The 72,089-nt window shown below is 36.7% G+C and overlaps 1 protein-coding gene across 5 annotated transcripts; it reads right to left on the bottom strand.

The window, feature by feature from the left end:
* Nucleotides 1-49,169: 49,169 nt before the first annotated feature.
* Nucleotides 49,170-71,836, bottom strand: LOC149084872 (ras-related protein Rab-9A-like). Of its 5 annotated transcripts, XM_089232604.1 has the most exons (3): nucleotides 71,581-71,702; nucleotides 61,379-61,479; nucleotides 49,170-50,600 (listed from the first exon to the last, which is right to left on the bottom strand). In XM_089232604.1, the coding sequence occupies exon 3, from the start codon at nucleotides 50,566-50,568 to the stop codon at nucleotides 49,930-49,932; it is 639 nt and encodes a 212-aa protein (XP_089088730.1). In that variant the 5' UTR covers nucleotides 50,569-50,600; nucleotides 61,379-61,479; nucleotides 71,581-71,702; the 3' UTR covers nucleotides 49,170-49,929. The 5 variants fall into 5 exon arrangements, with proteins under 5 accessions (XP_089088730.1, XP_089088729.1, XP_089088732.1 ...); XM_089232603.1 differs by lacking the exon at nucleotides 61,379-61,479 and having other exon boundaries at nucleotides 71,581-71,836; XM_089232606.1 differs by lacking the exons at nucleotides 61,379-61,479; nucleotides 71,581-71,702 and adding an exon at nucleotides 71,713-71,826.
* Between the last annotated feature and the right edge of the window lie 253 nt (nucleotides 71,837-72,089).

Raw genomic sequence — 72,089 nt, 5'->3', positions numbered from 1 at the left:
GAGGGTGATAGTGATAGGGGTTTAATTATCGCGGATTCTATGGTTAGGGAACTCAAGACCATAACTAGGATTTTTGTCACCCGGGGCAAACATTATTTTGTTTCTCCACTACTTTAAAATTCGATAACTTTATAATGGTATTTTTTGGTCCCACCTAAAATGGCCGCCTCCAGATTTTGCCACCCAGGGCATTGCCCCCACCGCCCCCTCTAATTCCGGCCCTGAGGGAACTGGGTGTGTAGAGATTCTTGGGTTTCGAATGCTATTGTCTTCCTGGGAGAAGATTAGCAACGTTCGCGACGTTTTTCGTGAACGAAAGCTCCCTAGGCGGGTATTTATATGGATGGGAACAAATCAGGTAGAAGCGAATATTAGTGAGTCTCTGTCAGAATACCGGGACATGGTATTATCCGCTCGGGACAGGGGTTCAGATGTGCAGTGATTCCAGAACTGCCAAGGGGTAGTAGGGGTATAGGAGTAAGATCCACCAATTAAATTTAGGCCTGAAGAACATTTGCTCTTCACTTGGGATCACGTTCTTGTAGCTTCTCGCATTTACCAATAGGTTGCTTCGTTGGGATGGGATTCATCTGAATAGGAGATCGGTCTGGGAGGTTTACGATATTCTTAGGTTCGGTTTTTTACTCCCAGACCACGTAAACGAGAATGGGGATTAGTTAATGATAATAATAGCAATATTAACGAGGACTTACCCACTTGTGCCTTGGATGGCTTCTCGATTGACACTAAATCACGGGGAAAATTAAAATGTGTTCTAATAATTGCCAGAAGCTTGGGTAGTAAGAAAACTTTTTTAGAAATTCAGCGTGCTGTGGAAGGCTTAGATCTTATAGCCATTACAGAATTTTGTGGCAAACGATGAGGATGAATCATTCTTACACATCTGAGGATACGATACTTTTTAAGAAATAGATCTGATAGGAAATGGTAAATCATTTTTTCATGTTGTTTGAAAGCTAAAGAGTGTAATTTGCTAACAACATCTATTGGAGAAGGCCTCCACGCAAAGCTCGTGACATCACTGAAAAAGGTCATCTCACCTATGCACATTCAATATACTATAAAAAAGGGAAAACATTTCACATACGTCGGCCTACTATATCCTATATCCAATGGCTATAGGTGAAATGACCTTCTTCAGTGACGTCATGAGCTTCGCGTGGAGGCCTTCTGCTATGGATGGTGTTGAATGTGCCGAAAAGTGATATATGGGTTGATCTTGAAAAAAAAGACGTCATAAGCTTATTGTAGTGGTTTGTCATAATCCACCGAATAGGGATCCGAACTACACCGCCAAACTTCACAATGAAATTTCCTGTATGTGTAAGCATAAGAGGGCTGTCATATTAGGGGATTTCAATTACCCGGGTATCGATTGGGAGAGCCTTCGAACTAGAGATCAATATGAAAGCGACTTTCTTAAGTTGATGCTTGACGATTTTTTTGTATTAGCATGTATCTGTAGCCGCTAGTGGCGCTGCTATATTTTAAATTTAGTTCTCACTAATTTTGTCTAGGATACAAATACAAATACAACGCCACAACAGGCAAAATGCCCAACGAGGTGGCTGATAAAAAGATGCCCATAAAAATATGGATGTCATATATTTCAAAAAAAAAAAAAAACAGCAACCCAATTAAAAATGCAATTAACACAAATTATAAACAATATATACACATAATAAAATATTATACAATGCCCATAAAGAATACTTATGGTTGTCTTAATCTAAGAATGGATAGCTTCTCGATTTACCCCAACATGTTTATCGTATTTCTTTTTAAACGTGTCAATTGTGTTACAATTTACTACCTCCCGGGGTAAGCTATTCCATTTATTAACAACCCTATTAGAGAAAAATTCCCTGCGACACCATAGCCTTGCATTGTCACCAATCGATACTGTTGAACATGTTTCTTTGGGGGACGAGTATTTTTCCAGTGATTATCGTGTCCTTAATTTTCACTGTAACGTTTATTCGGGTAAGGTCGATAACAAAAGAATAGTTCCTTGTTTTCGGAAAACCAATTTTGATCTTTTGAGAGAAAGGGTAGCGGGAATTTTCAAAAACTGGTTGGAATCAGTCGGGGTGGTAACGTCAATGGGAAGAATTTAGTACGAAGCTGTCCTCTGTTTTGCACGACGTCATAGCCTTCGTTCGTAGAAAGCGTGTTTGTACATCGCTCCCCCCTCTCGTTTACGGATAGATTGCGTGATCTTTATCTTCAAAAGAAAAGAGCATTCAGATCATTTCTGTTGCACCACGGTCATTTTCTGCCCACGAGGGCTAAATCTACAGAGACCTACAATTTATTCACGATTCCGAACGGTAGCCTTTTTTATATCACCGAGGGGTTGGTGCGCTAACCCCTCGAAACGGGACACCCTGCGGTAGCAATCTTTTTCTATGGTTATGTCGTTTCTGTTACAACCCTATGTCAGGAAAGTTTCTGTAAACCGGGTATCGAATTCGCGACACCTCTATACATCCTTTGGTATTTCAGGTGAGTATCTGATATCGACCTGGGCTACTGCGCGCAAAAGCATTCAGAGAGTATAAAAGTGGTCGAGGTGACCAGTAATTGTTTACTGATGAAAGAAAGGTGTTAAAGAAAGGGATAAGGGATCGCAAAAAGGAAGTTGAATCTAGGTTGGCAAGTAATATTAACTCTGACCCAAAATCATTTTTCAGGTACGCCAATAATAGATGTAAAGGGACAGTTGACCCATTCTCGATTAGAGGGTCTATAGTAGAGCGCAATGTAGACATGTTTAGTGCTTGTAATGACTTTTTTGCGTCAGGGGTTTTTAATGGAGATAATGATAATCGATATACGGGTGTTGCATGGGGTAATAAAACCCTCAACGATATTCAAGTGGAAGACGTGGAGGTCCTAAATCTTCTAAAACATCTGTGTGCGTGCAAGCACATCACCAGGACCACATGATGTTTATCCCATGGTCCTCAGGGAATATGCTAATCAATTGTTGGGGCCAGTCGCACATATATACAGCAGTGGTGTTGCTGAGGGTATCATCCCAAGGGACTGGAAATTTGTTAATGTTGTTCCGATATTTAAGAAAGGTAATAGAGAAGCTGTGTCCAATTATCGTTCAGTGAGTTTGACCAGCTCCCTGTCGAAAATTTTGGAAATTATCATCAAAAGGCAGTTTGTGAAGTGGAGAGACGAGAATAATGTATTGTCGGATAATCAGCATGGGTTCAGGAAGGGGAAGTCATGTGTAACTAACCTCCTTTGCTTCTATGATTACGTGACTAAGGCTTTGGGTAAGAGCAAAAATGTCGATGTTGTTTACCTTGATTTCCAGAAGGCATTCGATCGGGTCCAACATGGCAAACTCTTGAAGCGTTTACACGAGATTGGAATAGGGGGCAACTTGCTGAATTGGATAGAATCGTCGTTAAGAGATAGGTCGCAACAAGTGGAGTTCCTCAGGGAAGTGTCCTTGGCCCCCATAATTTTTTCACTTTTTATCGACAAACTCGATTAGGGTATCGGTGGGATTACTAGCAAATTCGGAGATGATGTAAAGCTAATGGGGGTAATCGGGAATGAAAGCGATGGGCAGTTGCCTCAGACCAACTTAAACAGGATTGCAGCATGGGCAAATGAATGGAGCATGACGTTTAGCGTTGATAAGTGCATGGTCGCTCATTTTGGTTCGAACAACCCACGGTTCTCTTACGAGTTGAATGGTGTCACTATCCCGGATGCAACTAGGGTCACCGATTTGGGAATTCTCATTGAAGAGCGACTTAGGGTTTCTGAACATTGTTCAGCGGTGGTCAAAAAAGTGAATAGAATGCTTGGTCTCATTTTCAAAAAGGTCTCTTCGCATTCTCCTAAAGTTATTCTTCCGCTTTTTCGAGGCTTAGTTCGTCCTGGACTGGAGTATGCTGTAAGGTTTTGGAGACCATACCTACAGAGGGACATAGACTTGGTTGAAGGGGTGCAGAGAAGAGCTACGCGTGTCCTTATTGGCACACAGGGTTTGAGTTATGAAGAGAGACTTCATTTTTTTAATATGTATTTTTGAATAGCTGTATTTTTGAAATATATGACAACCATATTTTTATGGGCATCTTTTTATCAGCCACCTCGTTGGGTATTTTGTCTGTTGTGACGTTGTATTTGTATTTGTATTTGTATAATTGACTGATTTGACAAGTATCGATTGGTGTCAAACTGGTGCCAGAGTTGTGGTCGGCTGAAATTGTTTTTCTGTAGTTCCCGAATGCGAGGTGTGAATGCGAGCCGATCTCCCTGTTAAAAAGTCTCTCCACAGAAAGCAACAGGCCTACAAACGGTACAAATATTCAATCATTACACTTCACTCACTTATTTTCTGAAATATAGATGGCAGCACTAAAAAAATCAGACGCAACACTAGATATGCATTCAGACTGTTAGGTACACACACTTTAGCTTCCGGCACAACTCACTAGCTACTAAATTGCCCACCGCGATAGGACTGAGTTGTGCTCGGTTTCAAAGAAAGAAAGGAAAAAAAGCATTGATTGGTAAGGGACAATTCCAGTTTGCGGTGTCGCAAGGGGGTTGTCTCTAATAGGGTTGCTAGTTAATGGAATATCTTACGCCCACGGGTAGTAAATTCTATGCAATTGACAGGTTCAAAAAGAAATACGATAAACATGTTGGGGTAAATCGAGGAAGTCATCCATACGCAAATAAAAACAACCATAAATATTTATTATGGACATTGCATTATATTTTATTATCTATATATGTAGTCTTTAGTTTTTTATAATTACATTTTCATTGGGTTACTGTATTTTAGAAGTATATGACAACCATATTTGTTATGGGAGTCTTGTTCTCAGCCACCTCGTTGAGAATTTTGACTGTTGTGGCCTAGTATTTGTATTTGTTTAGTTTTTGAATTAATTTTTTTTGAAAAGAAGCCAAAATTTTAAAATTTATAATTTTGGCTTCTAATATTAACCATAGCCGAAAACGAGACAAGAAAATGTAAAATAGTTTACAGACATTAATTAATATTATATGGATGATTAATGTAATTTATTACCAAAAAACTAAATTTTCTAACAGATCAGAAAATGTATTATCGAAGGGTTGTGGGAAATTAATACGTATTGCACTGGGGGTATGGGATGGGAAAAAAAGTTTAGAGATTCTTCTAGTTAGAGAATACTTCTAGATTCTCAGATGTCAATACCAACATCTCCATTCCAGCACCGATAGAGTCCTTACGTATAGCTGCTGTTATTCAGATTAAAGCCGGGTTTTCCTGGGAGTAGAATTTCTGCGCCGTGATATCGCTGATTTGTTTAAAAACCTGAAATTCGTTTTTTTTAACCAATCAGTGTTTTCACTTTGCACGCCCTGTAGAAACCTGCTTCTAGGAAAACATGGCCTAAATGACACGCTACTAGATAGGTGTGTATAACAATTTGTCCTTCCAGTGTATATTCACGAGGTGCATATGGGATTTAGTAGCAGTCGTAATTGGCATCATCCCCCCTTTCTAATTTAATTCTTTCTGTATTCAGAGCCCGGTTTTTCGTTTGAGGTCAGCATTAAAATTATATATATACAGTATGTAACGATTTTAAACAACAATTAAGAAAATGTTTCTTTTGATGTTGTCAAATATATTTGATAAATTACTACAAATTATGATATAAAAGAAAACTTATCGTATCTTTCGCCACTACCATCTTTTTGAAATCGATGTGCTAATGAACGATTAATTTCTCTATGTTGAAGGGATGCCGCATCGATAACATACGAAGTACGGGTCTACGAGAGTTTCAACGTTTAAGCGATCATGGTCCATCATAGAAAAGCGTCGAAAATCGGATAATTGATCAGCGTTACGAAAATTGCCGATATGGAATAAAAACTAATTTATAAATGTGTCAAATGTTTCTGCGAAAAGGAACTGAATAATCTATCTTGTTCTATCTGACTACTTTCGATTCATGGAATACACGATATGAAGACATTTGCGTTTCAATATAAATGTAGTAGAAAATGCACTATTATATAAAATAAAGGATTGCGTCTAAAATCGTGAGAAATGTTAGTAAATTTTTAGTAAATAATTTTTTCCATGATTATTACAGTCGAATCCCGTTATAACGAACTCCAAGTAACCGGAGAAATCACTTCGCTATAACGAAATTTCGTTATAAAGGAATTACAGGTATTTGCAGTGTTCCTATGTAATCTCATCTGGGGAATAGAAAAGTGTTCGTTAAAACGAGATTTTCGCTATAAATGTATTCGACTGTATTGTGATACGAAGGTTTTAACAACTGGGTGATGCGAAGATCAATTCAGGAAAGAAAATTCAACTACCTCAACGAGGAATTGAAACCATAGTTTTGAGATAAAGTAAACATTAAATTTCTCAATAGTAATGTATAGGCAGAATACACACCGCATTGAAACTGTGCGTCACAAACAAAATGCTAAATCATTTTAAAGATATTTCAATGATTTTAGAGTCATTTTGGAGTTCTGATTGTAAATCGACTGATTGTCATTGGTTTTGTCAGATCGGCTCTACCTTTTTTGAGATAAAGTGAAAATAAAATTTCAATGGTAATACATAAGCAGCATAGAAATCACATTTAAACTGTGCATTATGAATAAATATAGTAAATCTTTGTCAACGATAGTTCGGTGATTTTAGGGCCTATCGTTATAATGACAGAGCTAGGATATAAAATTGAAGTATGTATTTATGAGGTGATAAAATAAAAATTCAAATATATGGATTAGAGTTATTTTTTCCTAAAATATGAAATCGTTTTGTGGAAAAACCTTACGTAATAGAAAAAAATGGATTGCATTGTTGGAATCAGCACTGAAAATAATATAAAAATCAGTCATAAAAACAAGAAAAACTTTCAAAACGTTTTTTTGGTTTTCTTTGTAGATCTGTGTAATCCGATATATTATCGATTTCACTATCGCCAACAGGTAAAAAAATAAGCATTGAGGCAAAAGATCCATTGAACAATATAAGACAAAAATTAGCAAAAAAAAAGGAAAATAATAATAACGGCCATCGCGTAAAATAAAACAAAGTAAATCGTACATTTCGGGAAAATAAAAGTAAAATAACGTCATTGGGGAAAAAGAGCCGAAAACGAACAAAAAACTCAAAGAAACGATTTTTTTTTTTTGAATTCGCTTTCTTATAAATTCGTCGCCAGCTTAACAAAGTTTCTCCATTTCCTATTCACTTTTTGTGGGAAATCAAGTAAAAAGAATACACAAAAAAAAGTTATATACAGTGGGGGGGGATTACGGTTTTAATTCTCACTTGCTGAGGAATGACGGGAAAAACTTCAAATCTTTCTTTAAAAATAAAATTGAAAAAGAAAAAATCATCGTCAGCAATTTTCTCAAGTACGTACCTGCCGCCATCTTGGTCGTTTATCATCGCAACAAATACTTTCCAGGAAAGAAAAATATTTGTGGTAAAAAAAAGTCTTTTTTTTTCTTCTATATTTTTCAGTTTTAAGGTAAGGTTTCGTTAAACAAATACACACAAGAATACCGATAATTTCTAATGTGATAACTAGAGCCCGGAAGTTCAGTGCCTATTTTTGCATATTTTGAACTTTTCTGTAAAAACGCTTTTTTTTTTAATTTTCCTGCCATAAATACCTATTTTAACATTGTTTCAAATTTGTTCGTAAATTTTAGAGGCCATATTCTATAGACCTTCGATATTTTGGGCATGGAGAACTGCAAAAGATTTTTAAAAAAATCTCTAAATCTTAGTATTAATTATTATCAGAAAGTTCCCGCTCCTTCCTTCCAGCCCTATTGTGAATAGGTACAAGTGCCTGAGAGCCACTAAGCGCCTTGGTGTTGCCATACTTTAGGTTCTCTTTGGCCATATGGTGTTAGTAGGGCGTAACTAAGATTTTTGCAGCCCCCACAACTTTAAAATTCGATAATTTTATAACGGTGTTCTTTGTTTTCACCTAAAACTGCCACCCCCTAAATTTTGTGGCCTGCAGCATTTCTTCCCCCCCCCCGGTTCCCAACTTCGAGGTGCGAATGCAAGCCGATCTCACCATTAAAAAGTCTCGCCGCAGAGAGCAACAGGCCTACAACGGTAAAATCATCAAACATTACACTTCACTCATAGTTCGAAAAATATGTGGTAGATGGCAGCACTATAACAAGCCCTACACAGAAACAAGCTTCACGTTAGGTTCAAAACACGGACACGCACGCTCCAACATGTACCAATTCGTTAGAAGTTTCGTAGAGAAATGTGGACGAGGTACATGTGTGGTTTAGTAGTAGTAGCAGTTCCGCCCCCCCCCCCCAACTTCGAGGCGCAAATGCGAGCCGACCTCCCCGTTAAAATGTCTCGCCGCAGAGAGCAACAGACCTCTCTCTACAACGTTATAATTATTCATTCTTTACACTTCACGCTCTATGAGTCGAGGAAAAAACTCATAATTTAAAAAATTGATGCAGATGGCAGCACTACACATAACAAGCATTACACAGAAACAAACTTCATGGAAGGTTCACTATGCATACACACACATTCCAACATGTACCAATTCGTTAGAGGTTTCGCCGAGGAATATGGACGAGGTGCATGTCTGGTTTAGTAGTAGTAGTAGCAGTTGTGCGTCAGACATGAATATTTTTGTTGCGGACGAACTGAAGAAAAATTAGAAGTTCGTTTCTCCTTATAACATATCTTGCCCACGCATTGGATAGCTTTGTATACGTATAGCTGACCGATCAATATCCCAAGAGGTCATCAGTTGACGTCGTAAGAGGTTTTGTGGCCATACTGCCCATAACGTATTGGAGCCCACTTTATTTTTTTATTATACCACAAATGCACTGCAAACAACCATGGCACAAGTTATTTTAGGTATTTAGTATTCGATTGAATTGCCCAGACACGCCATCAGCTTGGTGTGACAGGTGCAGCCATACAGGGCCGTGCACTTATTTATTTATTTATGCAATATTGTTGACCCAAGGCCTATACAAGAGGACGCGGTAGAGGACGCGCACATATACTTGCACATATGTGATAATATCAATGAAGAGAAATAGGTTTTTTTTTACAAGAATAAAGCATAGTAGCTGTGTTTCAAATATAAAAATGCTAATGAATTTTTCAAACAATGCGAATTAAATGAGAATCATTTTCCTAACTCTCGAAGAAGCCCCTCTATCATCTTCTGTACGGGCTCCGCGTCTGGTTATGCTGGCCCTGGAATCGACTTAATCCTGCGGGACTACAAGCACTTTATTTTTGGCATAAAACCAATTTAATTTTGCAAATAATGCGGTTATTATAAGCTATAATTGAAGCAGTAGGCGGAATTAGTTCCTTAATTTCCGGGCTCTAATGATAACAAATCTTCTAGGTGTTAGGTTGTAATATTTTTGGACCCGGTGGAGTCCAGCTGGGTAGGGCATATTTCCATGTTTGTGAGTTAGAAACTAGCTCAGTTCTTGTCAGTGCTCTTTCTGACTAAAGATATACAAATACAAAAACAAAGGCCACAATAAGCAAATTGCCCAACGAGGTGGCTGATAAAGATGCCCATAATATACAGGGTACCCACACTTATCGTTGTCCAATGACTATTTTCCTGAAACGTTGTTTTTAGAGACAACTTTCAATTGAAAAAAGTATTTCAAATGTCACCCATCATCTTAAATGCCGTTCAAATAAAAAAATAATTAGTAAAAAAATTACAAAATTTAAATTCTTATGATTCCCCCTGTTCTCTAATTTCCAATTAGAAAGTTGTTACCCTGTCTCTCCTGGGGCCAACCAAAAACTCTTCATGTTTCTAAGTGCAATATTCGCTGAGATATTTGAATCCAAGGTCGGAGAAATAAATCGGAATGAATAGCATAAATGAGGGGAAAGGAGCGTCGTCCGTTAGTTTATGCGCTATTATTTCCCCCTTTTTCTATGAGAATTAAAATATTTCAGTGCGTATTGCGCTTAGAAACATAAATTTTTTTGTTGGCCTCAGGCGAGACAAGGCAACTTTTCAACTGGAAGATAGTCGACAGGGAGACCGTTTCAAAAATTAAATTTTGTAACTTTTCATTTTTTTATAGAACCGCATTTAAGATGATGGGCATCATTTTGAAACATTTTTTTTCTAATTGAAAGGTTCAGGAAATAGCTATTGGATGACGATGAGTGTGGACACGCTGTATAATTCCACTTGTGGAAGAGCGCTATCACTAAGATGATACACGCTCATGAAAAATCACTAAATATACCATTAGTGTACTATATATATCACATTGCCTAAAGCCATGGCCACACTCGTGTCAAAGCTGGAATAATAGTCATTCGCAAATATTTGCCTTTCCCTGATGCAAAGAAGCGGCAGTGGCATAGGCTGGCTACACACTGGCCCAGCTTGGCCCAATATTCCTTGGCGAATATTTTCCAAGAACAATAGAACCGGTTTTTCCAGAACACTCTTCACGTTGTGACTGTTGGCATTCTTCGACCAATGTGTGGCCTCACGGATTGGAAGACGGGGAAGGAAGGCGGCTGCGCTTTGACTTAGGATGGAAGCTGGAAGGTACTTGACCAGCCTTCCAATACCTTCCAGACACCAACATTTGACGATCATTGCCAGTGGTGGAGCGGCCACACTACTTGCCCATGGAACGTATTGGGCCAGCCTTGACACGAGTGTGGCCATGGCTTAAGACGTTGAAGAAACATTTTTCTGTTCAAGTTAGAGAGTGTTGCTGACAAGAAGTAAGATGTGCGATATCTTCGGTGAGCAAACATTATATTAATACAGTCAAACTTGGTTATGATGACCTTGGTTGGCACGGCACCTGGGCTATAACGTCAATAATTGGTGGTCCAAACCTATTCCTTTAGCGAATAATGTTAATGAACCTTGCTTATAACACTAATGAAAAGCAACCACTTTTCGGATATAAAGACACATTTTCGTCACTTTTGTTTCCGTTTCAATGACGTTTTCTAAAGAAATTCCTTAGATTAGAGTTGATCACATGCAGGGGTGGGGGGAATGTTCGTCTCTTGTTCTATTTATACCTAACGGGGAAAAAACGGTAAATGTCAATGAGCGAGTAGGAACATTTGATGCTCCGACTCGCTCATTGACATAGCCACTATACGAAAAAAATTTCCGTTTTACCCTTCCCGACTATGTTTCTTATGAAAAATGTCCCGTTTTTTTTTCAACGAAGCCTGCTTTGATTCCCAATCTGTATTAGAATCAGGAATGAACGTAATTTGCGTAATTTATAAATTTTACACAATTGATATAGCTGTAAATATTCATCTCAGGTATTTTCTAAGTTATTTTCTTTTCGTAAAATACATTTCAGCAGACTTGTTATTGCATTCTTTTTCTCGCCACGGGTTATTTATATACAATGTGCGGTAATTTCGTCAACATTAGGCAAGAATGTTTGGCAAGAATCTGCAATTTTCCGTACTAATTAATCTCAATTTTCTGTATTTTTCTCGATCAAATTGGACACCGTACTCATAAAGAAATAAGCATTTCCTGCAAAAAGTATTTTATTGTCTCTGATTACATTTTTGGTCAAAAAAAAAGTCTTGAAAACGTCAATCTCGGTTATAACGACACCTCTGTTATCAGGACAGCAACTAGGGAGGAGCAGGTGGGTCTGGTGCCCCAGCCGCTGTACTGGGGGAAACCTAATTCTCCCTTTAACTGCTTCTTCTACATTACACGGGGGCGCCAAAATGCTTTTTTAATGGAACGAGCCTTCCGTAAAACATGAAATAAAGCATATTTTCTTTTGATCTTGTGATCATCAACAACTCATCTACATGTTTTTTTTCTCTGGTAGAACTTTCAAACCTATAGCGCAACTCATTCAAGGTGTTGCATTTTGGATGGCCAACAGTGTGTGAAATAACTTGTCCTTAACAGGGTTACAACATCGCGCCAGTACTGCTCCTAAAAAATAGGATAAAACACTTTCTCTCTGCAACAACTGAAAATCGCCCGCATAACAAGTGCTAATGACAGTGAACTCGCCGCTAATTTGTAAAATAACAAATGAAGCTCAGTAGTCGAATGATTCCATGCCCAGTCGAATTATGTATTAACCTATTTGCATGGCCCCCACATAGGGGGCTAACAGGGCTCTAGCCCTGGGGCCCGGAACGATTATCATCATTTTTTTGCTTTTCCACGCTATAAATTAACTACAGAAGGGGCCCGTTAAAGTCTGACCGAGGGGCCCGCAAAAGATTCCATCCTAGGAGTCCGCTACAGGATGTGGGGGCCATGCCTATTTGCATCCGGAAGCAGAATAATCCGTGAAATCTTTTTTTGAAGAGGGAAAAATGCTTTTATTTATATAAATAAAATACATACAATGACACAACAGAAACAACCCAACACATAAACTACACTCAAATTGAATACAAGGGTATGATCTCCCAAGGGATCTATGTCCGTCCAGGGCAGAGATCCATGAAAATAACTCCAAAATGTTTTAAAATTTATTGTCGAGGAAACGGCTATTTCATTAACATAGAAACCTGTTTGTCGTTCGTGTGTGGCAAAGAAGTGTGGGTGACTGCCGCCTGGCAGTCCAGTGGTTAGGGAGCTAGCTTCTCACTGTGCAGGTCTAGGTTCGAATCCCGGTTCGGGCATGAACGTTTACTAACAAATTCCCTGGACGGATCATGCTGATCCCTTGGGAATGAGTGGGGATCACGTTATTAATAAAAAAAAAAGCGTGGCAGCCTCTATGGGGCTCGAGAACGAAGGAAACGGATTGGATACTACTGATGTAACCTATAGGCTACTTTCATCAATTCACACGTTTTCAATCCAGAATCGCTAGTTTTTTCAACAAATATTTGATAGCAATTTTCTCTTGCATCAATAAGTAACGAGGCATAAAATCTCAAGAAGAATAAAGTCGAATATCTTACAACAGAGAATACAAAGAGCATGAAGCAAATATCGGAGGATGGGGCCTTGGATAACATTTCGTAGCACTTAATATTATTGATAGGCCTACCTATAGGTGGTGCAATAAACAAGACGGCAAAATACAGTCGAACTTGATTGATTCGAAGCTCAAGGGAACAGCAAGGAAGTTCAAATTATCCAATTCATCGATATAGGATAAATATACTTTCACGAAAAATCAGTAACTCTCAATAATTGTGAAAATGTATCAAATGCTATCATTTACTATGCCTGTATAAAACGTAAACGATCAAAAAAAAAATTTCATTTGTAACTTTAATTTCCTTTCTTTTGGATGCTCTTAAATATTGCGCAAGATCTTTACATAGATTTAACCACTTCACGTACAAGGTTTTGACAAGAAACTGTATTATCTCCATGTAACGAATCTGTGATGAATCTGGTAACCTTGTCCTAACCTAACCGCACGTTAAAAAAGGAAAGGGGGGTAAGAAGAAAATATTTAAGGAAAAAGTATAATAGACAAGAGATTTTTTCATACTACTCTTTTTACCTTCACCGTACGTGTTCTCTTTCTCTCTTACATGTATATAGTAGAAAGATACATTATAAAGAAAGGAGGGAAGAAAAAGCAACTTCCGTAGATAATAAGGTTACTATAAAGCTTCGCGATGGTGAAAAGAGAGTCGAAAGAAAGTACAGAGAACTTGTTTGAATTTATTCCACTGGTGTTTGGACATAATATTACTATCGTAATTATAAAGAGGTTAAAAATGAAAGATGTGATTTTCAAGCTTCAACAGCCTTATTTTTTCTATCGTGTCCGAAGCATATAAATGTGTTGTAGTAGAAACCTCTGTTGCTTTCTTGTATTCTTTTTCTTTTTCGTCCTCTTCATCAGAAGATTCAATATGTGACTTTATTCTATACTTCTTCGCCAATGTCCGCATCCGTAAGGCAACTACAGTTTTTCGCCCCAGCGTTGAACAATCATATGAGCCTTGTCTGGACATGGGGGAAATGTTGTTAAGCTACATGGATACTCCAAAACGGACAAAAAATAACGACAGCTAGGCATGAATCTTCAATTTTACCAGACGAGTGACTCATATAATCAAGTCCGCCACGGTCTAGCCCCATTGGGATATGGTTTGAAATAAAAGAAAAGACAAGTTACTGCGATTTCAATACTCCAGCTTCTAAACATTCCATCTCTGTAGAGATATTTCATGAGTAGTGGAATTTTCATCTGATCTTGGGAGGTGCTAATGAAGTCATCCAAGAATGGGTAAAACTCCAATTGCCCACGGAAAGAAAAAAAGCCAATGTGTGGAACTAAATAGCTAAAACAGTGTTTCTTACTTATTGCTTGAGCCATAAGAAAAATTTTTCGATTTGGTTGATTGTAGTTTTTTCAATGTTGGCTACATCATGTATTCTGAGAAAAAATCAGTAAACCACCGAATAAAGAAAGAATGGCCACAATCTAGCCAAAAATTCTGAGAAAATAGACATTTTGCAAATGACATATCTGAATCAAACTTCGGATTATTCAAAACATGACGAAAAAAAATCGAATTAAACACGTGATTTTAATATTAAATTCAGTAGAAAAACCCAAGAATCCCTAAAATTTGAATTATCCAAAAGTTCGAATCAACCAAGTTCACCTGTAATTGTGTCCGGAAAAACTTTTTATGCAGACAGATGAGTATTTTAACATATTTACTGATCATCTTAATCATAAGTTTGTATCATCTTAATCATAGTCGTTTGGTTTTACGACATTCACCATCACGGACAATCTTTGAATGGTTATCGGTCTTCTTTTGTGAATTACCGTGTATATTTTGTTATTCAGAGGCGCATTAACGGGCTACATGAATTTCGCCGCCCTTCTCCATTCTAGTCTAATTTTCTTGACTACTCTTCCCTCGAATTCGCCCCCCTTTACTATATCACGCTTAGCCTACCTATCACCCTCACTCCTGCAAGCACGCTTTGTCTCCAAAGTAACTCTTTTAGTCATTCACACCGTTAGTGCTTGCACACGCTCTAAGGTCACTCGCTGACCTTATCCCTCGCGCTGTAAATCACTCGTCTGGTCATGCACATGCTTGCTCACGCACTGTCAGTTTTTTTCTCACTCAAGCGCTTACACGCTGTTTTACACACTGACACTCATATGCGTGCACACTGATTTGGTCATTCACATACGTGCACATGCTCTAGATAACTCACTGACCTAGTCCCTAGCTCGTTAGTTTACTCGTTTGGTCATTCGCATGCTTGTTCACACTCCAAGTCACTCTTTTGCACAACTTACTATATCACTCCTTTACACATTCTGACTTAGTCCCTTGTTGTCTGGGCAGAGGCGGATTTATTGTGTGTTATACAAATTTCGCCGCCTTTTCCCATTCTACTAGTTTTCTTGGCCACTTGTTCCTGAAATTTTCCACCATTCTGAACTTGCCGCCCTGGGCTATAGCCCGTTAAGCTCCCCCCGTTAAATACGCCACTTTTGGTATTTTTAAAACTATAATTTTTCGAACAGCGTTGGTGCCTTTACATCGTAGTTATTTTCAAAGCGTGCAAATTCGCTTTTCTGCCGCGACGTCTAAGCGGAACTTGTTCAAGTCGCAAAATTTTGAGTCGAAAAGTTTTGGCATTTAATAAAATGTGAAAGCTACTTTGACTCGTTGGTGTTATAAACTTCAGAATATCAATTTTGACAGGGGAAATAAACTAAAAAAAGAAAGTTATAGAAAAGGCGGGACCATGGTTTCTACCTTTGCAAACAACTTTTAGAATTTCTTAAGTGTTTATATACTGAGTTTTTCCTCTCTTGGGCTACATCCATTTCTCAAAGGGGTGTCGTCGCGTGATTCTCTGTTGTCGGTACAACTGACAGTTTCCTACATAGATATAAGACGAAATATTTGTTCGACTTCGGAAAGAAAGTTCTCGGAGAGGAAAACCATTTCTTTCGATTACACTTGTGCCTATGTTTATTTTGCTACAGCATATGCAATGTCACAAATTTCAATAAATTTTGTAGAATCTGTCCAATGGAAAATGTAGTAAAATGTATTTCGATGGCATAATGGATATTTTTTAGTCAAATTATGGCCTTTGTGTGTGGAAAAGCTTTTCATATTATTAATCACGTTTGTGACTGCATCCTTTATCTTGTTTATATGATAATTAAAAGTAGGAAAATCTCATTATATGACAAGTAATGTTTAAATGTAAAACTCGGAATTTACATGCTATTGCTTTTTTTTTCTGGACCGAATGAAATTTACACATGTTTGAAATTGGTGTCTGCCATAACTTTTGATATTGGATAAAACTAAATTCTTCTGAATGATGGACGTAAAATAGATCGACATCTGATACCAAACTTGAATGTTTCTCAAAAGTTAATCCCCTCTATAAAACGGAAATATGTAGATATAATATTATTTGAAAAAAAACACATCCAATGTAACAAAGAATTATTTAAAATTTATATTAGAATAAATACAGCAGAACTTGGTTAGTTCGAATTTTTTGGATAATTCGAACTTTAACACCCTTGAGTTTTCTATCTAATTTAGTGTTAAAATTTCTTTTTTAATTCTATTTTTTTCGAATTTTTTGGGTAATTCGAAGTTTGGGGGGAAAATCACGATATTTATGTGCGCAAATTTAGTTTGGAAAAATTCTACAAGAAGCCAGACTTTGCTTTTCTTTTCTCGATCTAATAATTAAACAACAAATTTTTAAAGACTAATAAAACATTTGCAAATTTCTTTTTTTCCCTGCTATTTTTTTTTTTTTTTTTGATAATTTAATGCCTATTTTAACATTGTTCAGCTGAAGTGCATCGAGACTGTACCACTTAATACCGATTATGCTTTTCAACCTATAGATCTAGGTGTAACATTCAAAATCTGGATCGTTTTGTCGTCATTAAGAGTTCAAATTGTAATACGTTAGTGAAAATATATTTCCTTGTTAGCAAATGAGAATGATGAGCAAAATTTTATTTCCATAAATCAGGCTTTGAACATGGTCAAAAAATTCTGCAGTGATGCTGAGATTCCAGAACAGTGGAATAATGTAGCAGCTAATTTATTATAATTATAAATTATTGAAATTTGGAAAAAATGTTTCAAAACTGACGATAAAATGTTAATAATTAATGATTATTATCCTATGTGAATGTTGATGATTAAGTTGTGGTTTGCAGTCATTTTACAGATCCAGGATAGATTAATTAGATAATTCGAATTTTGAATAATTTCAACTTTTCCCAGTGACTTTGAACTTCGAATTAACCAAGTTCGACTGAATATTCAAATTCCTTAATAAAATAAATATAAATTCAAATTTATCTGGGTTGTTGTTAATCAATTTATGTAAGTATTTTCCATTGATATTCTGCGCTCTAACTTCCTTTAGTTTCCTCTCTTTCAAATTTAGCATTCTTGAGTTGACGGTTTTCCATTTCGCTCAACGCTGAAGTAAGTGCTAGTCATCGCATATTGGCTACCTAATCATTTCAGTATCAACTTTTCATTAGCAGACCTAGGTATATATAAAGCCGCTGTGGTGGTCGAGTGGTCATAGTGACGGACTCGCATCGCGGGGATCCGGGTTCGAACCCCACCGGCGCCACAATGGTGGTCGGCTGAAGTTGGTTTTCTGTAGTTCCCAACTTCAAGGCGCGAATGCGAGCCGATCTCCCCGTTAAAAAGTCTCGCCACAGAGAGCAAGAGGCCTACAACGTTACAAATATTCAATCATTACACTTCACTCACAATTTGAAGTAGAGATGGCAGCACTGAAATATCAGACACAACACTAGCTACACACACAGACTGTTAGGTGCACTCACTTTGTTACAGACTCTGCCCCGAAGCTGGGCTGGAAGAGATCTCGGCAACGGGATAAGTCCGGTGGCAGAGACCCTGGCGTTCATTCATTCAGGTATATATAAAGACTTCATATACTTTATAACACCTATTTATTCCTTGCTTATCTTTTTGCAGTAGGCCGAAATAAACTCACCAAGTACAGTTTGATAATCTTCAAACAGTGAACGTCGGTCAAGGAAAGATACAACGGTGGTTTTACTGAAGATGCAAAGGATTCCTGGATCATTACAGATGCTTCTTTATTCCGTCCAAGCCATTTTATAAGTTAAAAATGTCGGATACCTAAAAAAAGATTGTTCACAGAAGAATTACAAATACACATGCAAATACAAAGACCACAACAGTCGAAATGCCCAACTAGGTGGCTGAAAAAAACATGCCCATAAAAAATATGGATGTCAAATACGTATATCTGAAATACAGTAACCCAAAATAAGAGTAATTATTACGGAAAAAACTAATAATTATGATAAACACTGTCCGTTATGAAATACACTGTCATAAAAAATTATGGTTGTCATCTGAGTATGGATAGCTTCTCCATTCCTCCCATTATAAGCATCATATTTCTTTCAAAGTGTGTCAATTGTGTTAGGATTCACAACACCGGGGGTAATCTATTCCATTTATTCAATGAATTGATTCAAAGCATTTTTCAAAATTGTGAATATTTGACGAAAATTCAAAAATTCGGTGTTTAAAACTTTTTGTTTTTGGTATGTATTACTATCCCGTGCGTAAGTGATTTTGGTGGAAAAAAAATTGAGAGAATGCGAAACTAGTCAAAGAAATGGATCTACCTGAAGATCTTTTTTCTCATGGGGACCTACTATTGAGGTGACATCTAAAATCTTTGTAGTGTCACCGAAATCATAGTAAATAACGGAAAATGATTGTGGATCACCAGTGACTATTTTTTCTCTTGACTAGTCAGTCAAATGGAAATAGTTTGTATTCAACATCTGTGAGTCACAGACCTTGAATCTTACCTCTTCCATATCTGCTCAAAAGGTATTTTCCTTTATAAATCCAAATGGAAAGTCTGGTGGGTCAGAAAGCCAGTCTGTTAAAATCTATCTATCTATCTCTCTCTCTCTCTCTCGAGAAAGAGAGAGAGAGAGTGAGTGTGAGTGCGTGCGTGAGAGAGAGAGAGAGAGAGTGTGCGTGTGTGTGTGAAGTTGAGCCCTATTTTAAAGGATTGTGTTAGTTTTTAAGTTACAAGGATGGTGAATATGAACTTCGAGGGCTTTCATCAGAGAGCAGCACTTAAAGTTGAACTTTCAGGGGCTTTTTAAAATGGCTTCCAGGAGAAAGTGCCTCTGAGAAAAGTGTCATTTATTACATAAAATTTAGCAATAAAATTCTGGAAAAAATTGTATTATGTACAGATAGATGAATATAGCTGTCATCATCTTGGCTGAAAACATGTGAACAAAATAAATTAATTTTTTCATGAAAAATTGAAAATTAGAAAAAAATTGAAAAAAATTAATATTTGATGAAGTTTATGATTTTAATGAGCCCCCCCCCCCCAAAAAAAAAATTCGTGAATACACAATGAAACGCACCATTCCACCTCCTGCGTACGGGCTTGAGCCCCATATTTGCGGGACGAATGGCGATTCTCAACCCTTCAATGTTTTCTTCATGTCCGCGCCTTGTCAGTGGCCGATTGGCATCCACCAATACATATATATATAATTTTTTTTTCGATTGATGTCAGAAATAAGTTGTAACCGCAACCTCAAAGTAAGTAACTTTTAAAATTTGCTGTTTCGTGTGTGTCTATGCTCCTGATAAATTTTACCCCGATTTAACAATTTCTTCGATGTAGCGAACAAAATTGTCAGTTTCTTCTCATTCATTAAATCGAGGTTCAACTGTATACAAGGTGATTCCATAATTCCCCTTGCTGCATTTTACTGGCGAACCGTTGATTCTAGAGGCATACTTCCAATTAGAATAAGTAGCCAAATAACGTGTAGAACTTACACGCGTCATTCATGGTGCAAGGGGTTGTATAGTTATTAAAATATAAAAATCGACTTTTTACGCGTACACGCTGTCCTCAAAACGCTAATAAGAAAGTTGGTGCCTTGACTCCCCTGAGGCCATAAAAAAATTCAAAGTTTCTAAGTGCAATATTCGCTGAAATATTTGAGTTCAAAAATCGGACGAAAGTTGGAAAAGAACAGCATAAACGAGGGAAAGAAGCATTGTCCGTTAGTTTAATTGTTGGTTATAATAATTTACGTTTTTCTTTTTAATTCAAAAATATCTCAGCAAATATTGAACTTGGAAACTTGGAATTTTTTTTGCTGGCCTCTAGAGAGACAGGGTTTCAACAACTTTCTAATTAAGTTTTTGAGGACAGGGTGTCCGTATAAAATGTTAATGTTTATATTTACACTAATAACTACACAACCCTTTGCAATATGAATGACGTATCTGAGTTCTATACGTTTCTTGGATACATCTTTTTAATTGGAAGTATGTTTCTAGGATCAACGGTTCGCCAGTAAAATGCGGCAACGAGAAATATGGAATCACCCTGTATATTTGAATCGTATGAATTTCTGTATTGCATCTCAAGTTTCATAAATGGAAAAATATTAATTGAGAAATTGGTTTTTGAAGTTTCATTATGAGACATCATCTGTGAGTGGAACTATGGAATTCAAACAAAAGATATCCCGGTATTGCCCGTAATAGCTGAACGCCATCTGTCGACGAGGGGGGAAATTAAAAAAAGGGAGTACTGTACTGTGAGAGAGAAAACGTTTCATCAATTTCCTATTAGAAAGAAAATCGGAAATGATTCTTTATATTAACCGCCTGTGTGTGTGTGTAATAATAATAATATCCATATTGCTATCAGGGATACCAATACAGTAGGACCACTCGAATCCTGACTCCTCGGGACCTAGGTGAATCCGGATTTAGGGAATCTTCCGGATTTCGGATCCACTTTTGTATATTTCTATATTTTCATATTTAAATTAGTAATATATTCGCATTTTATTTAAAAAAATTATTAAAGCAATATATATATATATATATATATATATATATATTAATATATTATATTATTATATTAATATATTATAATAATAAGCAATATATATATTATAATTTCTAATTTACATACCGTTACTAGTTAACCATATAGAAAAGGAAAATCCTTATTTCTTCAAATATATGAGATCTTAAATGGTAGATTTTTCGCGATTTCATTTTCTCCACACAATATTCGTACTGGTATTCTACGTTCTAGCTTTTCAAACATTCAACTTCCTCACCTCACATAAGAATCATGTTTCCGTTTTCAGCTTTTACCTGCCACATAACTTTACGTTTTCGGCAAGTTCAGAAATTCACTTGGAATCACAGAAACAAAATAGAGCGCTGGAAAAGAGTTCTAAAACATTAACTCAGAACCGCCCTTAGGGGTGTGTGACAGGTGTGGTCACACAGGGTCCTGCACTTACGGTAATAATGATTTCTTTCCTAAATTTTTAATTTTCATCCATTCTGGAAATATGCAATTTCATTTAGAAAGAAATAATGCCGGAACTCTGTGTATTTTTATCTAGAAAGAAGTAAATCTAGAATTTTTCATTTTCATCTGGAAAAAAATGTTTATGGAATTACACTGAAGTGCCAAAAGTCATAGGATACCTCTTAATATTGCTGCACTCCGCCGGGTAAAAGGAGGTCCCACACGATATTAAGACGTATCGCATGACTTTTGGCACTTCAGTGTATTGTTTTCAAAAATAGTGAATTTTCATTCATTCCGGCATTCAGAATTTTCAGTTTCTGGGATTACTTCTTTCATTTATTCTGAATTTTCATGGGTTCTGTGATTATTTCTTCCAGTCATTCTGAATTTTTGTGGGTGCTGTCAATTATTTTCCTTATTTTCGATGTATGAATATTTCGATGCCAACTCCCCTCGCCCACAGAACGCATAAAATCGGAACTAAGGGAGAGCCGAAATTATTAAGTCGTTTCTAGCCCCGCAATTATTTTCGTACCGGGCCCTGTGTCTGGTAAGGGCGGCCCTGGGTTAACTGTACAGCGCAGAGAAATGAAAGGAAGAAAGAAAGATTCTCTTGATTAAAGCTGACTTTCTGACTAATCACACTCATGGAGACACACAGTTGCTATCATTCTTCCCAGAAGCCCAAAAATCACAGTGGACACCTGCAATAAGTTGTATAAAAAAAATAGCAATGTATATATATATATATATTAGAAAAGGCCGAAACAGAGTAAAGTAAAATTTGAGTAAAGAAAAATGTCAAACTCCCCGATTGAAAAAAAAATTGTTCGAATCGTCCGGATTATGGGTGTCCGGATTTTGGAGGTCCTACCGTACTTTCAATTTATGAATTCATCTTCATCCGCGGATAACATTTCAACTGTTACATTACCTTAACGTTGACTTATTGTTGATATTGTATTTTGTTGAGAAGAGGGGTGCTTTCACAATCGATAAAAGTGCGCCACCTTAAGTGGCCCTCGATTAATAAGAGCGTGGTCTGTTATTCCCGAATTCCTTTATTCCATGAATGATATATGCAAGCTCTCTTTAAACGTATGGGTTATTACACCAGGAGGATGATGGTGTGTCTCGGAAAACATATTTAAAGGCAAAGAGAGAGAAAAAAAATTAAACTTTATTATCATCTTTTTTTTTTAATTTGGCGCCAAAGAAATCTAATATTTCGAGCACAACGACTACCACTAAGCGAATACTTCAGCTCTTTAGAACTCGTTCAAACTCGGCCAGTTTTTCACTATAGGCTCCAGTTTGGAAGAAGGTCAATTGCTCCAGCGTCAACAACTTTCTTCGTCATTTGGAGTTCTAGCAGTTATGGCTTTATCAAAAGAGAACGTCGACAGCCGTAAAAAAATTTCAACCTTTTTTTTTGGTGATATTCGGCTTTTGCGATAATATAATACGTATATATCGCGTGGCTTCTTTTCCAATTCCTTAAAAAAAGAATGCTCAGAAAAAGGAAAAAGGCATTATCATCAAACATCATTGTCATATTTCTCTCTTTTTGCTTCCTGGTTATTCTTTTTAATATTGGCTAACAAACTGTTGAATATCTGTTCCAAAAATTTAAGATGAGACATCAAACGCTCTTATTCTGTCAATGTACAAACGTAGTTAGAATTTGGCTTTCTTAAATCACGCATCAATTCTTCAATGTCTGAATTTTTTTTTTTTTTTTTTGAAATGATAGTGAGTAGCGTTTTCCTTCTGTATCTAGAAAACACTCTTTTTATGCACATCCAATAAATTCATTACTAATACAAACACAAAAGTCAAATGCCCAACGAGATGGCTGAAAAAATACAACGCCACAACAGAGGAGAGAGGCAAAATGCCCAATGAGGTGGCTGAGAAAGCTACAGTTGATCAGAGCGGACTCGAACCCACAACCTTCATTGCCAGAGCCCCCTACGTTAACCACTGTACCAATTGCGGTTAATATCATTATCCGCCTCCGAATATATTCTCTTATCCATTCCATCGTCTCAGCCATTAGGACATTGCCAAAAAGATGCCCATGAAGGTATGGATGTCAAATATAACCAAAATACAGTAACCAAATATAAAAGCATATACGTATCAAAAAAGAAAAATTAATAATTAATACTTTATAATACACTGCCTATAAAAAGATTATGGTTGTCTAATTCTAAGTATGGATAGCTTCTCGATCTATCCCGCTATAATCATCGCACTTCTTTTTAAACGTGTCAACTGTGTTAGAATTTACGACCCTAAGCTATTAAATTTATTCACAACCCTATTACCCAAAAACTTCCTGCGACACCTCAACCTGGAATTGTCCCTTACTAAACGATACTAGTGTCCCCTTGTTAAAGCAGTTGATTGACGGTGTATTAATAAATCATGGTCCACATTATCCATCCTGTTGAAAATTTTAAACACTTTGATCATACCCTCCTGACACCTGTGTTCCTCCAATGTACACATATTCAAGAAATCAATTCTTTCTTCATAGCTCAAGCCTTGTCAGCCAACAAGAGCACGCGTAGCTCTTCTCTGCAGCCCCTCAACCAAGTCTATGTCCCTGTGTAGGTATGGTCCCCAAAACCTTACGACATACTAACTACCTGCAATTTTTGTAACAAATAATATTCCATTGCCCTATCGAGCTTATAAGCACTCTTGAAATCTCATAAAACGCTGCCGAAATATTAGCTTATTCTCGTTTGAGCGTAAAATTAGTTTACGAAAGAGGAAATCAATCTTGAAATTTCTTAAGGGTATCTTAATTTCAGGTCTCTTGGTTTATCATTTCAATGAAGAGAGTTTTGCGGTTAAAACAGCTTTTGCATCGCCGTCATCCTGTGTCCTATATATATATAAGTGTAGTTCTATACTTGTATAACTTCCAAAACCCACCTAAAACTCAAATCACCCAAAATACTAATTAAAGCAAGGGGTTGTGTGGAAAAGCCTTATGGCTCCGGCTATTAATTTAAACCAGCATCGTTCAGCGAAGTGTATGATCAGTTTAAACTTTTCTCGTTTACGGCTACTAATATTTCTAACAAGCGCCGCTTTTAATTCCATAGTTTAGTTAAAACATTGGCTGCGCTTTCAGAAATTTCAAGCGGAATTAAATTTTCAGCTAATTTTCCGAAGTGTATTATCGCGTAATTTCATTGAGTAATTAAAATTTAAAATCAAAATCCCGTTAAAATTCAAAATTGTATTTAAAAAAAATGTTTTAATTGTTAAATTTGGCTTGAAAGGAATAATGGGTTTTTATATACAGGATGTCTAACGTTATCGTTATCCAATAGCTAGTTCCTAAACCATTAGTTTTAGAGATGACTTCCAAAAGCACAAAAAATGATCCAAATACCCAGTATCATCATCCTAGAAGCCGTTTAAATGAAAAAAAAAAAGGTTATTTCTGGAAAGTTACGAAATTTAATTTTTCATACGTTCCCTGGGTTCTATGAGTCATTTCTAGTAAAACAATTTACAAGAAAAAGTTCATTCTCTTACGAAAAAAATTAACCGAATTATGAAATGTTGAATTTTGTTAATACAAAGCGTCTTCCTGACCTGAAAACGCATGATTTCGTAAAGGAATTGCGTGGAGCCGTATATGAAATTTTATTAATAACTAAAACAGTCTACGCCGCTTAATGTGATCACACCGGAACTCAGAGTTTCTGATAATAATAACCGCATGATAACTATATCCTAAAAAGTCCATTTGCAAGTACGGTGACTATACATCCCGTTTGGTTAAACGGGACTTAGGGTAAAGCAGCACAACTATGGTTTCTTTCCCACATAGTTGGTTATGTGTGTGTCAATTCCATTTTCTTTTTTTTTTTCATTCTACTCTAAAACGGGACTTATTTTCTTTTGAGCTAAAATCTTGCATTTTTTTTATTCAGCCGTTGTGAGGCGTTAGAATGAAACTATCTAATGCATACATCATGAATTACTTTTTCATACAAACAGAAATACAAGTGCATAACAGGCAAAACGCCTAACGAGGTGGCTGAGAAAAATATGCCCATAACAAATATGGATGACGTATATTTTTGAAACACAGCAACCCCCCAATCAAAATGCAATTCTAAAAACTAAAAACTACATATACAATGATAAAATATAATATGCCCATAAAAAATATTTATGGTTGTTTTATCTGAGTATGGATAGCTTCTCGATTTACTCCATGTTCATCATATTTCTTTTCAAACGTGTCAATTGTGTTAGAATTTACTACCTCCGGGGGTAAGCTATTCCATTTATTAACAACCCTATTAGAGAAGAACTCCCTACAACACCACAACCTAGAATTGCCCCTTACTAAACAATACTGGTGTCTCCCTTGTCAAAGCAGTTGATTGACTGCGTATTGATAATTCATGGTCCTTCCTACCCATCCCGTTGAAAATTATGAACACTTCGATCATATCCCCCGATACCTGCTTTCTTCCAATGTGACATCTTCAAACAATGAAGTCTCTCTTCATAACTCAAGCCGCGTGTACCAATAAGGACACGCCTTCACTAAGAACATTTGTCTTCACTATAGGAATTCCTTTACAATAGCAGCTCCCCACATACATGGATCACGGCGAATACTAGGGACTGATTACGACATTAAGTACGGAAATGTTTGCAACAGGAGAGAGAACACCTGCTAGCCTGCCTCCTATATAGTCTTGAAGCCTGATAACGATGATTTACTGGAAAAAAAAAAGTTTGGTTAAACCTCAGCTTCAGAATGCGCAAAAAAAACTTTCGACGAAAAAAAAATGATAACATCATCCGAAGTCCCGATAACTAAACCGAATTTTTCCCCATGTTATGATATTGGTTCGTTCCGTTCTTTTCAAAAGTGATAAAAATACCCAAATGATAACATTATCCATGATCCTAATAAGCGGTGTTGACTATATTATTTATTTTTGATTTTATTGAATTACCGTCAAATAGGGTGACTTAGGCACAAATTTTGAACATTTTTTCTGTATTATCGCCCTTATAAATTAACATTTTTACTAAAAGTTACACTCCTAGAGAGAAAGAAGTTTATAGTTATTTTTTTACGCAATGATAATTGTTTTGTAACTTATTATAATGGAGAAAATACAAAGTCGTACCCAAGTCACCCCGTTAGGTGGAGTGACTTGGGTACACTACTCTATTATCTTGATATTTCGCCTATCGAAGCGTATGTTTGTGTTTCCATTTCACCTACTGGAAATAATCGGGATAAATAAAAAAAGTATAAATACATAAATTTTGATTATATTACAAATATTCAGATCACTGGAAATTATTCTTTTATGTCTACAATGTAAAGCTGCCTAGTCAAACAGGATTGTTTTGGAGGGTTTATCTTTCTCAATGCAGTCAGATGAATACTGAAAATGTCGCCTTTCAGCTCTGACTACCAATATTTACCATTTTTTCCCATGATATTTACATGAATGTGATATTTTTTTTCTTCATGATATTTCATCATCAAAAATTTCAGTAATCTGACCTGGGTATTTTCTTCCCTCGTTCACATTTGACCTAAAACAAAATCCCCAACTTTGATATTGGACCTACTTTGTACTTTATCAAACTGTTCTTGTTGTAGGAATTAGAACAACATGTTTATCTTTCATCTCTTGTGGTGCAGGAGCATCGATTTTACAATCTTCTGGCATGAAAAAAGGATGTCTTTTTTTCACTTTTCTGTCTCTTGTGTGGATATTTACTTATTTTTCGTACAACTGGTTGAAGCCTCCTCAGTGATGACTATCCAGGTCATAAATTATTACTTTTCCTGGAGAAACTAATATAAAACGCTTTTTCCCCCACGCACCCCCGCCCCAATTCTTAAACATTTCACTAATCATAGTAAACAAAGTTTTCAATGTTTCATGAAACAGTAAAACACAGGTTATGATAAAAGTAGGCATGAAAAAAAAGCCGGAGAGATTTGGGCACAACATTTTTAATCATGGAGGCTCAACTCTATATAACGATATTTTTTGAGGAGATTTTGAAACCGCTGCAGAGGAGCCGACATGAAGAAAACATTGGAGGGGCTGAAAGTTGCTGGTCGTCCCGTATATATGGGACTCACGAAGAGGAAGAGTGCATTGCATTGGGTTTTTTTTCCAGAAATTATTGGGGGGGGGGGCACAAATGGCCTCAGCCCCTAGGTTTTGGCGCCCATGGATACAACGATATTTTTTACATTTCGCTCGAAAGCCGCGGGTGACCAAAGTTTGAGAACCACTTCATTAAGAGTTGTTAGTTATACAAATTAAATTAACCAAAATAATTCATCTCCAAAATAATTTTGAATATATATAACCTTCCCCGTTGTTTCAATTTTTCGACAAAAAAAAAGTGCTTTCTTTGGCCTAAACTCAGTCAGGTATGATCGTGAAAGTCACGTCTCACTGCATGAAATTTTTTTACTAGATAAAACTTATAGGTTCCCGGAATCATTATACCCTTGTGACTCCAATAGGAATCACTAAGACTTTTGGTTTTCACAGCCCATTCTTTAAGGGGAATGATACCATTTAGTAATGCATATTGCAGTTGAATTCTTTGCCGATATATCGCGTGTGTGTGTGTGTGTGTGTGTGTGTGTGCGCGCGCGTGCGTGCTGTGGTTTACTGTTTTGTCATGATCGCTTCTTTTTCTTTGTTGACATGCAAGTGTCATTCTGATTTCTGACTGCCTGTGAAACGTTCGAAAGTTATGGCGGATATTTATTGGTATTCGAATTATACCAATATTGTGATTTTTATTTCTCATATGATCAGAGAATGATACACATAAATTATATTTTTGAATTTCAAATTATAGAAGTTGAATATTTGCCTCCAAAATGTCAATTGCTGCCAATTGGAATAGTTTCATAATTTCCATACTGAAATCTATTTTTCGAAAAAATGTTTTTGATATTCACGTTTTATTGGGCCGAAGACGTATCTCTGAACAACGGCCACATTTTGTTGGTACCGAACTCGTCCCATAGATTTAACATTACAGGTAACCCCGAACAAAGGCCACTTTGGCCCGGAGTCGGAAGAAGAAACATGTATATCGCTTTGAGAAAAATAATTTTCAAGGGAGTTCCCTCCCCCCCCCCCCGAACTCTATAGGGGGAATTATGTATACTTTCTTTTTCTAAGTATAAATGCTAGATGGGTACATTGAAGGCAGTGGAGAGGGAAAAAGAGCCACTGAAGTGATTTACAGAAATGCCGCGGGCTACTTAAGTGATCTGCAAATGTGCTACGGGTCACTTAAGTGATCTGCAAATGTGCTACGGGTCACTGAAGTGATCTGGAACAGCGGCCCAGGTCACTAATGTATCTGAGAATTTGCCGCTTAGTTCTTTCTTACAAAATCAGGTTTGAGATCGCAGGCCACATCAGATGACTCCGAGGGTAACATTTGGTCCGCGCGTCATAAACATAGAAGAGTTTAAAGGGTGAAATTTGTGCCTCCCTCTGGTTCGGCGCCAGGGGCACCAGATCCGCCTGATCCCCTCTTGTTGCGGCTCTGTCGTTGAGATTATAATATTACAGTGTAAACATAATCATACTTTCAAATATAATAAATTATATAATTATCATAATCAATTACAGAATGGATTATCATTTTACATGTTACATAGATCGCAAATTTTACTTTATTTTTTTTCAGAAGTAAAAAGGCTATTCTCAATAACGGCTACCTCCCAAAAGCAACCACATTTTCACGGTTCTGTTAGTGGCCGTTATTGGGAGGTTTTACTATATTTAAATTGTAATATTTATTACATATATTTTAACCCTACGTGACAACAAATGACGGCAGCTGACGGTGCAATAAGATTGGATAAAGCAATGTTATCTATTAGCACGGAATATTGATCGCCGTGATGATGTCGTTTCCCGACTATTTTGAGCATTGAAATTCTTTGGATTGTACGCGTAGAATATGCATATTTCCTTTCCAAGAACATATTGTGATTGAGTTTTATATCTCACTTTTAAATCTCATTGTAGCTTAAAGACGAAATACCACAACGTGAGATGACATCCCTGGTAAACCGATTTACCGTTCTGATACAGTTCTTTCATCCAAACCATGTTATATGACAGTCTTGGAATTATTAGAAAGTAAAGTAATCTCTCGAATTATAAAAGGAATGCTTCAGAATAACATCGAAAGTACTCTTTCGGAACGTTAGCCTCGATGCTGACTGAGAATGAATAGAGTATTGTTCATTACTTTTTATCAGCGATGAAAATGCAAGTCGTTATACCACCTCCAGGTTATGCGAGAAGACAAATTAACAAAGACATTTCATTTAAACTTCTTAAACTCTCGTGGCTTATAACGGAAACAAACTTTTTTGACAAACTCTTCCATTATCTACTCGCGTTTCTCCGCGGATCCCGATATCGGCACCGAAGAAATCCTTCCATTTCTGATGCAGACCGCAAGAAATCATGGGTTAATAAAAAAAAGTCAAGGTCATCAAGTGGCTTTAATACACGGAATGGACGCTTTGGTTGGTTCCATGCTGAGTGTCAGACTGCTAGAAGAGCAATACGAAAAATAACTAGGGTTTTGAGCAAGTGCTATAGTAATCATAATTTTACAATACAAACTACAACGGAATACTTATAGCTACTTATGCAATCAAAAAAGCGACATATTTCAAAGAACTTGAACACCCAAATTTGTACCAGCAGAGATTCGAAATCCTTCTGGGAAATTATAAAAAATTCAAGACAAAACAATCCCTCCGTTCAGAAATCAATATATCAACATGGCACAATTACTTTTCAACTGCGTTCAAAGCGAATGATAATACAACACGAATGGAATCTTCACTACATAATGTTTGTTATGCAATTTACCCGATTATGGATTCCGATATTACTTTTCATAAAGTAAAACACTCTATTCGAAAACTGAAATGTGAGAAAGCTGCAGGCTGGGATTGCTTGAAACTCGAATTTTTCAAGTTTTTGGTAGATTCCTGTGATAACTCTTACAGATACCTTCAATAAAATCTATACCTCAATTTATCTACCCCAATCTTGGATAGAAATAATTATCTCCCCCGATACACAAAAAGGGTGATGTTAATAACCCGGACAATTTTAGAGCAATTTCCCTCATACCAGTTATTACAAAAATATTTACATCAATTTTAAACTCCAGACTCTATAACTGGTTGAAAGTATATGACATTCTCCTTGAGGAACAAGCAGGCTTCAGAAAGGAATATGGCTGCATGGATCAATGTTCGTTCTGAACTACTAAATTCAAAACAAATTAAAACGGAAGAGAGGAAAGCTGTTCTCAGCTTTTATTGAATTCAAGAGCACATTTGATCAATTTAGGCCCAAAGGACATTTGCTACTCACTTGGGGCCATGCTCTTGGAGCTTCCCGCATTTACCCACAGGTGGCTACGTTGGGATGCGATTCGTCTGAATAGGAGTGGGGAGGTTTACGATAGGCTCGTCAGGTTTTTTACTCCCGGGCCTCGTAGACGCGAATGCGGATTAATTATATAGTACAGACGGGGAATTACCCACCTCTGACTTAGATGGTTCTCGATTGGCACTAAATCACAGGGCATATAAAAATGTGTGTTAATAAATGCTGAGAGCTTGTGTAATAAGAAAGATTTTTTACAAACTATGATAGTTGAGGAAGAGCCTGGATCTTATCGCCATTATAGAATCTTGAGAAAACGATGGGGATGAATCTTCCTGACACATCTCAGGATACGATCATTTTTTTTAAGAAATAGATCAAATAGGAAAGGGGGTGGAGTCTTGATATATGTGAAATCATGCTTAACGGCTAAAGAGTGTAACGTGCAGAGAAGTGATATTGAAACTATATGGGTTGAGCTTGAAAACAAATGCGTCATAAGCTTATTGTAGGGCTTTGTTACAATCCACCGAATAGGGATCCAAACTACATCGCCAAACTTCATGCCGAAATTTCCTACATATCTAAGCATAAAAGAGCTGTGATTTCAGTGGATTTCAATTACCTGGGTAACGATTGGGAGAACCTTTCATCTAGAGATCAATATGAAAGGAACTTTCTTAAGTTAGAGCTCGATAATGTTTTGCATCAGCATGTGTCAGAAGCCACTAGGGGTACTGCTATTTTGGATTTAGTTCTCACTAGTTTCGTGGATCTTGTTTAAAATGTTTCGGTGGGGGACGAGTTTTCTTCTAGTGATCACCGAGTCGTTAATTTCTTCTGTAACTTTTCTTCGAGTAAGGTTAATAACAGAAGACTGGTTCCTTGTTTTCGGAGAACCAACTTTGATGTTTTGAGAGGTAGGTTAGCGGTTAGTTAACCGGTTGGAATCAGTAGGTGTGGTAAGTCAATGGGAAGAATTTAGTACGAAACTGTCCTCTGTTTTGCACGACGTCATACCCTTTGTTCGAAAAAAGCGTGTTTGCACATCGCACCCTCTATGGTTCACGGATAGCGTGCGTAATCTTTTTCTTGAAAAGAGCATTCATAGAGTATGAAAGTGGACGAGGTGACCTATCATTGTTTACTGAAAGGCATTGAAGAAAACGATAAGGAATAGTAAAAAGTAAGTCGAATCTAAGTTAGCAGATAACATTGGCTTTGACCCAAAATCATTTTTTACATCCGTCGATAGTGGATGTAAGGGGACAGTTCACCCCTTCTTTATAGGAGGGTCTAGAGTAGAGAGCAATGTGGCATGTGCAGCGGTTTCACTGACTTTTTCCGCGTCGATTTTTAATAGAAAAAATTATATTCAATGTACGGGTGTTGCATGGGTTAATAAAATACCCAACGATATTCAAGTAAAAGACGTGGAGGTCCTAATCTTCTACAAAATTTCTGTGCAAGCAAAGCACCAAGACCAGATGATATCTATACCAAGGTTCTCGTGGAATGTGCTAATCAATTGTTGGGGCACGTCGCACAGATTTACAGGAGTAGTGTTGCTGAGGGTATCGTCCTAAGGAGCCATTCAAGTATTACGTTAACAGATTTTCAGCCATTTTTGACCCCCCCCCCCCTGTCAGCGAAAGTCAGCAAAACACTGACCCTCCTCCCCCTGTCAGCAGCTTAGAATATTTCATATCTTCAAAAATGGGTGGTTGATGACGTAAGCAACCTTCAAACCCCCTCCCCCCTTGTCATCAAAAGTCAGCAAATCCGAAATCCGATGCTGACGTAATACTTGGATCACCTCCAAGGGATTGGAAGCTTGCTAATGTTGTTCCGATATTTAAAAAGGGTAGTACAGAAGCTGTGACCAATTATTGTCCAGTGAGTTTGACGAGCTCCCTCTCGAAAATGTCGGAAATTATTATCAAAAAGCAATTGGTGAAGTGGCTAGACGAGAATAATGTATTGTCGGATAATCAGCATGGGTTCAGGAAGGGAAAGTCATGTGTAACTAACCTCCTTTGCTTCAATGATCACGTGACTAAAGCTTTGGGTAAGGGCAAAAACTTCATTCCCAGAAAGCATTCGATCGGGTACAACATGGTAAACTCTTGAGGCGTTTACATGTGATTAGGATTGCGGGCAACTTGCTGAATTGGATAGAATCGTGGTTGACATAGGTCACAACGAGTTATTGTGAATGGGGAATTCTCTGGTTGGACAGGTGTCACAAGTGGAGTTGATCAAGGAAGTTTCCATGGCCCCATACTTTTTTCACTTTTTATCGATAAACTCGATCAGCGTATCGATGGGATTGCTAGCAAATTCGCAGATGACGTGAAGCTAATGGACGTAATCGGGAATCAAAGCGATAGGGAGTTGCTCCAGAGCAACGTAAACAGGATTGGAGTATGAGTATATGAATGGGGCATGATGTTTAGCGTTGACAAGTGCATGGTCGCAGGTCCGTCTAAGAGCATCGTGGCCCGAGGGCCCACGGTGCGACGTCTGACTTAAGGCGGACGTGATATTTCTGAGGCCCTACCTGGCCAATTCTCGAAAAATTCAACTACTTCTCGTTTTTCCGAGGCCCCTATTCTCTTGAGGTCCCCGGGCCGTGCTCGGGGGGCCCACGCGTTAAGGCGGCACTGCATGGTCGTTCATTTTTGGTTCGAACAACCTGTTCTCTTACGAGTTGAATGGTGTCACTATCCAGGATGCAACTAGGGTCACAGATTTGGGAATTCTCATTGACGAGCGGCTTAGGTTCTCTTAACATTGCTCAGCGGTGGTCACCAAAGCCAATAGAATGCTCGGTGTCATTTTGGAAAGGGTCTCTTCGAGTTTTCCTAAAGTCATTTTTCCGGGACTTAGTTCGTACTGGACTGGCGTATGCTGTAAGGTTTGAACACCATACCTATAGAGGGACATATGCTTGTTTGAAGGGGTGCAGAGATGAGCTACGCGTGTCCTTGTTGACACATAGACATGAATTATGAAGAGAGACTTCATTTTTTGAAGATGTTTACATTGGAAGAACGCGGGTGTCGGGGGGGGGGGGTTAGGATGGATAGGAAGGACCACGAGTTATTAATACGCCGTCAATCGACTGCTTTTACAAGGGGATACCAGTATCGATTAGTACGTCGTAAGGGGCAATGCTACGTTTTGGTGTCGCAAGGAATTATTCTCTAACAGGGTTGTTAATAAATATAAATGGAATAGCTTACCAGCACCGTCTTAACGCATGGGCACGGCCCGGGGGCCTCATAAAAATGAAAAATAGTTGAATTTTTCGAGAATTTGCCTCAGAAAAATTATTTGGCCCGGAGGCCCATGCTGCCCTTATGACGGCCTGTAGCTTACCCCCGGGGTAATAAATTCCAACACAATCGACACGTTTAAAAAGAAATACGACATGTTGGGGTAAATTGACAAGATATCCATACTTAGAATAAGACAACTATAAATACATTTTATGGGCATTATACAGGGTGGTAACCATCGACCACCCAATAATTACACATGTGATTCCTTGTGAAAAACTAACATGGAGAAGTGTTTTCCGTTTTTTGATCTGACCCATAATTAATGAGTTATAACGCTTTAAAAATTGATGACGTCACTTAAAAATCCGGCCAAATTCAGCAAACGTACACCAAATGTATAATTTGGTGTTTTAGACAATGCTAAAAATGTATTAACCCTGCTATACAGAAAACGAAAGAGATATAAAAACCAGTTTTTTCCCTCGCACTTTTCAGGAAAGAGAAAAAACTTTTTTTTACAAGTCAGAACAGGTTGTTTGCATCTCACAAAGCTAGCTTCACAGAGGTTATATATAGATAAGCGTTAGTCGTTTTGTTTCATTCTCCAGAAAGTACTGCGCCTAATTATTTTTTGTTATAATTTCTAATTTGATGGCGTTCAGCATACAAGAATATTGTGACATGCACCTTATATTACGTGAGTGCCACGAATCAGCCTTGCGAGCAGCAAGGTTATACAGTCAACGGTATCCAACGCGAAAACGACCATAAAGTTATTTTGCGATTGGACCGCCAATTGCGCGAGTCAGGGTGTGTATTACCACCATCAAACGTAGACGCTGGGCCAGTATAATCCGTAAGGGCACCGGCTTTTGCCGCTGTGGTGGTCGAGTGGTTATAGTGCCGGACTCGTGATGCGAGGATCCGGGTTCGAACCCCACAGTGGTGGTCGGCTGAAGTTGGTTTTCTGTGGTTCCCAACTTCAAGGCGCAAATGCGAGCCGATCTCCCCGTAAAAAGTCTCGCCACAGAGAGCAACAGTCCTACAACGATAAATCGTTCAATCATAACACTTCACTCATAGTTAGAAAAACTGGGGGCAGATGACAGCACTACACATAACAAGCATTACACAGAAACAAACTTTACGTCAGGTTGCACTACACGTACACGCACATTCCCGCATTCGTTGGGGGGTTTCGCGGGGGGGGGGAGGGTGCATGTGTGGTGTAGCAGTAGTAGGTAGGGCCTCCAAAAAATGGCTCGGGGATCCATGATGTTCTTAAGTCAGCCACCTCGTTGGGCAATTTGCCTGTTGTGGCGTGGTATTTGTATTTGTATTTGTATATTTGTATTTGTATTTGTATAACGTGTTGTCGTTGGTTGAATCGGATCCAACGACCAGCAGTCGAGCGATCTCACGAGAATTAAATGCAAGTCACGTAATGGTCTTAAACGCTTTGCACGATGAGTTTTTGCATCCTTATCATTACACATGGGTGCAAGCACTTTCATCAGAAGATTATCCGCGAAAGAAAGAATTCTGTAAATGGCTGCTTCAACAGCTTTCCACTTGATAGCACTTTTCTAAATAGGATTCTATGGACTGACGAAGCAACATTTACTCGTGAAGGTGTCTTTAACAGCCATACCTGCAACACGTCCAAATGCTCATCAGGTTCGTTGGGGAATTAATGTTTGTTGCGGCATTATAAACAACAATCTTCTGGGACCATATCTGCTTCCACAACGTCTGATTGCTGAAAACTACCTCGTTTTCTTGAGAGATTGCCTCCCAGATTTCCTTGACGACCTTCCCTTGGCTATCTTGCGAAGTCTTTGGCTGCAGCATGATGGGGCACCGGCCCATTACGCATCGAATGTTCGCGAGTGGTTAAATCAAGAATACCCAAATCGGTGGATTGGCCACGGTGGCCCAATACAGTGGCTTGCTAGCTCCCCGACCTAAACCCTTCAGATTTTTTTACGGGACCATCTTAAAGCGCATGTGTATAGGCATACGCTTGACTCGCAAGAAGACCTCGTAGCCGCCTTGCATGCGGCAGTGACAACAGTGACACCGTCCATGCTGGAGCGAGTTCAGCTCTCCATCCCACGCCGTACTTCATGTATCTCAATGGACGGAGCACATTTTGAGCACTTACTAATGTAAGATGCGATCTTCCTTTTAGCCACTGTGGTGGTTGAGTGATCATAGTGACGGACTCACATCACGAGGTCCCGGGTTCAAACCCCACCGTCACCACAGTGGTGGCCGGCTGTAGTTAGTTTTCTGTGGTTCCCAACATCGAGGTGCGAATGAGAGCCGATCTCCCGTTAAAAAGTCTCGCAAAAGATTGCAACAGACCTAAAACGGTACAAATATTCAATCATTACACTTCACTCACAATTTGAAATATAGATGACAGCATTGAAACGTCAGACACAACGCTAGATACTCAATCAGACTGTCAGACACACACACTCACATTCCCGGCAGAACTCACTCGGTAGTAAATTGGCCATAGTGATAGATCGAAGTTTTGTTCGGTTTGAGAGAAAGAAACCTTCTCTTACCAAACTGACCTTAAAAATTTTTAAGAGTGATGAAATTATTCTTCAAAGTTGTTTTTTCGAATAATACCGGCTCTAATAACTACCATAAAACTAAACGTTTGGGAATTAAACGTTGTTATTAAAATATCAAAATTTTAGGCCTGAAAATAAAATATTTTCATGTTTCAAAGGGAATTTTAATGATTTTAGGGTATATTAGGGAGGCTGATTTCATAACTGCTGATGGCTTCGGTACAGTATCAATATTTGAATGTAGTCTGCAGCCACTAATTTTACGTAGAAATTTTTCTTTCCAATTTTTATTCACTTTCCTATTTTATTCAACACATTACCACATTTATATCATCACCAGACATCAGTGATCTTTATGTATTGGTATTAAGTTTAGTGGGCGCGGTAGCCCAGGTCGATAAGATACTCGTCTAAAAGTACCAAAGGATGTTTAGAGGTGTCGCGAGTTCAATACCCGGTTCGTTCTCGTCAGAAACTTCCCTGACGCAGTGGTACAACAAGAAACGGCGACATGACCACAGAAAAAGATTGCTACCGCAGGGAGTCCCACATCGAGGGGTTAGCGCACCAACCTCTCGGTGGGTATAAAAAAAAAGGCTTCCGTTCGGAATCGGCAATAAATTGCCTGGTCTAATTAGCTCTCGTATGTAGAAAATGACAGTGGTGCGACAAAAATGATCAAATGATGATTAACGTTATAAATGATTCACACACACACACACACACACACACACATATTGTACAGTTCCAGTGGGATTTGCATGCTGGCTTATGGCCTGAGCGGATCGAGAGCTCGCTGTTGAGAAAGAGGGATTTAAAAATAAGATTTTTTATGACATAAAAAATGAAAATAAATAAAATGAGCTAGTCACTGTGAATAGGGTGACCATACCTCCTTGAGAGATGACTCAAAATTTAGTTAACTATTAAACTACTTCACGCTTGTAAACGGGCCTTTAATCTATTGAAAAGAGTATACTTTCCAAAATAAGGAAATTACCTAATCGAACTCAATAACGAAGCAAGATAGAAAAAAAAAGTGAACTACAAAGGTGTAGACTGTAGAGCACTGTCAAATTTTGAGGAATCGACACCAAACAAATAGCCTCTTTACGATCACGGGAGTAATATTACGTCCAAACACCAATGGAATAAATTCAAACAAGTTTTGTGTTTTCTTTCCTTTCTTCACCATCGCGCAGCTTTATAGCAACCCTATTATCACGATTGTCTACTATCTACGGAAATTTTTTCTTTCTCTCCTTTTTTTCATAATGTATCTTCCTACTATATACATGTAAGAGCGAAAGAGAACACGTAGAGCGAGGATGAAGAGAGAAAAAAAAAGACTAAAATAAACTCTTTTATCCATATTATCTATTATACTTTTTCTTTCCCCCTTCTTCCAACGTGCTGTTAGGTTACCATATTTATCGCCGATTCGTTCAATACAAATATAATCCAAATTTCTTGCCAAAATCTTTTATTTATTTATTTATTGCAGTAATCTCTGCTGCTTCCAGTGGCGATTTTTTTTTGAAAACGGAAACTGACTCGCATTTGCGCTTTAAAGCTGAAAGACCATTGCAAACCATCCTCAGTTGCACGATCACGGATATTATTAGGGTTTCGCGATGGAAAGCCCGATGATGGGCCGATAGTTTAAATACGGCGATAGTTGAAGTACAGTGGAATAAAACACGCTCTTTTCGGAACGAATCGTTTCGGGGCAAGCAGGAACAAAAATTTTTTGACGTCCTTTCCGAAATTCCGGGCATACTGAAGCAAAACTCGCTATTTGGCGCAATTGGAGCAGGATGGCGCAAGATGTTAATTTTACGCAGTGCGGCGCAGAGTTCCCACCCCTGAACTAGGCGCTTGTCAGCCAAGTCTGTATTAAGATTCGAGATGATTTGGCCAGGGCAAACACGCCAGAATGCGTGTAACATCGCGTTTCTGATCTTGCTTCCCCCTTAGTTGCGGCCCTGACTGTAGGAATCGAAACAACACGTTTGAGATGCGAGGCCGAGGCAATCATGATATCACCACCAGGTCGCCATGGTAACAAGAAATTACTACTAAAATTTTCTATTTGTGGTTACTAAATTAGGATCGGAGGGCAACAAAAAATTTTTGGAATTCATATCAACGTATCTATCATTACCGGATGTAGTCACTATGTCCTGGAAAAGTCAAAAGAAACACTTTTGACTTGTTTTTCGTGGAAAAAATGTTTTGCGCCTAAAAACTTTTTCTGGCACCTACATTTTTTGCGATTTGTCAAGACAACTTACACAATATATAAAAATTAACCATTTAACGTTTGATTTTTCCCCCTAATTGGCTGATCCCTCTAAATATATATATATTTTTGGGGTGTTCTAGTATAAGTACATTTCATGATGAAAATAAATTTTAAGGTCGCCACCATCTCTGCTGTAACTCCAGTTAGAAGCATAAAGCCTTTTGTTCGTCTCATTATGAGAAAGACAATAACTATTTTACACTCATGTCCATAAATTAAGGATAATGCCAGCTCCGGCAAATAAAGGTTCAGAAACAAAACAAACGTTACTTATTCATAAAGCCCATTTATTGAACAAAAGATATAGAAGAAAAACGATGGTGTATGTATGATACCATTCATAAAAACTACGATTTTTGCTCCCTGGAGCAATTGTAAAAAATATCTCCTTCACAAAAACTTACTATTACATGGTTGGTATGATGGTTAATACATTGTATGTCTCCCATGCGATGAAATACAGTCCGTACAACGCCTAGGCATGCTGAGTATCAAATTATCGATCTGATCTTGGGGAAGATCACTCCACTCAGCAAGCAATGCTCTCCGAAGTTCCGGTACACATGTAGGAGGTGGTTGACGGGCTGAAACTCGTCGGCCAAGCATGTCCCACACATGCTCTATCGGATTCAAGTCATGTGAGAATGCTGGCCATTCCATACGGGTTATATCCTCTGATTCAATGCATTCGTTTACGATGTTTGCTTGGTGAGGACGGGCGTTGTCATCCATAAACACAAATTCTGCGCCCATGGCACCTCAAAACAAACGTGCATGTTGTTCCAGAATGATGTCCCGATAAATTTGGGCTTTCATGGTTCCGGTTTGAACATGCAGATCTGTTCTGGAACCCAGTATAATTCCACCCCAAACGAGCAATGCTGCACCACCGTAACGGTGTCGTTCGATGATGTTGTCTTGGTGGTAACGGGTACCTGGCGTTCTCCATATGAAAGTCCGACGTGAATCAGACTGCAAGCTAAACCTGGACTCGTCGGAAAACATCACACAAGCCCACTGTTAGCGAATACCACCTGCTCTTTAGATGTAGGTGCGTAGCAGAAAGACACCTGCCATGTAGCGGTACTATCATTTTAGTATTATTCGATGTTGAAGTGGGAGACCGGACGCATGCAAGAAAATGCGCTCCCGATGGGTCTCTGATGTATCATATAATTTAATCATTTAATTAAATCTCTCATATTAACGATTCTGTCTCTCCATCAAGAAACGTCTCATTCGTTTAGTCTATAATTCAGAAGTGGGATAGACATAGACATAGACATAGACATATAGTGATAACGATGATGCTATGCATATCCCACGTGCGTTGATGTTTATGAACTAGAGCCCACAATCGGCAGCTTGCGAAGTTTGTCTTCTTGACGACGAAACAAAAAAAAAAGTTTCTTCTTTTCTACTGATGATTTCCGATGACGTCCGCTGGTTGCTGTTTCCGATGTCACTCGAGGATATCCGAAGTCTACCGAGGATTGCCGAAGTATACTAATCGCTGTTGAGGTTAAAGATTCCGTGGATCTCCGATGTTACCGAAGATATCGATGTCTCCCGACTATTGCCGATGTCACCCGAGGATTCCCGAAGTAGTCTAATGGCTGTTGAGGTTAAAGATTCAACGATATTTCCGATGTTCCAGTGATTCTCCTATCCTTGCTGGTGAAAATATGATGATGACTGATGTTGTGATGATTTAGTGCGCGATATTAGTATATGCAGTGCGAGATATTAGTGCGTGTATGATGTATATTATTCTGCGACGTTTCCGATGTGTCGAGGTGTTGTGATGGTGATAGTGCGCGAGTGTGATGTTTAAAATTTTGCGCAAACTTTGATTGATCCACAGTGAATTAGTTATTAGGTTATTTCACACATTATTATATGGTTCCACGTTTGACGATGCGAGGGTTATATTAGCGCGCAAGTGCGATGTACAAGATTTTGCGCGAATTTCGATTTATTTTCAGTGAATTCATTTTTTTTTATTCATTTCTTTTCGCGTATATGCAGTGAAGTGAAGTGATTAATTTTTTATTGTTGCTATATAGTGGTGAGTTGAACTATTTTCGTTTCATGATCAGAGTCAATTTAATGCTATATATATATCTTCCGTATCATTATTTAGCAATAATACCATAGCACTGGTCATTTTCTTTTCTTTTATTACTATTATTTTTTTTAATATTGCAAGATGTCATTCTTAGCGAAAGCGAGAAAAGGTGACTTGAAAATTCTCGCCGAGGAACTTGGGGAAACAGTTGATCCCGATTTTAAAGTTGCTGATTTAAAACTATTAATTCTAAACTCGAAGAATTATGAGGAAGAATTTGTTAGGGTCCTTGTCGATACCGTTATAGAAACTAGAATACAACGAGAGATTGATGAGCGCGAGGAAAGGAAGCGTCAAAATGACATGGAGATGAGAAAGCGTCAGGATGAAATGGAAATGAAAAGGATGGAATTGGAAATGAAAAGGATGGAATTGGAAATGAAAAGGATGGAATTGGAAATGAAAAGGATGGAATTGGAATTGGAAATGAAAAGGATGGAATTGGAATTGGAAATGAAAAGGATGGAATTGGAATTGGAAATGAAAAGGATGGAATTGGAATTGGAAATGAAAAGGATGGAATTGGAATTGGAAAAGAAGCGGTTAGAACTGTCACTAGGTTCAATTGGTGGGGGTCTGGCGAGGGAAAATGATAGTTCATTTAAAGTAGATCTTCATAAATTGATCCCAAAATTTGATATGAAGAATGATATTAGCTTATTTATGACCTCTTTTGAGCGTCAGGCTAAGATCATGTCCATCCCGAAAGAACATTGAGTTACGCATCTCATTAGTGTATTACCATCAGAAATTGTTGCTCTCATTGCCAGAGAACCTGAGCAGGAAGCTGCTGAATACGACTATGTTAAGAAACTTCTGTTGAGACGATTCAAATTGTGTCCTGAACAATTCCGCCAGTTTTTCAATAACCACAAGAAAAATTCGGAAATTACGTGGAAGGACTTTGGTTTCGAATTGAGAAATTATTTCGAGGAATGGATAAGCGGATTGGGAATAAACGATTTCGAGGGGCTAAAAGAACTTCGTATCATCTGTTCGTAATCATTTCATTGATGAATGGTCAAAAATCACTACCGTGGTAAAGTTGACAGAAATGCTTGACGAATACGAAAGTGTGGTCATGAGCACTGGCAAAAAAGTGTATAATAATGAATATTCAAAAGGCTCTAGACCACCAACTCAAATCTTTCGAGAAAAATTTAACAAAAACAAACCACAGAAAGAAGATTATCATTGGCGAAAGGACATTGATACTGGTAAACCTGCAGACCATAATGCGTGTTATAACTGTTACCAAAAGGGACATTTTTCCAGAGATTGTCCTAAACCAAAAAGGGTGAAGTTCTGTACATCTTGTAAAAAAGAGGGTCATGGTACCAAAGATTGTTCAACAAAACCAAAAAATCCTCTGGTGAACACAGCTATGTTCATGCCGAAAATAAACATTCCTTCTCACAACAAAACTGTTCGTATCAATGAGGTAGAAACTGAAGCTGTTGTAGATACAGGTGCTGACATATCTATGATGAAACAAAATTTTGCTCAAAGGGTAAACGCCGACGTTCGTAATGATGTTATTTCTCCTATTAGAGGTATTGGTGGTCTTAGTAAACCTCTAGGAATTACAGAAGTGAATGTCGCCATAGATAATGTAGTAATGAGAAGTATTACATTCTATATAGTAAAAGACGATACTTTTGAGGGACCAAATGTACTCATTGGTAATAATGTTATCGATTCACCGGAATTAATCATGATACGGAAAGAAGGAAAGTCACAGTTCCTTAATATCGATGAGTTTGATAGATTGTGTAAAATTCAGGTCGAGGAAGTATGCCAAATACCAATAAAGAAAAATAGAGGTATTTTGCGTGGATTCTGGCATGATGAGAATAGCGAGCCTGATTCCAGTGTTGATGTTTCTGATGCTATGGTTGCAAAAGCAATCACAAGCAATAGGCAACCTATTATTTGTGAAGAAATTAAAGTTGGCGATGTCATAAAGGAACAAGAAAAAAATAGGCTGTGCGAATTACTTAATGATTATCGTTCATGTTTTGCGAAAGAACCTGACGAAATCGGATGCATCAATACAGCTGTGATGCACATAAATGAAATTCCAGGAAGCAAACCGGTAGCACGATCTCCATACCGTGCTTCACATTATGAAAGAGAAATACTGCGAAAAATTACAACTGAAATGAAAGATCAAGGAATTATACGAGATAGTATATCGGAGTACAGTAGTTCAGTACTACTTGTTCCCAAAAAGACTGGTGAATACAGAATGGTGATTGATTACAGGCAGTTAAATGCTCAAACCGTGAAAGATAAATTTCCCCTTCCATGTCTTGATGATTTACTTGACCGTCTTTCAGGATTTAGCATGTTTTGCATTCTTGATGCATGTCAAGGATTCAACCAGATCCCAATGGATGATGAATCATCACGTAAAGCTGCGTTTACAACACCTGATGGGCATTTCGAGCCAACTCGTTTATTTTTTGGATTAGCAAATGGACCTCCAGTTTTTCAGCGTGCGATGTCTGTTGCTTTGGGTGATCTATTGTGGAACACTGTAACATGTTTTGTTGATGATATATTTTTTGGCGCATGTGATTTCGATGACATGATGGTAAAATTGAAAAAGGTTCTGGAAAAACTGCAAACAGCTGGGGTGACATTGAAACTATCCAAATGTGAATTTGGTATGCCTGAAGTGGAATATCTTGGTTTCGTGGTAAGCAGAGAGGGATTGAAGCCTGGGCCAAGGAAATTAATTGCTATAGCTGAGTATCCAGTTCCCAAGACTAAAGAAGAACTACGACGATTTTTGGGTTTGACTGGTTTCTTTCGGCGCTTCATAGAACGTTATGCTATCATAGCATTTCCTCTTAACCGTTTACTTAGGAACAATCAGTTATTTGAATGGAATGATGAACAACAAAATGCTTTTGCGATCTTGCGAGAAAAACTAGTGTCACAACCGGTGTTAAAGTTATTCGATCCTCGTGATAAAACAGAATTGCACACTGATGCAAGTGCGGTCGGATTAGCAGGTATGCTACTTCAACGTGACAATAGCAACAATCTAAGGCTGGTGTACTGTGTGAGTCGTAGAACTCATCCTAATAAAGAAAAGTACCACTCCAGTCGTCTTGAACTTATTGCTGTTGTATGGTCAATGACGCGACTTCGACCGTTATTACTTGGCTTGAAATTTACGCTTGTTACCGACTGTTCTGCTATCATATACTTGAACACTCAACGAAATATTAAGCCTCAAATTGCGAGATGGGCTGAACAACTTAGTGAATTTGATTATGAGGTGAAACATTGTCCTGGAAAGAATATGACGCACGTCGATGCTCTCAGTCGTTCACCTGTGGAAGAATGCGAAAATACATCGTATGACGGGATTCGTTCTAACGGTCCAAGCGAATTTAATGTAAATTCCAAGGCATTTTACATTTCCAACGAAAGAGATAGAGTTTTTCTTATTCAGTCTCAGGACAAAGAGTTGCAGAAAATTATTTCCGTTCTCAAGAAGCCAATATCTAAACGTACTCATCATGATAAATCTACTATTGATAACTATGAGTTGAATGAAGGTATACTATATCGCATCGAAGAAATTAATTGCAAGCAACGAAAGTTGTTTGTGATGCCACGAACCATGAGAAAATACCTTGCTGTGAAATATCATGACTTTTCAGCTCATTATGGTGCAGAAAAAGTAGTACAGATGATCAGAGAACATTTTTGGTTTCCAAAAATGGTGAGCTACGTCAAACAACATGTGAGACAGTGTGTGGTCTGTGCATTTACAAAAGCACCGTCAGGAAAGAAACAAGGGAAATTGAACCCTATACTCCCAGGTAAAAGACCGTTTGAAATTATTCACATGGATTTCCTAGGACCATTGATATCCAGTTCTCATCGCAACAAAGAACTTTTGGTCATTATTGATAACTTCACGAAATTTGTTCGTTTACGACCGTGTCCTAATTGCTCCACGAAGAGTGTACTCAAGTACTTTGATGAATTCATCAATGATTATGGAACTCCCCATCGTGTTATAACTGATCGAGGAACCTGCTTCACGTCAAAAGCATTTGAAGATTACTGTAAATTGCATGGAATCAGACATACACTTATCTGTAGTCAAAGGCCACAAGCAAATGGTCAAGTCGAGCGTATAAACGTTCTTATACCTATGATAACCTCGTCTGTTAAAAATGAGTCGCATAGGGATTGGGATCGAGTATTGCCTGAAGTGCAAAGATCGATAAATTGGGCACCCAGTAAGTCCACAGGCAAGTCCCCATTTGAACTTCTACATGGATACAAACCCGAAAGACCTGGTTACTTCCCACCGGAATTATTGCCAACGTCTTCCGAATATGAGTCACCAAACAAATTGCGTGATCAAGCTCGAGAAAATATTCTGGACTCAAAAGAGAAAATGAAAGAGATGTACGATGCTCATCACAGCGTCGCTTTTAAATATTCTGTTGGTGATGTGATAGTGGTACGACGGTTACCAGAGCAGACCGGAGTAAGCACCAAAACACAAGCAAAGTACCGAGGTCCAATGATGGTTGCTGGAATACTGCCATCAGACACATATAAGATCACTGATTTTCGTCAAAGTGGTCAAGGGCGAGGAAGACGACAAAATTATACAACAACAGCCCATGCATCTCAGATGAAACTATTCCATCTTGTTGACGATGAAGATCAAGTTATTGACTCAGAGCTCAATGACGATGATGATGGTGAAGTGAAACAAATCAACGATAATCATGTATCAAATGCATGTACACCGAGAGAGGAATATTGCGATCCTGACAATGATTCAAACAGAGTGAACCGTTCTAAAAGGGCGAGAAAATTGCCGTCGTATTTGAAAGACTATGAACTATGAGAGAACTGTCATTATTTTCTGACTTCAATGCATATTATGTGTGTTTACTAATTTTTGTACTTTGTCATATTTTGACATTTATATTGTGTATCGTGTTTTATAGTTTCCATAATTTATTTTTGCAATTAGTGTATTTGTTGATATACTCCAGAAAAATTGTGCTGTGCAAAATAATGTATCATGTGAACGAGGACGTTCTTGTAGCAGGGTGGCCGAATGTTAGCGAATACCACCTGCTCTTTAGATGTAGGTGCGTAGCAGAAAGACACCTGCCATGTAGCGGTACTATCATTTTAGTATTATTCGATGTTGAAGTGTGAGGCCGGACGCATGCAAGAAAATGCGCTCCCGATGGGTCTCTGATGTATCATATAATTTAATCATTTAATTAAATCTCTCATATTAACGATTCTGTCTCTCCATCAAGAAACGTCTCATTCGTTTAGTCTATACCACTGTGACGATGTCCACATTGCATGTTCTCTACTCCAGGCTAATCGCTGCCGACAGTGAGTTGCCGTGAGCGGAACACATCTGACAGGCCTGCGAGCATATAGACCAATATCTCCCAAACGTCTGTACACGGTTTGCCTTGAAGCTGTGGTACCCGTGGCTGCAGATAGCTGACGAGACAGGTCGGATGCTGTGCTCCGTCTGCTTCTTTTGGCAGTTACTGCCAAATACCGGTCTTCATTCGGCGTTGTAACTCGGGGGCGACCTGTACTGTAACGTCTACTGACAATTCCGTTATCTTGGAATCGTTGCCGAAGCCTAGAGATGACACTTTGGGCAATTCCAAGTTCCTCGGATACTTCCATCTCAGTACGCCCATATTCCAGGCGGCCGATAATTCTACCACGTAAAAAATCATCCACATGCGTCCTCTGTGTCATAACTATTCGCTTATGGCACTGAGCGCCTTACAGAACTCTTGTGAACAATTTTACTTCTTTGCCACCATTCCTTATATACCCCCCTTCCCTTCTTACACTCTCGTCATTGTGACGTACTATCGGCATCATCTGGTGGCTTCCTGAAATTTGCATATCATTCTTGCAGATGTGTGTGATAATTCTACAGGTGAAATTTTTACTTTAGATTTCGATTTCCGTGTGATTCTGAATTATCCTTAATTTATGGACATGAGTGTATTTGGAAATTTTAAGAGAAGGGACTATACATGAAAAATTAAATATTTATATATGAGCTTTTTTTTCAAAATGCACTTTTTAACGGTTGAATCTTTGTGACAAACTCTATCAGATAATCTATCAACCTGAATATATTTGGTACAAATCACAATGTGAAGTTGGTCGTTTCTACCAAAAGGGAACATATCCATATCCCGTTCATTCACTTTGGTATTTTTCATTCAAAAGGGAACATAATGCAATTTTTCTATTTGCGTTAAGGGATTTTTTTTCAGAACAGCACAAGCGCTTCCAGTCTCATTTTAGAATGATCTAAAGTGTTAGTAACAAGTGTTTCTTGTTACTAACGAGAGAGCAGTAAGGGTACTTTCCTTATAGCTAGGTGAAACCTTCTAGAATTAAAAGTGTTCGGCAAATGCGTTACCAGATAGTCGGGGTTACAGGTTAGACGTCGTGTATCGTGTTGTTTCCTGTAATGTAATCCGTTTTCGTGTTATATGCTATATGATGGTTGTGGCAGCACTCAATAGAATCTCTTACACGGCTTCAAAATAGATTTAATAATGTCCAATCTACAGGGTGTTCTGTTAATGGACCGGCAAACTCAGAGGGTTGTTAGTAGGCATCAAGAGAAACAAAAATTGCAATGAAACAAATCCCGTTGAGAGGGTGAAAATTGCGTGCAGGTTCTGAGTCCAGAGAAGACGAAAGGTGGATGTCAGTTGATCGTTGAATGCGTTCGTAGGTTCGCTCAGCATATCTGACGTCAGCAGCGTCGCGAAACGCATGCGCTGGGGTACGAAAACGCACTGCGGACGACGTAAATTAGCGCTATTGCGGTAGTAAGCATACCTGGTATCTTCGAGCGCGTCCGGGAATCGTTTTTACTCGCTGTAGACTGCAATGACGTCAGCGGCTGCCACTTCCAACTCTTAATAATTAATCAAATAAATCTTTTTGTAGTTATTGTAATTTTTGTCGTTCCAGTGTGACGTCGAAACCTGCATGCGTTTTTCATCCTCTCAACTTGGTTTACACCATGTTCCATTGTAATTTTTGTTTTACTAACCCTCTAGTTTGTCAGTCCATTAACAGAACACCCTGTATACAGATTGCATTCCTGATAAGAGGACGTAGTTTCTGCCTGAGGATAGGGTTTTTGGCAGGGCTGAGAAGATATTGAAGACAAAGTCTGAAGAAGAAAGGAGTGTGAAGCTGCTTACGAAAACTAACTTTTTATACGGTCCTTCTGTGTCCCCTCTCCTCGGACTAACAAAAAAGCCCCCCCCCCTATTTTTAACTGCGATATTCGCCGAGATATTTCAATTAAAAATAGAGGAAAGTTGGGAAAGAACTGCATAAATCCAGGAAAACGCTGTTAGTTTTTGTTTCTTCCCAACTTTCCTCAGATTTTTAAATTCAAATATTTCTGAGAACATTGCACTTAGAAACACAGAATTTTTTTTGTTGGATCCAGAAGAGACAGGGCAACAACTTTCTAATTTGAAGTTAGAGGACACAGAAGGACAGTATTAAAAGTTAGTTTTTTTTTAATTTGATAGCTATACTTTTTACTTTTGATAGCCTTTACTTTTTCTAATTGAAAGTATGAATTTAAGATCAACGGTTTACCCGTAAAATGTGGCAAGGAGGATTAAGTAATCACCCTGAATACTCATACAAATTATTGGTATATAGAAGAGTAACTTATCTGTTTTAAATCATTTTGCATTAAATGCAATAATAATCTTTTGATAATCAAACAAATTAAAATAATACTTTAAATAAATGTGTTTGTGGTAGAATCTTTAATCCGTAATGACTACCTTCTATTTTATTGCAAACAATCAAATGAACATTACCAAAATAAAAAATACAAAACCCAAGTGCAAAAATTCATAATAAATGCATAAAAAAGTATTTATTTTTATAAATAGGGAATATCTTTGTTGTGTGTGTGTATGTGTGATTGAATTTATTAATTACAAAAACTTTATTAATCAGGAGTTAAAAAATAACTGACATATAATTTAAATACAGTATTATATGAACAATTTCAAAAGAATGAGTTTTGATATATTATCTATTAGTAATTAACAAGCACAATTTCTTTGCAAGATCCAAATATTTTGATTCAGGATTTTCCTAGGGCTGCTGAGAACACTGAAAAATAATTTATGAAATTTAACATAGACTAAAATATTTTTGTGTCTTTGAATTTTTTTTATTCACTCTCACTCCTATATGAAAAGAATTAGAAGTGAAATTTAATTATTAGAAACTAGTTCAGAGATTCCAGATTTTGGTATTGGAAAAAAACCTTTTTTTTTTTTTTTGATACATTGCACTTTATTAAATTTTAGAAAGACAAAATATTGGAATGAAACTACAATATCACAGGAAAATGTGGAAAAATAGCTTCTTTTTTTGCTGTACAAACATTATTGCTCATATGATTTTCACACAAAGTGAACAAATATGACCAAAATAGGCCCATGCATGAAGCCTGGCAGTGAATTTAACACACATACATACATAGAAATAACATTGGTGTGTATTTTAAAAATATTTGTGAGGTTCTATGTCCATACTTAATTTCAAACGTTTGCTTGAAAGGACTAGATGTTAAAGTTTTTACATTACAAGCAAAAAATGAATACACTTTATCAACAGCATGACACTTTTGCTTGATTGACACTACTCAAGTTGACTGTAGGAGCAGCACATGGCTTTTCCATTCTGATTTCATTTTTTAACCAGTTTTGCAATGACAAGTGAAATCCATAATCAACATTTGTTGCTTCTTTTGCACTTGTTTCAACAAATGGATATTCATTTTCTTTACACCACTTTTCTGCTTCTTCAGTAGACACTTGTCTTTCCTTTTCAGAGACATCACATTTATTACCAAAAATCAAAAATGGAAATGTTTCAGGATCTGGAACAATAGCATATTGAAGAAATTCATTTTTCCACATTGTTAAACTTTCATAGCTTTTCCTATCAGATACACTGTATGTCAAAATACAAATGTCTGCTCCTCTGTAAAATGGTGTTCGTAATGATTTGAACCGCTCTTGACCAGCAGTATCCCATATCTGAAGGCAATAGGTCTTCTCATCATGCTCTAATTCTTTGGTCAAAAATTCGACGCCAATGGTATGGAAAGAATCTTTGTCAAATTTATCATTAACATAGCGATTCATCAAACAACTTTTTCCAACACCCCCATTTCCTAGGAGCACAACTTTCAAGAGAGATGCTTTCTCCTTGAACTGTCCATCTTTCTGCTTTGCCTTTGACATGCTTTACACATTAAATAGCAGAATACCAAAACCTGTTCAGGAATAGAATTTTGTGAAAAAAACAATGAACATGAGAACAATAAATCATTTATTGCAAATTTTAGTCCAAAAGCATTAATTTCGAAAAGTCGTTTTACATTTATATTACCCACAGACCTGCCAACCTTAAAAACACAAAAGTCCTGTAATTTTCTCACAAAAATCCTGCACCAAACCATAATTTCCCTGTGCATAATCCACAGAGTAGAAGTCAGATAAAGAAGAATTAAATGTAAAATTAGCAAAATATGTGTATATTTTTATAAGGTAGCAGACTGTGCATGGATGCAACATTTAGAAGCCGCAACACTTTCTCTGAAAATCACAAACACTTTCCTCAAATTTCTTAAGATTTCATTAAAGGGGGAATAAAATTTATTCATGTAAATCAGTGATTCCCAACGTGGGCATTAACTCCCCCCTGGGGGGGGGTGCGGTAGTAGCTACGGGTATAACATAGGATCCTATGGACTAGATTGTGTTGGGGGCAATGGGACAAAAAAGGTCGGGAAACTATGTAGATTATAGGGAATTTTTTGTTATCAAAGTAGTGAAATGGTGAAACTTATTGCAGTAAAATATGCACTTTTTAAATATTCATGGGTATAAAATATTTATTCTAGAACTCTATTACATTAAATATGATCAAACGTGCCAACTTTTGGAATCCAAAAATACAGGGATTCGCCTAGTATGGGAAGGACCTTCCCCGCGGACCCGATAAAAAAAATTGGTTTTTTTAATCAATTGAGAAAAAGTGCCCCCCCTCCCTAAGCAGGTCCTGCATAGCCCCTGAGCAGAATATAATCATTTTGGATGCTATTAGTCATGGATAATCTTGGACATACGAAGTCATTGATGTCATGACATCCTGAAAGCTCAGGGAAAATCTAAAAAAATCTGATCTAAATGAAATCAAAAAAAAAAAATCTTCCACATATGATTTTCTGCTAAAATCCGGAGAAATTTTTAACAAATCCAGAGAAAGGGCAAAATATCCAGAATCTCTGGCCTGAATCCGGAGAGTTGGCAGGTCTGTACCCAATATAAGGCAATTGCTAGACAAACATGGTGGAATTACAAAGTCTGTAAATCTTTGTCTTACTAAAAAAAATACTATCATACAAATAAATAAAAAGTGAGGATAATTGAAAAAGTAATTGGGCCCAAGACCAAAAATATATAAAAAAATTACAGATAGGTTGTGTTTGGGGGGGACACACACAGATGCAAGTATTTTCAAATGAATACGTCTACTTCATATCTGTACTGCGCTCTACTGGAATGTCGAGATAGCAGAATAAGTTTCCACTATTTAACCACTATGAAGACATTCAATTCAGAAAATATGAACAATGAATTCTTTTTCCTGGCTGGTATATACTTTCACAGAAGTTTAAAACAGCCTGATCTTTTCACTCTGCTGACCAATTTCTGTAGACCCTTGCAATAAAACTAAATGCAATATCATTGATTTCTCTCAATAAGATCTATTGACAGCAAGAAATTGTTTTTCTTTCAATTACTTGTAGATGTGAGACTGGATTTTTGCCTGAAATGGGTGAAGGCACCACCAACATTTTTATAGACCACAAACTTACAGCATGGGTGGTGTGATCATGTGTTGTCGTAATTATGACATTTCTGTATAATTTTGGCTTTTTTTATTTTTTTATACAACTGTCCTGTTTTTTGTTTTTTCAATGAAGCGTATTTGAATTTGTAATGTTTACTCCTAGTAGACCATAGGTTGAGAAAAGCTGTATTAGAGCATAAAAACTTGCCTATTTTGTGCCATTTGGTTTTCCATCCCAGCATATCACCTTACGTTTTTGAAGTTGAAAATGCATTCATATCAAAGAATCTTTCTAAAACCATAAAATAAAAAACCCTTCCAATATTCTAAACAGCAAATCAGGTGCCAGGTTGCCATGGCGACTAGAAAATCAGTATCAGTGCCTAAACTTTTCTAAATGTGGTTGCTAAATATGAGTCTAAGGGTGTGACACTAAATTTTCTGATTTCATTATGCATTATGGAAAAGTAAATAAATATCCACTAACATGGGAAAAGTATAAGAAAAAATTATTTAAGACCGTTTTTCTTAAGCAAACTACTACGAAATTCGGCTGGCACAAAATATTTTCTTGATTTGTCAAGCCCCATCTTACACCATGAGTGAACTACTTCTGGTCCAGTAAAAAAATTTATCCAGCCCATAAAATAATCATAAATACAGTATATAATTATTTAAATATCATACAGGACAAAGTTGAATGTGATATGTATATGAAATAGAATCACACACAGGTAAACAGATATTAACTGATGTTCATAATGACCTGTGCGCCAATTTAAAAAGTGTGTTCAACCCTTTAAACTAAGCAAAAATTTAATATTTGTGTTTTTATTTCTATAGTTTCTATAACATATTTAAGAATTATCTCTCTGCGAATTGCAGTATATGATTTTTTTAAGCAGTTGCATCATTTGCTTCATCAAAAATTAAATTTTTATAATATCATACCGATTGCTTCAAAATCTTTTTAATTTCTTCTTTCATTTCAGTTTGTTTTCTTCTTTTATTTCAGCTTCTTGTTCTCCTCTTTTATTTCAGCTTCTTGTTTTCTTCTTTCCTGGTTTGCTTTTTTAGCTTCTCCTCTCAATTTATTAGCTACTTCAAATTCTTTTCTAGCTTCTCCTTACTTTCATGATCTTTCAATATCACTTGGTTTCATGACAAAAACACTCCTTCCTAAGCTAGCTAGATGGTTGAGCAGTTAAAGGGCAACAGTCAGTTACAAACAGCAGTTGCAGTCAACGCACAATATTATGAACCTCCAATTTACAAACATTCCTTTTTACCAACTGGTCCTCGGTCCCGAACAGCATGCCATAGAGCTAATGTTAAATTTCACTCTATTTTACAAACTCTCACTTCAGTTGACTCTCTATTTTACTAACTCGTTTTTCTTCTGCTAATTTTTTTTTTCTTTTGCTATTTTAGTCTTCCAGCTGCCTCCAAGTTTGTTGTAACCAAAGGTCAACTTTGATTCAGATTTTCTGTGTGTTTTAGGGAGAAAATATAAGGATGGGGATAAAGAGAGTTTACAACACACACACATCAATTCTTAATCCCCAACATGCATTTTGCGAATATGGAACACGTGCCAGGAAGGAGGATTTGTATGTTGATGGGGTGACCATCAGCAACCATGAAGTGCAGATGCATTGATAAACGTAATTCACTCCTTGTGCATTGTGATTGGCTGTGGTTTGAGAAATGACATAATACATTAGTCTATTAATAAAACCGTTTCTGAGTGAAGAGTCAATCCAACTCTATTTCGAATAACTGCTGTTTGTCTATTTTCCTCTTTGCAATGTCAACAAAATGGAAAAGATAGTGCATGACAACAAGTGAAAAAAATTTTTGAAAGAAATTTATGTGCGAATTCTCTCACAAACACAGACTGCCAAAAAGTACAGGATTCTAAAAAGTACATTGAGTAACATAGTAAAAAATATGCCCAAAGATAAGCAAAATATCTTTTCTGTGGTATGTGGTTCTAGCAACGTTCGTATATCCCAGAAATATTTCAGAGAAGCTAGATTTGCATGAAATGTTATCCTACATCAATTCTACAGAATCTTATATTTATCAAAATGTTTCGATAAAACAAACAAAAATAAGTGATTTTTTTGGGGAGCCATCAAATGATTGCATGAGTGACCAACTAATTTTTCCTTTTCTAAATTTTGTTCATCTTTCATATTTATGAAATTGATTTTATGAAATAATTATCACGTCCATACAGGTTCATAAAAATGAGCATCAACTGTATTGATTTTTCATCTGCTTTCTATTCATATTCTGCTTTCAAATAAGTAATTTAGTTTTTATACTGTTCACAAAGGCAATCCTGGAATATATGCCCCGTTAGCAGAGAAGTTTGTGCATGGAACCTAATAATATGACTAATGATCATCTGATCATTTTTGTTGCATCACTGTCATTTTTTGCATGCAAGGGCTAATTTAACCGACACCTACAATTTATCGCCAAATCCTAATGGCAGCATTTGACATAATTTTTTTTCATATATATGGAAGAAGAGTTGGAGTTACTAATCCATCGGAGGGGGCAGTTCCTACAGTAGCAATGTGTTCTGCAATCATATTATCAGTTTCTGTTGTACCTCAGCACCAGAAAAGATTTATAACAAGCACAATCAGTTTATTTTTCAGGTAATTCCTCAAAAAAATTACAGATACTAAGAAAACAGGTATAGTTATATTTGGTATAGTTACTAGATAGTTTTGTTTCACTCCAACATTTTTTATATTTTGTTAATTTTTATTTTTTTAGTTTTCTTTTTAAATAAATTTCAAAGGGCAATGAGTTAAATTATGTTATCAGCAGTTGAATGTTATGCATTTATTCTGACTTGAAAGAGTTTACAGAACTTTTATTATGACATATTGAAACTTTTATGAAATAAATACCCATTAGTTGAAATGTAAAGAAAATTATTAATCATTCAAATGACAAGATGAACTTTCATTAGATAAATAGCTGAGTGAATATTCACCAAGTAAAAATTTAGAACTTCCTCACCTAGCTATCTCTTAAACACACCCTAATAAATTTTATAACCTCCTTCAACTTTTTCAAGTCAGCCGGTCTTTCATCTCTTAAAAATTTCAATGAAAAAACCAATCTTGCTTTATTCATCAGAGAAGGTATTCTTAAATTTCTAAAAAAAATTTAAATCCCTATTCTATAGTCTCCGATGGGATCCAAAATTATATTCTCAAATTTTGTATTGCTGCAAAGATAATTCATTCTGGAATCACATTTGTCAGCCGAAACATTGGTTAATTGAAACGAAATTTATCATAGCTTTCTATGGAATATGGTTTAATTCATTACAGTACTTCCCAAAATTTAAAAAGATAAGTTTTTAAAAAAAAACACCAGGAAGCGCTATAAAAAAGACAAAAACTGGCCGAATGCTAAAATGAACAGCTTCAGAATTAGATATACAAGAATTTACAGAAATATGAGATAGTAGTTAGGTATCTCATATAGAACTCTAGTCAAGTTCGTAAGCATCCCCCATCTATTTGAAGATAAGCTCCTAGAGCGTCCAGACTGTTCAGTTTGATACTAAGGGTCTTGCATTGAAAGAATGTGTGCTCTGAAATTATAGGCTCCAATTTTTTTGGAAAAAGATTCTGAAGTGAACATGAGTGACAGTACTTCTGATGATGATTAGTACTGGGGATGGGATGAATAGTGATTTGGCTGACTAACCAAATATTCGGCTGAAAACCCAGAATATTCAGTTGCCAAATATCAATTTTCTTACAGTTATCGCAGCTATAAATAAAATTACATCACAGTTATAAATAAAATTTGTTTTTAATTGAAAATAAAATTGATAATTTTAAATCATTTGAAATTGAATTTTAATTATACAATTTATTATTGTAATAAATATTAAAAACTGGTAGTTGAAAGATTTTTATTGCCATGATACTGACAATCAAATTTAATGATATATTGTTTTTATATTAGTATTTGCAGAATGTTTCTTTTTTTCAACATATTTATTCTCAACTAGTAATGGATCATTAAATTTAAGACTAATTTTCTTATTTTTCTTCTTTATAGATGTTTTTTTGCCCCCTTCAATATCTTAATATGTATCTTGACTACTTCAAATACAAATACAAAAACAATGCCCCAACAGACAAAATGCCCAACGAGGTAGCTGAGAAAAAGATGGCCATAACAAATATGGATGTCATATTGAGTTGCTTGTATTTCAAAAATACACCAACGCAATAAAAAATGCAATTGCAAACAATATATATCCTCTTCACTCACAGAAAGGGATATACACCACACAATAAAATATAATCAGTAAATTTTCATTTTGTGGGAAAAACTCCAATTAATTCAATTTTTTAAATTTTGTTTGATGTACTTAGATTAACACAGATATTTGGCTGAACCAAAGCAAAATATTCAAAATATACCTAACAAAATATTCAGCAAATAGCAGCCAAATATTCATCCCATCTCTAGTTATTACTACAATTTAGCTCATGGCGCAGCTTATCTATGTTAGCACATTCATATACATCAACAAAACTGTTTGTTAGCAGAGACAGAAAAAAATCACGAAAAAATCTTCTGTAGCCAAAAAATTTGTAAGCTGAGGCATTCATTAGCCATAGCATCTGTAATTATTTTCAACATTTTATTGAACACATCTAAATTGCCCATTGATTGGAAAATTAATAAAATAATACCTATTTATAATTCAGGTCCACAATCCCACCTTCCTCATTTCCAGCCACTCGCAATCACGTCCTCATGCTTCAAGCTATATTAACACACACAGTGGCCAAGGAAATTTCTAGCCACCTAGATTCTATCATTTTTTTCTTTCCGAACCAATGTTTCACACCACCATCTCCATCCACAAAATTAGCTCTTTCATACATAACTTCTATAGCAACATTGATAAAAACCTACAAACCGATATTATATTCTCATATTAAGCATTTGACAGCCATAAAATCTAACTTGTCTTGTGATTGCAATCAGGTCCTTCAAAAAAAAACTTATATCTAAAATCTGTATGTTTGTGCTTTAAAAATCTTTAACAGCTTCTCTGGCATACCTTCCACTTTTCCAAGGCTTAGTCCTAGATTGGAGCATATTGTTAGGTTTTGGAGACCATACTTACAGAGGGACATGAAGAGCACAGATGTCAGGAATGTGATTAAGTACAAAGTATGAAAGCCTAGATAACCAAGCGGAGATCAAGATGTAGTTCGGAAAGAAAATTCACATTCCTCTGTGGGAAATCGAACCACCACTCTCTCACTGTCTGGGAAAGTGTTCTAACCATTGAACTACAGAAGACAGACATTTTCATTCCTTAGAGCATATGTATGAATGCTGAACAGGACTGCGCATGGACAGCCTCCTAGCTTAGCTAATAGCTCTTACGACGTTATCCCTCAGATGGCCGCTATCAAATGCCTTCACGATTCACAAGTTTAAAAAGAAATATGATAAACATTTTGGGATAAATAGAGAAGCTATCCATACTTAGACAATCATAATTTTTTATGGGCAGTACATTTATATTTTATCATAATTATTGGTTTTTAAGAAGCAGCTCGCTGCAGTGTTGAACATGTCAGAATGCACATGATTATTAAAAATATGTTGCTTCTCTCAATTGGTGCAGACTGGTGACTGGCAGATGTTTAAATTTTATATACTTTAATACGACTCTACATGTTGTCCATCAATGGTACAGTCGGAAGCGTAATGGGCTGTGGGTCTCAAGTTTGAATCCACACCTCGCTACCTGCAAACTTTTTTCCGCCCCTTCATCTTTGATTTTTTTGGTGGTGTTACATTCACTTTTTTTATCCTAATCCTTTTCAAACCATTGTACAGGTGAAATGCGGTTCACTCTTAATAATGGAATAACCAAGTTTAGGTTCACTTGTTCTCAAAGCTGATATTAAACATCTGATATTAGCAGTGGCGTAGCCAGTCGAAATTTTGCCTACATTGCCAACTATTTTTTTAAATGACTTTGATCTTTAAAAAAAACTTGAAAAAAATATGTATTGACTTTTTCATTATCTACCTTCATTGACTAAAATGTTGAGTAAGGAAAAAAAATCTACATTTATATTTGCGCCTCTTGCAGTTTCACAGTGATTGGGTTTGTACCAATCCTTAAGAGAAGAAGGAAGTGGAGGTTTTCATTATACCATTTTTGACAATTGGACTCTCAAGCTCTTCATCTGGAAGCATGTTCAGATCAGCCTCTGTCCCCCACCTTTATTAAAGGGCATAATCTTGCCCGTTTCTAGCTGTAACTTTTTTTCTCTTGCTATTGGTCGTTCTCGGTAGAGCTCCTAGAAATACCTTTTATAGGTATGAGGATATGACGTTCACAAAATGCTCATTCTGTTCCGAAGGGCCACCAAGAGCATTGACTAAGGCGCCTTTTGAAGAAATTAGGCACGGGAACCTATTGTGGACAAACCACTGAACCTATGAAGTAATGGCTAGGATTCAAGTTCCACGAAGTATCGCCTTTTCTTTGGGCGCCTTAGGTCGAGTTTGAGCTCCTAGAAATACCACTTTGTGTATAGAAGACTTAGCTAGATTCATAGTGCCTAGAAATGCCATGTTATCTGCAGGTGTCTTGGCAAGAGCTACTAGCTTGTGTAAAGGGTAGTGTCAAATACTAGGAAAAGGTGGAAAACAGCTATGGGCTATTGAGCTCTAAAAACCCAAGATTTTGGGGCACAAAAGGGGGTTCTGGAAGAGTTTCTTGAAGGCGGGTAAATAAAAACCTTTAATCTTTAGTCAATAGCGCTCTGATATGCAGAGAATGAGAGAGGAAATTATAGTCTTCTATATTTGTACGATAATACACTGCTCAAAACAATTAGGGGAGACATGGTTTTAACAAAATTACGCAAAGATGTATACCGATAAGTAACATAAAATGAATCATCCATAATTTAAAGCCTAGCAGGAAACGGAAGAAGAAAACTTCATATGCAAATCAAAGTTCATGACGTCAAAAACCAGAAAAAGGAGATAAGGGCAGAAATCGGGATGTTGCAGAAACGTCTGTTTTACTGCCGTAACTGTGAAATTCGATTGCGCAGTATTTTTTTTTTGAGACAAGGTGACTTGAGGATATCTCAACAACGTGATTTACCGGAATCCATGGCATGGCGTGTTATAGGCAGACTGGAATCCGGGCAAACACAACGTAGTGTCGCGGACGCTGTTGGAGTCGCCAGAAGTGTTGTTGCAAGGCTGTGGAATCGATTCCAAGAAACAGGAAATGTTAGACGTCGACCAGGGCAAGGTCAGCCACGCGCCACTACAGCAACTGATGACCGGTATATACGGTTAACAGCCCGTCGAAACAGAACAGAGAATGCTACGCAGCTGCAAAGACGGTTGCTCTTGGCAACAGGACGAAGGGTGTCCAGCCAAACAGTACGTAATCGGCTTCACGAGGGAGGGTTCTATGCACGTAGGCCAATGGTCTGCATTCCGGTGACCCCACGCCACCGTGCGGCCCGAAGAAGATGGGCTGCTGAACATCGAGATTGGGAGCAACATGATTGGACCCAAGTGCTGTTTACAGACGAGTCCCGATTCAGTCTGGAGTGTGACACCCGACGTGTTCTGGTATGGAGGGACAGGGGCACTCGAAATAACCCCGCATTCGTTCATGAAAGGTCACAATACAGACGAGCTGGTTGGATGGTATGGGGTGGAATCAGCATAGGCGGACGTACGGACCTGCATATCATTCGGAATGGCACTTTGACGGCCCGAAAGTATGCAGACGAGATACTGCGACCTCATGTCATCCCTTACGCTGGAGCCATTGGAGATTCCTTTGTTTTCCAGGATGATAATGCCTGACCGCATAGAGCTCGTCTGGTGGAGAACATGCTTGAAGCTGAAACAATACAGCGTATGGAATGGCCAGCATGCTCTCCTGACCTGAATCCAATAGAGCCTGTTTGGGACATGCTCGGACGACGCATTGCTGCGCGACCAAGGCCGCCTGTTACTGTCCGAGACTTGTAGATTGCACTTCTTGAGGAGTGGAACAGTATTCCCCAAAGTCTGATCGATAACCTCATCGCATCCATGGCAAACAGGTGTGCAGCAGTCTTAGCTGTTCGAGGAGACCACACGCCCTATTAAAACTCATGCATCATGTCTAAACAGTACTTTTTTCTATCGTTTACATGTAACCAAATTGTTGCCCTAAATCAACTTTTCATGTTTTTCCATATTTTCAAAGAATTAAAGCTTAATTCAAAATTTTTTTATGTCTTTTTTCTGTATTGCGCATTGATACGCGTGTACTATCCATTGTATGCCAATACGTGGCTGTCTCGCACGGTTTTCTTCACTTTTTTGCTTGCTCCCCTAATTGTTTTGAGCAGTGTATATTGTATTATATTATACAGTTATAGTGCATAGTTTTATATCAAAATGTGACTTTTTCAGAAACATTGTCTTTTTTCATGGTGTAATTTCTCTTTTTTATGAATCATTGTTTGTTTCGTCATTATACTGTATATGCATGTGCCGAATCGAAGAAATTATTCCCTGGAAAAAGTTATGGCCGGTGTGTTTGTTAACTCATGGCATGTATATCTCCCCTCCAATTAATCCAGTGCTTCTTAAACTTTTGGCACCCGTGGCCCCCCCTGACTTCGTCATAATTTATCCATGACTGCCAAATAGCCTGACGCAGGGGGGTTCTCGAACTTTTTCCTCCCGAAGTGCCCCTTTCCCCTAGTCAATGCTTATCCTAGAGCTGAGGTTTAACAAAAAATATTTTCGAAAAACCTTTGTCGGGGACACCACAGAGCATCCCGAAGGTTTTTCAAAGAGATTATTTGTTAAACTGCTTCCCAAATCGGTTACCCTAGATCAGCGGTTCTCAACTGGTGCTCCTTGTGCACTCTGCAGGGGCTCCGAGGCCGCTCCAGGAAAATTTAAAAAAATAATTATAAATATTTTCAAATAGTTAAGTAAATCTGTAACTTTGATGAATAATTAAAAAATTGGCTTACGGGGCTCCGCCATAGAATTTTTTTACTTAAAAGGGCTCCGCGAGTCAAAAAAGGTTGAGAACCACTGCAATATAGCACCCTGAATTTAAAGCATAATTTTTCTTACTTGATTATTACTAGTAGCTCAGCAATAATTGTCATTATGCTTGAATCTGAGGAATGTGCATTTTTCCCAGAAAATGGTTTAACTCTGAGTTTTACATAAACCTGGAAATTAATGTACAAAACAAAGATTCAAGAAAAGTTAAATGACACATTGACGAAGCATTCAACAATTTTTGATGACCATGAATTAAAATTCTAATAAAAGGATGGGCTTGCTAGGCAACAGAATAATCACTTATGCTTTTGGATTCTGGGAGAAAAAAAGAGAAAATTTTCTCTTGTGCATGCTAGAGAGGTACAGGGCGTTTCAAAAAGAATCATCTGATTTAAAAAAAATCATAACTATGCAGCTTTTAATCTATTTTGATCGAATAATGTATAGGTAGAAAAAGGGAAATCTTGAGTTTCACACAGTCGTAAACAGGTAGCACTAACGCTCTTCTTTCCGTCGCCACTTCAATGTTTGTCAAGATTGGCTTTTCCCAGTTAGAAACTCATTCAGATGAATTCATTTTCCAGCAGGACGGGACACCACTACACAGGAGCTTGGATGTTCAAGAAATTTTGAACAATCACATTCCTAAACAATGGATAGGCCGTACAGGACCTGACGATTCAGTTAAATATCACTGGCCTCCTAGATCGCCAGACCTCACAGTGTGTGATTTCTTGTTGTGGGGGCTTATAAAAGGCTATGTTTATGTGCCTCCCCTTCCAGCTACATTAGTCGAACTGAAGATACGCATAACAGCAGCCATGGAAGCAGTGGATGCAAACACTTGATAAAGTTTGGGATGAATTTGACTACCGTATACACATATGCCATGCAAGGTGGACATATTGAGCACGTTCAATTTGGTTTGTAAAAAACTTTGATTAGCCATGTAATATAAAATTAATCTTAAGTGTCTATGTTCAATACTTTTTGTAATATAAGCATTTCAAATCAGGTGACTCTCTTTGAAACACCCTGTATATTAAACTATTTGTGCAGTTGAATTGATTTTCAAAGGTCTAATAATCTGAATTAAACTATAATTATATGCTGTGGTTGCTTTGACAGAAAACTCTGTCAAATTATTGTAACTTTCCCAAATTTTTATTTGTATTGTGACCCTGAGAACCAAAGGTTTGGCTTGCAGTATCGAAAAGCTATGAGGATAACGTAATCATAACGCACCAGAAACGAAAAATTTGTGCAAGCAAAAAATAAAACTATCCGTTTAAAAAATATGTGCAAGCAAAAAATAAAACTATCCATTTAAAAAATATGTGCAAGCAAAAAATAAAACTATCCGTTTAAAAAATATGTGCAAGCAAAAAATAAAACTATCCGTTTAAAAAATTCACAGAATAAAAAAATAATAATCTGACAGTGTATGTGCAGTGAAGTTAATCTACTCAGACTCACTTAGGTGCCTGAGACCCAATTGTTACAAAAACCACAATCCTTATAAAGTGAAAATGTACTTTAAAATAAGTGAAATAATTTTTTATGTATCCTCCCCCAAAATTCAGGTATTTGACTTGTGCTATAGTGCATCAATGCTTTACTGGTGTTTGTATATTACAGTAATAACCAGAATCAGCCTAAAAGTAAAATTTTGTAAGTACAAAACTATAACTTAGCACACACAACTTCCCAAACAAAAATAGATATAAATTAACTGTGCAATGCCGATGTCACTTTTTGTTTTGCTGACTTCGATTCCAATATCTCTGGCTAATACTTTAGCTGTGGCTGGTGACAATGCAAAACCTTGCAAGCACTGTCATCTCTGTGCTGTTCTTGCTATCTAGAGCTACTGAGAATATCCTCAAGAAGCACCTTAGTCATTTTTGCACCACTTGTAGTTTTACTACATGCAACTGCACATATCACACATGCCATATAGGGCATCTTTTTTCCCTTATAAGGGGAAAAATAGGCTACAAAAATTTTCCTTCTTTTTGGCAGATATATAGGTATAGGTGTGAATGAATAAGTAAAGTGGCTTATCAGATGCTGCGTAGTAATTTTACTACGTAATAAATTCTGCAGACCAGAAAATTTAAAATTCCAAAATTATTATATTTTGTACTAAATATTCATAATAAATTAATAATTATAATGTATTTGTAACACAATTGACACGTTTAAAAAGAAATACGATAAACATGTTGGGGTAAATCGAGAAGCTATCCATTCTTAGAATAAGACAACCATAAGTATTCTTTATGGGCATCGTATAATATTTTATCATGTGTATATATTGTTTGTAATTTGTGTTAATTGCATTTTTAATTGGGTTGCTGTATTTTTGAAACATATGACAACCATATTTTTATGGGCATCTTTTTATCAGCCACCTCGTTGGGCATTTTGCCTGTTGTGGCGTTGTATTTGTATTTGTATTAATATTTTGATATATAAAATGTTTCAAACTGGCTAAAAGCAAGTTTCTTGTTACATTGGGGGTCAAAAATCATTTGAATCCATTCATAACAAGTTTTTGACAGTTTAAACTATTTTTTGACAATTTAAATAAATGTTAAAAATCAATAATGAATCCTGTTAGGCTAGTTGCCCAATCCCAACTCCCAGTTGCTCAGCAAAAACAATTACACCCATGTAAGTCAGATGATGTAGACAGAATAAAGCAGATTTCCTTCATGTGAGTAAGCCAAAAGAAATTGTCTGCATGGTTGCTTGCAAAATAGAGTTATTTGTTTGGTCTATTCAAACTTTTCTTAAAGTTTCAGCCCAAAATGTACCTAAGCCATGGCCATACGCACAAAAACCTGGGAGCTGAGGCCTCTCCCAATTCATCAATAAACATACAACGCGCCATTCCACTCGCCTCCTGCGTACAGGCTTGAGTCCCATGTATACAGGATCAATGGCCAATCAAATTTTCAGTCCCCCTCCTCAATGTTTTCTTCATATCAGTGACTCTGGCCATGGCAGAGGTGTTGATCTCTTATCACTGCCTAATACAGACATTTTTAAACTTCTGTGCTCCAAGGAGTCTTCTGTGTTCTCTTTGGGCCAATAGAGCGAAGGTCAGGGACCCCTTTGTCAATAAGATGAAGACCACAGACCCCTTTACAGAATATATTTAGCATACTATACCCCCTCATGCTAGAAGCATGAATATGCAAATTTTCACCTTTTTTATCAGTTGGTTCGATACCTAAATTTTGCTATGTAAGTTTTGCCTGAAATGTGAATGTGTATCTATATTAAAACACATCTCACAAACCATTTTAGAAAAATAACATCCACAGAGTAACATAGGTACAGTGGACATTCAGACGTCTCATTTCCTGTGATTTTTTTCCAAGGACATTGCACAATCATGCTTCTAGCACGAGGGCAGATGATATAATAATGCAGAGGCACCGACATAAAAATAATTGAAGGGGACTGAAAGTTGCCAGTTGCCTGGTTTTTTTTCACTTGAGCCCTTATACAGGAGAGGGAGTGGTACATCGCACTGTATGTTCATTATTGGGAGGGACTCAACCGCCTTGTAAAATCTATTGGGAATCAACCCTTCATCATTGGCTTTGTAGGGGCTGAGCCCAAACAGATTCAGCCCCTAGGTTTTGGCACCCTATGTAATAATGTAAAAACAATGAGAGTGTAACCTGTTTTCTCATCCAAGCTCACAGACCCCCCTGAAACTTCTTGAAAGGCCCTAGTTAAGAACCACTGGCTTAATGTATTTTCCAAGGCTTATATATGAACAGGCCTTCTAAAAAGTGAGAGAAGGCTAATGACTACTTTGTGCCAAACTCTTGCTTCACATAACTTGAATTTAAGACGCTCTTGCCCACAAATGTGATATTATGGTTCATTTGTTACAATTCTTGATTCCTAAATGCATAGTGTTTTCTCTCCCAGCTATTTGCCTTCATTATTGGTTTCTTGTCAACTGTGTTAGTACCATGCAAAGAGGGTTATTATTCCTTTTTTATAGTAATATTTTTCTATAAAATGCTAAGAATTTTTTCCCATTTGTGTTACACTGAGATATCTCATCCCTGATCATTAAGGGGTTGATGCAGGGTTGTTTGATTTAAACCATGATGGTTTTAACCAAGTGTTTTTTTTTAATGAAATGAAAGTGGTCTAAATATATTTTCCTTGAAAAATATCATATTGGTTCATTTATTAGCCAAAATTTTTCATTCTAACATTTTATATTTTTGGGGTACATTCTGATGGTATATCTTTAAATGGTATTAGATGGTATAAATAGTTTTTTTCCAAAAAGACTCATAAAAGTGGCCTGTATATTTATGCTGCATATAAAGTATCTTATTTAAAGTTATATACAGAAGCCAAAACTTCTCATCCTTTCCACATTTTCTAACCTTAGGTGAAATTCTGATGCTCTATCTTTAGCAAATTCATGAATAAGAATTGCATCCCACATCTAAATGTAGTTGTGCATTATCTTACAGGGTTTTTTTCCCCCTTCACAAAGAAGCAGCAACAGTGACACCATCATGCTAAGAGCAGGTAGTCTTATAATCAATAAAGACACCAGTTGTCCCTAAAGGACAAAGATCAGTATACTACAGTCAAATCCTGTTATGAAGAACTCAAAGAGACTGGAGAAATCACTTCATTATAATGGAATTTCGTTATGAAGAAATTCCTGGATTTAGCATTATTCCTATGTAAACTTAACTGGGGGATTAGAAAAGTGTTCGTTAGAACAAGATTTTCGCTATAATGGTATTCGTTAAAACGGGATTCTACTGTAGTAGTTACACATTATCTCAGACATTTTCATTCCCATAAGAAGTAGCCCATCTCATACTGTATATCACCCAGTCTTAATATTCTATAGCTTTTTTAATATTTTCACCATTAAGCCTAGTTAATCAAAGTTCTACTGTACAGTAGTAACAGATTTATGAAAACTAATCAGCTATATACAGGGTGATTATAATTGAAAAAAGTTTTGATTCCAAAACTGTACAATAAGAACTACTTTACTGCACACCAACTCTGGTCATATATCGCCATGCAGCAATTTCCAACCAGTGGAGTTTGATGGGAAATGACTGGGCCATCTACCGGTGGTTGCTCAAGGCTCGGTAAGTAATTTGTAGGCAACTTGTCTCTGATATTCTTTGCCCAGATTCAAACCCATGGACCTTGAGGGTAACCTTCAAGTATTGCAAAATGTGCAAGTAGATGCTGTACTTGGCCAGCAGTATAATCTATTTTATGCAACCACATCATTTCGGTACTTCGACAGCATCAGCACAACTTTTATCAAGATGGACATTCAATACCAGCAAAGCAGCTGCTGAAGAAACATTTTGACAATAACAGGATGACAACAACTGGCCAGCTGCCAGTTCACTTGACCTTAACCCTTGTAACTTCTGGCTGTAAGGGGGAAGGTACCTCAAAATGTTATGAACAGTGGTCGGTTTGAAAACTTTTGTGAATTTCAAGCACATCCACATCATGACCATGGCATACTCTGATCTTTTGTTGAACAAGCATTTTTGTGCTTTCACCTCATAGCCAGAACATGGTGGACATATCTAACATTTCTTTAGTAAGTTATAGTTATTTGTTCAATTACTTCATTTTTGTGACGTTTCCATGAATTCTGAAATCATGCAATGCTAATTAAGTTATTTTGCCTTGACTGGCAATCGTTTCCATTCTGCGAGAAAAATTTCCTAAATGTTGGATGAGTAGTGTCATTAATTTTACATTTTTAAATATTTTTTCCCCTTTGCTATATAAAATTCCATTGCTTCAGGAATGTTCATGTAAATTTGCAAGTCATTCTGACAATGATTCTTTATTTTAGTGTTTTGAAATCAGAACTTTAGTTAAAATCACCCTGTATCAGGGTTGGTAGAAAAAAAAAATGTTTTTTTTTGTTTAAATAACATTAACATTAAAAACAACAAAATTTCTGAAAAAATTATTCAAACTACTAATAATTAATTAAAATAAAATGTTTATAAATGTAATTAGCACTATTCCCATATTAAATAATCTATAAATATTTCTTACATTTTAGCAAAAACCAACTTTTGCAATTTAATTATTTTTGCTTAACTCAATGAATTACTTTGTGTTTGTAAATTCTCTTAATGTTATTATAAACCATATAATATAAAGGTGTTTTCTCCAGTTACTTTCAGTATGCTTAATTAGGAAGCTATTTTGCAAAAACTGATAAAAATTAGGTGAATATAATGTATTTAATAAAGCATAAATAATGTAGATTAATTAGCGATCATTTGTGATATACAGGGTGATTATATATAACTAAAGTTCTAATTTTAAAACACTGTAAAAAAAAATCATTGTCAGAATGACTTGAAAATATACATGAATATTCCTGAAGCAATGGAATTTTATATAGCAAAAAGGAAAAAATATTTAAAAATGTAAAATTAACGGCACTGTACCCATCCAACACGTGGGAAATTTGTTCACAGGATGGAATCATCACAAAAATGAAGTAATTGAACAAATAAAACTACAACTTACTCAAGAATGTTAAATATGTTGTCCACCATGTTCTGGCTATGAAATGAAAGCACAAAAATGCTTGTTCAACAACAGATCAGAGTATGCCATGGTCATGACATGGATGTGCTTGCAATCCGACCACTGTTCATAGCATTTTGAGGTACTCCCACAGACAGAAGTTGCAAAGGTTAAAGTCAGGTGAACTGATGGCCAGCCAGGTGTCGTGTCATCTTGTTATTATCAAAATAGTTCTTATACACACTAATGCTGTTAAAGTGCCGAAATGATGTGATTGCACAAAATAGATTATACTGCTGGCCGAGTACAGCATCATCTCTACTTGCACTTTTTTTCTTCTTTTCTTTTGCCAAAACAATTTCCACTGCTTCAGGAGTATCCATGTAAATTTTCAAGTCATTCTGACCGGTAGTTCTTATAGTTTGGAATCAAAGCTTTAATTATAATCACCCTCTATATAGCTGATTATTTTTCATAAATCTATTACTACTATGCAGTAGAACCTTGATTAACTGGGCTTAGTGGTGAAAGTATAAAAAAAAATTATTGAATATTAAGGCTGGGTGATATACAGTAGCAGATGTGCCACTTTTTATGGGAAAGATAATGAAAATGTCTGAGATAATGTAACTACTAACTACTAGTTCACTGGTCTTTCCCTTCAGGGACAGCTGGTGTCTATTGGATTATAAGACCACCTGCCCCTAGCATGATGGTTTCACTACTGTTGTGGCTTCTTTTTGAAGGAAAAAAAACCACTGTGAGATAATACACCACTATATTTAGATGTATGATGCAATCCTTATTCATGAATTTGCCAAAGATAGAGCATCAGAATATGGCCAACAGTTAGAAAATGCGGTAAGAATGAGAAAATGAGATAAGAATGAGAAATTCTGGCTTCTGTATATCACTTTTAATAACTAAGATACTTTATATGAAAAAAATATACACATTCAGGCCACTTTTATGAGACTTTTTGGAAAAAAAACCACTTATACAATCTTATGTCATTTAAAGATATAGGCCTATCACCAGAATGTCCCCCAAGAATATAAAATGTGGTAAGAATGAAACATTTTGGCTAATAATGAACCAATATTTTTCAAGGAAAAAAATTATATCCAGGCCACTTGATTTTTTGAAAAAAAAACCACAGGTTTAAACCATGGTTAAAATCATCGTGGTTTAAATCAAACATTTATTATGGGCATCTTTTTCTCAGCCACCTCGTTGGGCATTTTGCCTGTTGTGGCATTGTATTTGTATATCATAAATCATTGCTAATTAATCTGCATTATTTATGCTTCATTAAACACATTATAATCACCTATTATCATAGTTTTTGCAAAATAGCTTCCTAATTAAGCATATTAAAAGTAACTGGAGATTAACACCTTTATATTATATGGTTTATAATAACATTAAGAATTTTCAAACACAAAGTTGAGTTAAGCAAAAAAAAAAAAATTTAATTGCAAAAGTTGGTTTTTGTTAAAATGTAATAAATATTTATAGATTATTTAACATGGGAATAGTGCTAACTACATTAATAAACATTTTAGTTTAATTATTAGAAGTTTGAATGATTTTTCAGAAATTTTGTTTTTAATGTTAATGAAAAATGGTTTAAATAAAAAAAAAACTTTTTTTTTTACCAACCCTGGGTTGATGTGATACTGTTTATTATGGCCAAAAAAATCCTTCCATCATAGTACAAATGATTTCTGCATAAGTCTAATAGATTACGTTCCAATTGCAAATGTGTATTTCGCAAATAAATATTATGTGTATTATACAGGGTGCCCTGTAATTAGACCTTTATCTATCAACCGCTTATCATAGAGGTATAGTTCTAATATAAAAAGTGCTCAAAGAATGTTCAGAAATCACTCTGTACCACTTTCAGGAGTAAAAATAGTGTCAAAATAAAAAAACAAATTTTTTTTATATAGTCCTTCTGTTCTCTAACTTCAAATTAGAAAGTTGTTGCCTTGTCTCTCCTGAGGCCAACAAAAAAATTCCCCAAAAGCAGAACGCTTGCATTGTTCTGCAATGAGCCCTCAGCTAACTGGAAATGTTCTGCGGTATAAATTCCCATAATAGTGTTTCCTACGCTTTTCTTAAAATTCTTCCAGATTGTTTTGCAGCTTTGGCATATGTTTTTAAGTGCAATATTCATTGAGATGTTTGGATTCAGAAATCTAAAAAAAGTTGGGAAGGAATAGCACGAGAGAAGAAGCTTTGACCATTAATTTATGCTCTTTTTTTCTATAAAACAGCAGTAATTTTGAATTCAAATATCTCAGCGAATAGCACTTACAGACATGTTTTTTTTTGGCCTCAGAATGGACAGCGCAACAACTTTTTAATTGGAAGTTACTTGACAGGGAGACAGCATAAAATTTATATTTTTTATTTTATGATGAACTATTTTCATTTTCTCATGCATCATTTTTGTCGCACCACAGTCAGTTTCTGCACACGAAGGCTAATTAGATTGGGATGTACAATTTATTGCAAATTCTGTGTGTGTGTGAGAGAGAGTATGAAAGACCTTTTATATAAATATGTATGGTGGTAATGGATTGCCACTTGATTTCACAAACCTACACACTTTTACAAACTATATCTCTGGTCCCAAAAACAATGTCATTTCATCGGTCTTTCCCATGGATGGCATGGATTTTAGATATTCAGAAAGTCACAAAATGTTTACAAATTATATCAGTGCTTATATCAATGAGAAAAAAGGTCACCAGGTCCCAGAAAAGTTTGGAAAAACATTATATTCTGCCCTTTTTCTTGAAACCAAAAATATACTTGCCTCCTAAGAAATTTGGTCGACGCCTGAATTATTTTTATGATTTGTCAAGTCCTAATTCTAACATTAGTTTCACAAATTTCATAATCTTAATTAGTTATTCAGGATTGGAACAGATGCTATTATGCCACCCTTGGCGATCTGGATCATACTGCATACCACATTTTTTTGCATACAAATAGGGGAAGCTGAGGCGCAGTGGACTGCTTTTGAAATTTTCATTTTTTCCCTTAAATTTATGAACCAATCTCTATCTAAAAAAAATCAGGAATATTCTTCAATTACCTATATTTGCCTATGAATTTTCTCAAAGCATGAATCTTACTTGTATTTTTACAAAAAATCATCTTGTAAACATAAAAAATGTCCCACTGCCTTCCATGCCCAGGGAACCATGCAACAAAAATAGATTGATTTTAACATTAATACAAGTTTGAAGTGCAAATTAACAATATTTCAAAACCTATATTATTTCAAAATTTAAATGTTTCATTAGAAATAGTTAATAAAAATTGTGAACAAAACAGGATTCAAAATAGGATAAACTGTTACTCATTTTATATAAAAAATATACATGACATATTTTAATGATAGAACATTTTCAATGGTTTGAAGTATGACTTGACAGAAATTACTCATTATTATGCATTTGAAATCCATATCCAAATCCTTTATTCATGTTTAATTTTTCTTTTTCACTCTACAACTGGCTATAATTTTTGTCAAACGTCACCGAATATCAAAGTAAAAATTTTATGTCAGTTAAATTAGCGATTTCGAAATTACTTATGTTTTAAAATTCTTTTTACTCATAATAATATATAGAAAATTATACTTGAATAACAAACACAAAGAAAAACACCTAAATCAGATGGTCCTAGAGATCACGAGGTTTTGATGAATCTTAACATGTTGACAGAAAAACAAACACGAAAAAAGTGACTATTTCTCTATACTACGCCCAAACAGCACAAAATTGTTGTAGTATACAAACCAATAGCTCCAAATCACGAACATGTCTACACGACCTCATTAGCCAATCGCATAGAGTTTCTTTACTGAAATTTTTGTGAAGCTTTTCTGGATTGATCAGTTTCATGGCATCGCGTGTGGAGGTATTGAACGGCGGGAACATACAGAACAGTCTATAAAGGAAAGAAAAATAATTGAATAATCATTTGAAAAAATATATAAGAAAGTACGCAGAAAAAAGTATTTAACATTTCTATAAGAAAGAAGCAAAGAAATTTGAAGCAGGAAATAAAATCACTGAATAGAATTTCTATGCTCCTCAGTAACTTGGGTTTCAAAATTTCCACCATCGAAATACGAGACATACTTTTCGAAAAGTTGTTAATTCGAAAAATAAAT

Source organism: Pholcus phalangioides, unplaced genomic scaffold (genome assembly GCF_987345545.1).
Source record: "Pholcus phalangioides strain wild (caught in Gottingen) unplaced genomic scaffold, Ppha-v1.0 ptg000007l_1, whole genome shotgun sequence".
In the NCBI taxonomy this organism is placed as follows: Eukaryota; Metazoa; Arthropoda; class Arachnida; order Araneae; family Pholcidae; genus Pholcus; species Pholcus phalangioides.
Note: the sequence above shows the minus strand (reverse complement) of the source record. Positions and strands in the feature narration are given on the sequence as shown.

What these genes read in the sequence shown, in the direction of transcription:
- LOC149084872 (XM_089232603.1), bottom strand. Translation starts at nt 50,568, where the DNA reads ATGTCAAAGGCAAAGCAGAAAGATGGACAGTTCAAGGAGAAAGCATCT.